The sequence below is a fragment of the Python bivittatus genome, unplaced genomic scaffold (genome assembly GCF_059951505.1).
Source record: "Python bivittatus isolate LINGU-HERP-01145 unplaced genomic scaffold, Pbiv_v1 ctg000850_np1212, whole genome shotgun sequence".
Classification (NCBI taxonomy): domain Eukaryota; kingdom Metazoa; phylum Chordata; class Lepidosauria; order Squamata; family Pythonidae; genus Python; species Python bivittatus.
The window spans coordinates 66500268-66568553 of record NW_028277112.1 but is presented as its reverse complement, the minus strand read 5'-3'; the positions used below and the strand labels follow the sequence as shown (position 1 = coordinate 66568553).

Here is a 68286-nt window from a genome sequence, read left to right as displayed (position 1 = left end):
CAAATAGGGGAAGGGGCTGTAGAGGGACCTTTCTTCTTCCTTACAGCCATTCAGTACCACATGGGATTTGCTGCATCTGGGTGAGTTTGTCCCGCCACCCACCCCAATGGAATTTGGAATCATTTCCCAGGCCACATATTTCGTTTTGTTTCCGTAATGCACGGGGACAGACCTCATGACATAAGCAAGGCGCCTAAGCTAGGAGCTCTGCGTGCTTGACAGCTTTTTTCCCTGGGGTCTATGCAATACCTGGCCTCTCAGAGGAGAGGTCTTTGGGGCCACAGAGGCACTGCCATACCAGGAATGCTGTTTGGACATGCAAAGGGATAAGGAGGAGGAACTCAGAAGCCCAAGAAAGAGAAGGAGGTTTCTCCTTCCCAATGTTGCAGCTTACTCTAGAGGCCAATGGTCCCCTCCGTGGGTTGATGGATTCTGCTGCCTGGCACCCTTGATGATGATATCCATCAGGCAGAGCAGAACTTCAGGGAACCAAGCCTCCAGCACCATGGGGCACTCCCCGGACCGGACGATCCTCCCAATGAGCCTTATCGCGCTGGCCTGCGGAGAAAAGGAGAGTCTGCCTCACCAATAGAGCTGCAAAGGAAAGTTGTTGGAGGGAGTGGTTGAAGTCTCTGTGTTCAAGAGGACCACCTCCTTCTGAGCTGTACCCCTACCGTAGCTGCAGGAAGAGGATGGCTGGACTGTTCCTCTCCTCCTGGAGGCGGCCAAGGGACCTCCTTTACCTTGGCCACGAGCAGGGACTGGATCGCATCTCCACTGCAGCACGGCGAGGTGACAAAGGCCCAGAGCAGCTCGCCACAGGTGCTGGAAAGAAAATCAGAAATTGGACCCTTCTGCCCATTCCAGTTCCACATGGAGAAATGCAGAAGGGTCAGCCTGATGTTGGAAGGGTCGGCCTAGAACATGAGGGAGGAAGGACCCATACCCCTGCCTACCTCCATGGGAGCTCTAAGAGGCCATACATGACCCGCTTGATGTTCTTCCGGGTCACGACATGTAGAGAGGACGGGACCTGTCTTATTTCGAGAGAGGTAGTTGATGTCAGGGTGCAGCTCTTATCCAGCACCTCCTGCATATGCAAGAGAGAAAAAGAGGAAAAGGAATGGGATGGTGAAAGGCCAATTCTTCCAGGTGAGGGCTGAATTGGAGGTTGCAGCAATAGGCCCTTCTCTGGGGAAGTTTTCGTTTTAACCCTGGGTGTCAAGCCTTACCCGACATTCCCGCAGAGAGGTTGTCTTATTGCGGGGCCAGGTCCGGGGCCAGGTTTCAGCAGAACCTGTTCTGCTGGACCTCCTGTTGAGTGGAGAGATAGAGGATGATTAGACCTAGATTAGGGGTCAGTTTGAGGAAAGGGAGTTATCTGAAATTACAGTTCTGGAGGAGGCCAGAGAAGTAGAGCTAGGACAGAACCGTGCAGGATCCAACCAAGGGCCCCTCTGTCTCTGGAGAGGTCTCTCCGCCATCAACTGGCCAGGTGACATTTTGTCTCACACCCACAGCACACCAGCTTCCCCAGAGCTCCTTCACTCTACTGTCAGAAGAGAGAAGAGACGTGTTTCTATCCACAATAGCCACCACCTTGCAAGGTTTCTACCAGGCGCTGTTTTAAATTAGTGAGCGGAAAAGACCTAATGTCTTTCGGCCATGAGTCCTGGGCAAGGGGTGACAGTTCCTCAAGGATTGTGCAGCCAAAAGTAGGCACCTCTCCGAAATGAGACTCGGGTCCCAGGCCTCCTCCTTCAGGGCGCTGAGGTCGCCGGTGTGGTCTTCACCGCCTTTGATGGAATCCTGTGAATGACAATGACTCCTCTGTGGCCACAAAGGGAAAGGAGACTCTGAATTGCTATATCCGTGGAACCTGGGGACTCTGGAATGAAGGACTATCGAAGGCAGGGCGCCTGACCGGAACAGGGCTTCTCTTGCTTGATGCATCCCCTGAGTTAAAGGAACCCCCACCCCTATCCCACCCATCCCCTAGGAAAGTAGGCTTTGCACTCTTTGCCTCTTAATGCCCTGCCTGGAAGCAGCAGGGCGGCGGAGAGGATGAAGTAGAAAAAGGAAAGGCGTGGATAAGGGGTCACATCCATTTAGGCCGCCAGTCAGCGAAAAGGGCCCTTCCCAGCTGCTCACGACTTACCGAGCGAATGGAGACCTCCTCTATTGTGTGGAGCCCCTGCCTCTGCAGCTCCGTTTCCTGAGAACTGGGGAGAGATTAAAAGACCCAAAAGTCAAAACTAGGCATGGGTCCTCTTACAAGAATGGCCACACACATGCTCTAGGAAGCGTGTCAGCTGGCCGGCCAAGGGCCTTGACCTGCGTTTTCTCCCTTTTATCAGAAGCATGGTGGAGAAGGAAAGGAGGTGAATCTCCCTAAGAAGACGACTCACAGGCTTACGACTCTCCACAATCAGCCAAGCAGTAGCCCATGCGACTGGCTGGGCTGGAGGATTGGTTGAAGGGATTTTGTTTTCCTTTTCCCACCTCTCCGTTTTCCTTTTGTGCTGTGTCATTTTACCTTGTCAGAAGCTTGCTTACTTTACTGTGCTTTAAGCATGCACTCCATGCTCAGGGGCCTTCATCATCTGGTCCCCCTTTGGCCCCAAATGGCCCCCCCATCCCATTGATTAAGGAGAAAAGCTTCCAGTCCAGGGGGCTGAGCATGCATCCAACAGAAATCTATCTGTGCACACATTTCTCATTCCCTTTTTGATCCGAGAGGGCACTACTGCCGTCTTCTTGGGAGCTGCAGATTCCCTCAGATGCGAGCAGATACCTTGCCCAATCGGGAACGATCTCCACATCTTCCAGGCTGTGGGTCCTGGAGGTTCCCTGGGCTTCCATTGAATCCTGCAAATGACATGCATTCATATTAAGGCATAAATCCAAAGCTCTCTGCATCCCAGAAGGATGGCTAAGGCCTAGGGCACAATGTTTAGCCCGCTAGCAGGAGCACCTTCAGAAGCCTTAACGTTAAGGGGATATTGCTTCCAGAATAAGGAGCAGCCGTTCTCAAAACAGGCTATGCCCAAGGTCAGGCGTTTGGCAACCTTTTCCCAAAGACTCTTCAGGCATTTGGAAGACGCATCCCTCTCTCCTTTTGCCTCTTGCCTTGGACGGGGTCAGGAAAAGAGGGACGCTTAGGCACTCAGCCCCTTCCTCGATCACCCTTTCATCACTGGATGTCCCTCCACCAGCTGTGACCTGACTTCTGGCCGCTCGGATGCCCTTTCCAGATGGCAGGCCAGGGGATCGGATGTCTAATGGACCCAGGAACCACCCCCCTGGACTTGAGGCATGAAGTCCCATCAGCCACGTTGCCAAACCTTTCTTACCCCTGAGGTAGAAGAGCCGTCCCCATCATGAGAGCTCTCCTGCTCCTCAAGGTCTCTCTGTGCCTCCTGGGTCCTGACCGGGTGAAGAAGGGGAGATGTAGAAGAACATCCAGCTAGTTCAGCCTCCCCCTTCCAACACCAGCCAGTCCGCCTGGCATCTTTTTTCCCCTGCAAGCCCCTTGGGGACAGGAAGCGTTCTGGGGGGGCAGGGGCTCCTGCAGATCCTTGCGGCCTGTCAGTGGCGCCCCGCCATGCCCAGGGTTTGGGAGAGGCCGTGGTACCTGGCAGGCGGCACAGGAAGGTCTCCCAGCCTGGGGCTGAGAAAGGCAGGCACTTCGTAGCCGGTCTTGAGACCACGGTTCCTCAGCGACCGGGCAAAGGTCCCAAACGACCTCCTTCGGAACCTAAACAAGGATGGTGGCTCTCTCAGGGCCAGCAGTGGCCAACCCTTGGTAGCCTTTGGCCTCTGCCAAAGGGAAACTGTGGGAAACTGTCTGATTGTGAGCAACACAAAAGCACAATCACGCGGCATAAAGCACAGAGAGGGGCCAGAGGTCCCTACTTGGTTCTCTCCTCGGCCTCTTGGGCACTTTGACCCCCCTTTCCCCTTTGGGCCACCTCCACCTGGTATCTCCTGCCCACCAATTAGCAGGCCCAAGTCCTGTCCCCTCAGAGGAGTATTTCCCTTCTTTCTGCCAGCCTGGGGGCCATGGGTCCAAAAGTGGCATCAGAGTTGGGGGGGGACGTAAAACAGGGGTGGGGCAGCCTCTCCAGTGTCTTTCAAAGCCACCTCCCCTCTGGCCTGCATGTGAGGACTGTGGCAAACCGGGGCGTCTCCGAGGGAGCAGAGATGGGGCTACAGGGCAGACCGGTTGCCTGGTAAGGAGTCTGGGCCAGAGGGGCCTCTCTGGAGAAGGAGAGACCACGCAATGGAGCAGAGCCTTTAAGGACACTGGGTTCGAGCAAAACCTCTTTCAAAGCACATTTGGATATGATACTTTTAAAGAGAGATTTTGGACACGCAGGAGGGAAAAAAGCCACTCGGTGAGTCACGCTTCATTCCAGACTCATCTGCCTGGGCAGGCCCCAAAGCCTTTGAGCCCTTCCTCTTGGGCAGCTGCCACAACCTCTTCACTCTCCGAGGTGCCTCCTACCTTGCCGGATCGGGACTCTTTTCCCACTTCACGTCCCTCAGGCGGCTGGTCTTGTCTGAGGACGTTACTTCTGAGGAATCCTAAAAGTACAACCCAAACAAGGTCAGGGGCATCTCCAACCGGATTGCAGAGAAGATCGCGCCAACTGGCAGATGCAACCATCCTCGCTTTACCCACGTGGAGCTTTCGGTGGGAAAAGGAGCAGGGAGGACACGTTGCTCTTCCTTTGCTGACCCCTTTCCCAAATCCACCCGGGAGCTGAATGCCAGACTTGCAGAGGCCCCCCTCTATCTCAGCTAGCTGACACCACTGGGCATCTGGCAGCGCTGGGCGATGGAAAGCAGCGGAGGGAGGATGAAGGAGGAAAACAGAGAGCGGGAGCGCACTTCCGACAGGTAGCCTGTCCGTTCCAGAGTGTGTCCATAAATGTCATCCCAGCCTCCACCACCGCGCCATCCACCTCCTGGCATATTTCAAGCCCACAGAGACGGGGCTTCTGCCGCTGCAGGGGTGAGCAGCTTGTCACGGCTTACCGACACAATGGAGACCTCCTCTATCATGTAGAGCCCCTGCCTCTTCATCTCTGGTTCCTCAACACTGGGGAGAGATTGAAGGGCCCAAAGATCAATACTAGCCATGGGTCCTCTTTCAAAAGTGGCTACACAATGCTCCAAGAAGACTGTCATCTAGCCTTTTTATTCCGGGACGGTACTGCAGCTGTCTTCTCAGGGATTTCAGAATCCTTCAGCTGAGATTTGCCCAATCGGCTCACCTTGTCCTACTGGGAATGATCCCCACATCTCCCAGGCTGTGGGTCCTGGAGATTCCCTGGACTTCCATTGAATCCTGCAAATGACATGTATTCGTATTAAGACATAAATCCAAAGCTCTCTGCATCCCAGTAGGATGGCTAAGGCCTAGGGCACAAGGTTCAGCCCCCTAGCAAGAGCGCCTTCAGAAGCCTTAACGTTAAGGGGACATTGCTTCCAGAATAAGGAGCAGCCATTCTCAAAACACGCTATGCTCAAGGTCAGGTGTTTGGCAACCTTTTCCCAAAGACTCTTCAGGCATTTGGAAGAGGCATCCCTCTCTCCTGTGGCCTCGGACGGGGTCAGGAAAAGGGGGATGCTTCGGGACTCAGGCCCTTCCTCGATCACCCTTTCGTCACTGGATGTCCCTCCACCACCTGTGACCTGACTTCTGGCAGCTAGTTAACAAACCACCTATCTGGAAACTTGCACTGGGGGCAGGGGAGCAGCCAGGCACGGAGGTCAGGGAAGAAGGAGGTGGCTCCGCTGCGAATCCCCCGCCCCAGCTCGGATCCCCTTTGCAGATGGCAGGCCAGGGGGATGGGGTGTCTAAAGGACCCAGGAACCCCCCCCCCCCAGACTTGAAGCATGACTTCCCACCAGCCACGTTGCCAAAACTTTCTTACCCCTGAGGTAGAAGAGGCGTCCCCATCACGAGAGCATTCCTGCTCCTCAAGGTCTCTCTGTGCCTCCTGGGTCCTGACCGGGGTAAGAAGGTGAGATGTGGAAGAACATCCAGCTACTTCAGGCTCCCCTTTCCAACACCAGCCAGTCCACCTGGCGTCTTTTTTCCCCTGCAAGCCCCTTGCGGACAGGAAGCAGCCTGGAGGGGGGGGTCCTACAGACTGTTGCCACCTTTCACTGGCACCCCACCATGTTCAGGGGTTGGGAGAAGACCTTGGTACCTGGCAGGTGGCACAGGAGGCTCTTCCACCATGCTGCCCACCAAGCAGGAACATGGGCATCTTTTCAAGATGTTCTGTGAGGAGAGGGAAGCAGAGAAAGAGACCTGAGTCAGGGAGAGAGAACTGAGAATTGGGGCCCGTGACTTTCTCCTCCCCGCCCCCGGTTACTTGGAGGCTGAGAGGACTACACTTACTCTGAACATTGTTCGTACCGCCATAGCAGAGCTCGATCGCCCTGCAGAAAAGCTACAAAAGAGCTTGACGGCACGAAGACAGCCCACCAGTAGGAGACGCCCAGAGGAGCGTCCGCCAGCCAGCAGGCAAGTCCAGAAAGACAGTGAGCAGCCTGGGCACGCTGTTTTTACAGGTGGGCAAACAATCGTGGTCCCTCAGCAACTGGGGAAACAGTCACAATGGCCCTTTTTGAACCTACCCCTACATGGCAGCTGTACAGGCAGACTCAGGACCTCCCCTTGGCAACGGGAGAAACATCCCCCAAAGCCACTATTTGAACCTCAACAAGGATGGCGGCTCTCTCAGGGCCAGGAGCGGCCAGTTCTGGGTGGCCTTTGGCCCCTGCCTTTGATGTGGGAAGCTGTCTGTTTGTGAGCAATGCAAAAGCACAATCACACGTGGCACAAAGCACAGAGAGGGGCCAGAGATGCCGACTTGCTTCTCTCCTGGGCCTCTTGGGCCATTTGATCTTCCTTTCCCCTTCAGGCCAGCCCAGTCTGGAATCTCTTGCCCACCTTTGAGCGGGTCCAAGTCCTGTCTGCTCAGTGGAGAATCTCCCTTCTTTTTGCCGGGGTACAAGAGGGGCAACCGAGTTTTTGGAGGTCACAGAAGAGCGTTGGGGTGGCCTCTCCGACGTGATTCCCACAGGGGCTGTAAAAGCAATCCTGGGCGTGATGAGGGGATCGTTCATCTGCTAGTAAGCGTGCTTGAGGGATTCCTATGCTGCACCATGTAAATTGGCAAGTTTCCCAGGGCCATGAGTTTGGGAATGCCCCCTTTGGCTCCCACCAACCCCATAGCACACCTTCAGAGGGTGAAAGCTTGCTCAGTCTCTGGATGAACTGTAGCATCAACAGCCCAGGGTCGCTGACCAGGCGAACAGCCCTAGGAATATGCGTTATCAATAAAGACATTACAATGTAGACTATGAAAGGCATTGTTTTGATACATAATTTTATACTCTCTCATAATGTGTGGGCATGCATGTGACAGTGCACTCTATCTTATTTATAAAGGATTAACTTGCTTTGTAAAGAGCACAGCGTTTCTTTCCCCCCACCTTATCTCTTTGTTGAATGCCTGATTGCCTTCTAAGACAGCACACCATTCCCCCACCCCATTTCCTTTAGAAGCAATTAGCCAGATGCCTGACTGAACAAGTAAGCTGTAAATTAGATTCGTACCGGGCAGGCAGAGACACCAAATTCCAAAGAAGTTACAAAGAAAGCCAGAGAAAGATAAGGAGGTAGACATTTCTTTGGGAACAGAAGAAGAGGAACAAAGAAGAGATAAGGACCGACATGGGCTATTCCCTTGGTAACCAGAAGAAAAAAAGTTAAACTTAGATTCACCTCTTTAGGGCCCACCTTTACTCCTCCCTGGACCATCCCAAAAATCCTTTATATGGACATGAGGGGATGTACGATTTGATTACGTTTGTGGATGCCTATAAAATCTTTGTTGCTTGCTTTGCAAGGTGTGGTTTTCCTCAACACCTTGCCACGGTGTTGAATGAGCCATCCAGATGTTTCTTGGCCAATAAAACATTTGTTAGATAAAAAGCCTCGTCTCAAGTTAATTTGATTCTCTAAACTTGGGTAAATGAATAAACAAAGGCTAGTGCCTAACAACTACATCTGTATTGACACTCCACCTTTTTTACAGGGAATAGACAGAACTTTCTAACGTAGTTAGGTATTAGAAACTTGAAATGAGCCAAGGCCCTGAGCTCAGAACAGCTGATAAAGAGACGATGCAGCTGTTTTGAACTGGAACCAGAGTATTCCAAGCTCGGAGCACGTCTCATCTGCGTCTTGTACAACTGTTGCTTTCCAGTGACAGGACTTTGGAGAAGCCCTTCACCTGCCTCCAATGGAGTTGTACTATGACCCAGAAGAACCCAAACTTCCATGTGCTACCAACCGGGCAAGGATATTTCGCCAAGAGAGGAGTGACTGACTCTGCCAACTCTATCTCCTTGTGTAAATGCTGTGTCCCAGCAGCAGAAATCTGGGTGACCACAGAAGATAGGAAAGAGCTCCTTGTGCCATCCAGTACTTGCATGGATCTTGCAGCCCAGGCACGACGGCCTATTGCACTATTGAACTGCACAAATTCAGTCGTGGATGTCAGTCCCGACCTCCAGTAACCACAGATCCATGGGCATCTGGGGAAAGGGTCAAGCCCACGTCACAATGTCACAATGGAAATTCCCCTTCTCCTGGACGTGTGTCAGTCATTGAGATGCCAGTACCTAACAGCAGGATGGACTTCACGATGTCACTGTTCACTGGCCCTCATTTCTCAATTATTGTGGCTTGCCGCCGATGCCACTGAGCAAATCCTGACATTGGCTTACTATGATATCAGAGGGCAGGTTTTTATCTACACGAGTAGCAGAGGATGCGTGTTTGTACAAGAAGGTGTGCTTTGTCTGCATGACCCTAAATGCAAATGAGTGAAACCAGGTCACTGAAACCTAGCCTAAGCAACGAATGTACAAGCAAGTGAAGTTGTTCCTGGCCAACATCATCAGCGGAATTACATAGTTTTCTGCTGCTCAGCAAAACTTTTCTGCATGGAGAAATCTGGCAGAACATGCTAGACTACATCACGACTCCACATTGGAGGGTTTTTTACTTCAACATCCCGCTTCCTCCACCCTCCCCATCCCCAGTCACGACTGCGCTGCTCAAAAGGCCCGAGTGGGGCAGAGCTCCCAGCAATAGATCCGATGGTCCCTCTTTCTTCCTGTCCCGTCCCGTCCCGTCCCTTCCCTTCCCACCCAGCTGCTTTCTGCAAGCAGGTTCCAAACGTTTGGTCGGCCGTCCCCCCTTTGCTGCGATTCTCCTTCCGCTGTCCTCGGCAGCCTCGCAGGGCTCCTCAGCTGCGCCCCGAAAGAGATTCGGAGAGGGTTTGGGAGCAGGAGAGGCCGGCTCAGGCGCTTCCTCCGGTCCATTCTGCAGGAGAGTCCAGCTTTGCCTGGGATTGACACACGGTCCCAGCAAACACCCAGCTCGCTTCCTCGTCTCCTCCGCTCCTTCGTGCTCCCCTGATGGGAGACTTCTTCCCCGGCGCCAGGGTTTTTAGATGGTGTCACATTTTTAAATCGGACTGGATGTCTTCCCTACATTTGTGAATCGGGCTGTATTCAACACCGAAGGCAGAGTTATTATGCTTCCTTGAAATCAATCAAGAGCTAAAGACGACTAACATTTCTGTACTTCAGTATGGGATTTGTAACGACAAAGGTATTTGACTAATCGGTAGAGGAATATAATTGCAATTTATGGCATAAGTGGTGTAAAGAAGGGACTGTTGAAAGGCGGATGCAGTCACAGTGTTTGGTTTCTTTTAAATAATATTTTATTGAAATTTTAAAATTACAAAGTTAAAAGTTAGAAATGAAAAAGAAAATTTAAAATACAAATTGTAAAGAAAAGGAAAAGAAAAAGTGAGATAAAGTAAATGAAAAAGAAAAAGTATGAAAAATAGATAACTTCCAATCTATCTCTGGTCTTAGGAATAGTAAGACTATCATAAGTGCTAGTTTTTAATACATTAAGTAGGAGTAATTCTTTCTCAAGACATATCCCATTACATTTATAATGCAATCTTCAAATCCCCATGTAAGCTTCACCGCCCCTCCATTTTGCAAATAGTCCATCAATGGTTTCCATTCTTCTGGTAATAGTTGTGTGGGTTTTCTTTTAATAAGCAAGTCAGTTTATCCTTTTCTGCCATATCCACCAGTTTTAACAACCATTCTTGTATTGTTGGTAGTGTCTGGGTTTTCCAGAACTGTGGATAAAGAAGTCTTGCTGCGGTAATCATGTATTGAGTAATTCTAATAAGATGTTTTCCTATTTGAAAGTCCATTATCCCAAACAGGAAGAGTTCTGGTTGAAATGGGATCTGTATTTGTAGTATGCTCTGCATCAAGGTTTGCATTTGCGTCCAACATTTCTTTGCAATTTTACATGTCCACCACATACGATAAAACGATCCCTCTTATTGGATACATTTCAAAGAAACGTTGGAAATTGTCCCATACGTCTTTGATAGTCTTTGGGGTGTCATGAACCATCGAGACATCATTTTATAGAAATTTTCTTTCAAGTTAGAACCTAAAGTAAATTTTAATCCTTTAGACCACATATTTTCCCATTGCTGCACATGTATATTATGACCAATATTTTTTGCCCATTTAATCATGCATTCTTTGACTTGTTCTTCAACCATTTCTTCTCTCTCAACAATAATTTGTATATTTTTGCTATGAAATGTTCATCTGTTTCACATAATTGGATTTCAAATTCTGATGTATTCTGTTCAAATCTAAATTCTTTTTGATCAAGTTTAAATTTTTCTTTGTATTGCATAATAGAAAGCCATTGAAAGGTATATCCTTCTAAACCCAATTGTTCTTTTGATTTAATTTTATATTCTCCTTGTTCTTTTTCTAATAAGTCTTGGTATCTCATCCCTTTATTTTTATCTCTTGTTTCAGTTCTGTAGAAGGCTTCTTGTGTAGAGGTCCACATCGGCATCTTAGGGCATAAAAGTGGTCTACATTTAGTCCAACCTTTCCATAGAGATCTTCTAATATCGTGATTTTTAAAGTCCACATTAACTTTAACTTTATCATACCACAAATATCCATGCCATCCAAATCTCAAATTGTGACCTTCCAAGTTTAATAATTTTTCATTTCTCGAGGTGATCCGTTCTTTAAGCCATACTAAACAGCAAGCTACATAGTACAATTTCAAATCGGGAAGACCCAAACCACCTCTTTCTTCCACGTCTTGTAAGTCTTTATATTTTATTCTTGGTTTTTTCCCTTGCCATATAAACTTAGAGATGTCGCGTTGCCATTGTTTAAAGGGTGCTTCTGAAGCCAATATTGGAATTGTCTGGAAAAGATATAGAATTTGCGGCAAAATATTCATTTTAATCACCGATATTCTTCCTAGTAAGGACAATTGTAACTTTTCCCATCTGTCTAAATCTTTTTTAATATCTGTCCAGAGTGGAACATAATTATTCGGAAATAAACCCGCATTCTTTGATGTCAAATGTACTCCCAGGTATTTTATTTTTTTCTCTATTGCAAATCCGGTTTGTTCATTCAGTTTCTTCTGTTGATAAAAATCCTAATTTTTACTTAAAACCATTGTTTTTTGTATGTTTACTCTGAACCCTGCTAACAACCCAAAGGCTCTCAATTTTTGCATTAATGATTCAACCCCCTCCAATGGGTTTTCTAAAGTAATGACTAGGTCATCAGCAAAGGCTCTTAACTTGTATTTTTCTTTTTTAACTCTTATTCCAAAAATGTTGTCATCATGTCTAATATCTCTAAGTAATACTTCTAAAACCAATATGAATAATAATGGAGACAAGGGACATCCTTGTCTCGTACCTTTTTGAATTTCACATGGTTTAGTAAAGTCTCCCTTAAGAATTATGTTTGCGGTTTCTGGTATATATATTGATTTAATCCATTTAACAAAGTTTTCCCCAAATTTCATAAAATCCAAGACTTTAAACATAAAAGGCCAATTTAAATTGTCAAAGGCTTTTTCAGCATCCAAAAATATCAAGGCTGCTTGTTTTTCATAATGTTGTTCCAGGTATTCTAATATATCCAAAACATTTTGGATGTTATCTGGAATTTGTCTTTTTGGTAAAAATCCTGATTGATCCTGATGGATACATTTTACAAGAATATTCTTCATTCTTTCCGCTAGAATTGTTGTGAATCTCTTATAGTCATTGTTCAATAGAGATATTGGTCTATAATTCTTTGTCAAGGTCAGATCCTGTTGGTCTTTTGGAATCAAGGTCATATGGGCTTCTTTCCAAGTTTCTGGCATTACACCTGTGTCCAAAATTGAATTCATAGTGATTTGTAAAGGAGGGCAAAGCTCCTCCTCAAAATATTTACCGTAAGCCGCTGATAAACAGTGTTGTTTTGAAGTGGAATAGAGCAGACCCTTTGGACCCTTTTAAACTATGGGAAGTGGCTGACTGTATTGTTGACCTGAACAAAACCTCCATTGCCAGACTAGGAGGTTTCCTGAAATTTGGAATCAGCGACCAAGGGGAGGGCCTCGTCCAAGGAGAAACCTTCATGCCTCAAAGACCCAAATCTCTTTCCAGTCCTTGCTATGTTTCCGAAACGTTGTTCATTCTTTTTGATTGCACAAGACGCAACTTTGGAAAACCTTCTTCATTACTTGATTGCCCCGGCATAATGAGGAAAATGAGCTTTGCGTTCAGGAAGCACGTCTCAGAACTGGGTTTCTCAGACTTGGCAACTTTAAGATGGGTGGACTGCAACTCCCAGAATTCCCCAGCCAGCCATGCCATGCGAAACCCTCGAATTAAGCTCAGGGCAGCATTATTTCTGTTAAATCTTAACCAGCAGCTCCTCAACAAATGCAGAAAGACCTTTCACACGTCAGGGGTGACAGGGTTAGCACCCCTTGAAAATGCCAGATTGAAATGGGCAGTGCAGCCTTTAAAATAATTCCGAGCAGAAAGTTGACAGGAGCTGGGCAGCAGAAGGGCCTCGATATTTCAGGAAATGCATGGAAGACAGAAGCCGTGTTTGAAGCGGGTGCATGATGACCACGTCAGTCATGCAATGAGACCAAAAGGCTGAGGAAAAAGCTCAGGCCGGCAGAATTTGAAAAAGAACCTTTTTTTCCCTCCCTCCCTCCTTCCCTCCCCCCTCCCCCCCTCCTTCCTTCCTTCCTTCCTTCCTTCCTTCCTTCCTTCCTTCCTTCCTTCCTTCCTTCCTTCTTTTCTTTCTTTCTTTCTTTCTTTCTTTCTTTTTCTTTCTTTCTTTCCTCCCTCCCTCCCTCCCTCCCTCCCTCCCTTCCTTCCTTCCTTCCTTCCTTTTTTTCTGCATTTTCAGGAATATATACAATCATTAAATAAGAACAGGGGATAAAAAGCTAAAATACAAATGTGCTTTAACATGCATTACTGTCTCTCCTCTGAGGAAATCTTAGTGCTTTCCTCTTCATAAAAATAAGCATTTGGTGGTGAGGCGAGAGGCGAAAAATTGGGCCCCCCGCCCCCCATATTTCTCCCAGACATTCAATGCAGAATTTATTATTGCATAGTAAAGAGAGCGAGCCAGTTTGGTGCCGTGGTGGAGGTGCTGGCGTAAAAACCCGGAGACTGAGTTCTAGGCCTGCCTTGGGCATGAAAGCCAGATGGATGATCTGTTTGATGATCAAATAGATCATCTATTTGTACATAGATGTCTCAAAGTGGCCAACACCCCTAATACTCCCGCCTCCTATTTTCCCCACAACAACAACCCTGTGAGGTAGGCTGAGCTGAGAGAGAGTGACTGGCCCAAAGCGTGGGCCCAAACATGAGCTGTGTTTGCTGTGCTGAGTTACATACAGTATATACAGTACAAAGGCAGGATGAAAAATCTCACCACGATGATGATGTACAAATTGTTCTTTCTGTTTGTATCAACCCAGCAATCTTTCTGCAAACCACCGAGAGGTTCTTCCATGGAAGCAGCCAGACCATATGGAGGTAGAATCCACTCTGACATCCAGGTGATCTTTATTGTTTCATATTATTATGGTTGGTCGCACAGTCAGCCAGCATTGGCCACTTTCATCCACCTATCGAGTCCTCCCCAAGGACCTGGGATCGGCAGACCTTGTTGCTTGACGGTGTTAAAGGTGTCGTTGCAGGACATGAGCTGTTCCCAGTAAAGCTGCCTTTTGCAGTTGACTGAGGGAGATTTTGTCCATGCCGATGACAGAATCTGCTTCTCTTTGCAGGTCTTTATATCTTGTGATTTTCTCCAGTCCTCTCTGTTCTCTTCTGCTGTCTCCAGGTCTTGCGGTGTCCACTATCCAGACTTTTTGGTCTGTATGGCACTTTTATTTCCCAAGTTTCAATAAAATGCCAATAAGAAGACTTGAGATGAGACTTCTGATGAATAGCAGATGTATATTGATCAAGACACAGCTGGGTGACCCCAATCAACACATTAACAAAAGATGTTGATGGAATCACACCTCACAAAACAAACATCAGAGGCTTTGTAGACATTTAAATCTGTAATCAGATAGTACATCCCCTCATACACATACAAGGGATTTTTGGGACGGTCTGAGCAAGTGAAAGGTGGTTCTTAGGAAGGTAAACTTAAATGTAACTTTTTCTTCTGGTTACCAAGGGAATGGCATACCACATTTTTCTTATCTTTCTCTAGAATGAAGGACCTCACAACTGTTGCAAAAAGCTTGGTACAACATTGAGCTTGTACTCGGCTAATTGCTTATTCGAAGACAATCGGGCATTCAGCAAAGAGATAAGGGGGGGGGGAAGAAACCAGTGCTCTTTACAAAACAAAAGCAAGTTAACCCTTTAGAAATAAAATAGAGTGCACTGTTACAGGTATGGTTATACATTATGTGAAGCATATATATATATATATATCTATATATATAAAAGATAAAATTGTGTATATATAGAATATAAAATTGTGTATCAAAATAATGCCCTTCAGGTCTTTCTTAGCAACATTTGTTAAGTCTGGAATTGTTGTGTGGCAGGTGCTGGTCTGTCTGCATTTGAAAGTCCCACAGCACTTTGGCTTCTCCATTTGCTGTGACTTTGTGTTGTGGTCCCACCAGTTCTTGCCTACAGGCAAGTGGGACTTCTTGCAGAGAGTCCAATGCACCCTGGCTGCCGCTTGGTCATGCCGTTGTGTGTCGTCAGCCCGTGCGATCTTCTCGCAGGGGCTCACTAGGCGGCCCACGGTTTCTTCAGCTCCTTTGCAGAGGCGGCATTTGCTGCCTGTCGCTCTCTTCTCCCTTCTGGCTTGGAGGCCTTTGTTCTTCAGGCTTGGCCTTGTGCAGCCAGGATTAGCCCCCCGTCTCTTTCTTCAGCTTTGCTGCTCTTGGGCAAGGCCAGGTCTGGCTGTTACGAGCTTCAGGGCATCTTCTTCACTGTCCTTCAGAGATTCTCCCCATGCCCTTTCTTCTTCTTCAACTGTCTGGGGTTAATCATAAGAACAATAATTTCCAGACAAAGAAGGAATGAAATTGATACAAATGAACACGTACAGGAATATAGAAAACATAATGAGGAAATTAAAAAAATACAAGCAATTGATTAAGGGTAGATAGCCAACAAATCGCAATTAACCAGCAGATAGAAAATATCATATGGCTAATAAATTCTACGACATCATTTACAACTTAGAGGACTAGAAGAAATGTCATATCCCATTTCTCTTCAAACGATGTCTCTATAAAAATATCTGGTAAACACCATTAAAATCACTGAAAGAAACAAGTAGATAAATCGTAAACAATACAGTAAGAGAAAACTGTCAATCATATATACCCTATATCCCTGATTAAAATATAAACTGTACAACCTACATTTGGGGGGTGGCACGTATCGAATTGTGATCCAGAAGTGGTTTCCAAATAAGATAACACTGTACATCTGATGTACTTTTCAGATATCAATTTTAGAGATTGAGTTAACCTTTTAACCAGAATTTCGTGGAATGTCTGGTTACCAAACTACCATCGAGTCCTTGAGTGAGTTGAATTTTCCTTCCATATTTTGTGATTGTTGAATTAGCTGAGAGAGGGTCTCTTCCTTTGGGTGCAGTTGGCCTGCCGGAAATTCTCTCCAGTTCAGGAAAGGAAGCAGAGCGTCAGCCCTCCAGGATAGGCCAAATCAGGAAGCGGATTCCCCAAGAAATACTGGGGGCCTCCTTTATGGAGATAGGCTTGAGTAACAGAGTCCCGATAGCCTGGCAGCATTTTCCCTTCCCTCCCTCTGCCAGACCCAGTTAGGTTTCTTTCGAATATTCTCTTCTTCTCCCGCCTTAAATCTTATTTTGCTGACCATCCCATTCCTTTTCCAAGGTCGCCTGTGAGATTCAATTTGGATTCTTTTCTGTGTCATTCCTCCTACTGATTTTGGGGGTGGCGGGGAGTAATCTTATTCCTAGAATTTCTAGTCATTAAACTGTTAAACTGAACCGAAGCAAAATATCAAGTTCAGAGTGGGAGATCAGAAAAAAGAATAATATTTAATAACATGGTATATAAATGACCAAATGCATTTTGGGAAAAACAGGACAAAAATGGCCTTACGGATTTTAAGCTAACACAGGTACTGAACAATCAATTTATATCTTAAGAACTGAGTTTTGTTACCATTCATTACAATTCCTATCATTCCAAGGAAACATTTAATTCCAAATAAATATTCCTCATGTTGGTGCTCCCTCTTGTGATTCAAAGAAACAGTTCAGCAAGTTTTCAAAATAAAAGGAAGGAATTCAATTCAAACTAGTCCAAACAAGCTGAATAGCATATATCTGGTTCTTGCAGCAAAGTAATAATATCGAGAAGACCCAAATCAATAAAATTCTTAGCTCTGTAGTTGCATTAAACGGTCAGTTTTTTGTCAAAGCAGTGTTCCTCGCGTTTCCTGATGAAAGAAAGATGATAAAAAGGATCCTTGCTGTGTGTTTTTCAATAGCTGCCCTCGTAAATTAATTTTGGAATTCTAAGTTTAATTGAAATGAAAACATGAACCATCAGAAAGGAATATGAAAGACGATCCAGAAGATTAATTAGATCAACGACCTGTTCCACCAAATGTAGAAAAAAGAATCATAAATGCAAGCCAGAAAAGTTTCAAGGGAGTTTCGGAAAGAAATAGTTCCGACATTCAGAAAAGATGAATACCTTGCAATAAGAAGAGGACGGAGGATCTGCAGAAGATTTGTAATCCTCTGGGTTTGCCCCCTGGGAACAGCCCCCAGAGGAAAAATCCTCCTCTCCCAAATCCTTGCAAGGAGAGCAATAAGAACATCTCTACATACATATTCTAAATCTATATTGATTTGGAAGTGATCAGGCCATTACATCATGAAAAGAGCGAGAGATCCTCAAGGAATACAGAGACTGCAGAGCAATGGATTCTTTGCCTTTGCCTTTTCTACGAGAATGCAGGGTTTGGCTCCGAACTGGGCAAACGGCTCCAGATCCCGCAGGGCATCCCAGAAGACCTACTGACGGCTCCTCAGAACAGCTGGTCCAAGGACCCCTGGGCTTCCCCCAAGATCTTCCCGGGGGTCTGCAAAATCGGAACGATTTGCCAGATATTGTAGATATTTGCAAATATGGAAAGCAATGGCACTCTTCTCTTTATTATTTTTATTTGTTAAAAAATAGGGCTTTTTCATTCACAATATTTCATTTATGTGAACGCGTCATTGGCTTCATATTGTTATTTTTACGTGGTTCAGTAAATAACTATTCTAGAACTGTGTCAGTTTCAACGTTTAGTAGGGTAAATATTGATAAATATAATCCATGCAACCAAAAGCTGTTTTGGGGTTCTCCCTAATTTTTAAGAATGGGAAAGGTTCCGAGAGCAAAAGGTTTAAGAAACCCTGCCATAAACACCTAGGCATTTTCCTGGGCTTCTGTGATAGCCTAAGAAATGCATGTTTGAGTGCAGGAAGCGCTAAGAGGACAGCAACGTGTAGGGTTGGTACCGTCTGAACTCGAAGGAATATCTATTTTAAAAACCGTTCAATCAGGATGCATTGTGACTTTCTAAGTTAAGAACACGTTAAAGTTCTTTTTCCTGATTGATTGATTGATTGATTGATTGATTGATTGGTTGACTGATTGATTGATTGATTGATTGACTGGGATTTCTATGCCACTCCATTCTCCTTGGCTCTTGCTGTTGGCTGGGATTGAGTCCACAAGCACATCTAATGCTGGGTGTATCTCCCAGGGAGCTAACGCTGTAGTAGCTCCTGTGATGTGGGTGGCGTGGATTATAGACGGTTTTTTTAAATACGTGGCTCCGTGCACTCCTGACTAAATCCCTGACTGCAGACTGTGTTTCTTCAAGAGACCGGGATCATCTTCTTTATCGTAGCTATCAGTCTCTTCCCTTTGGAGATAAGCAACGTTACCTTTTTATTCTTCAGGCTTCTCACTTGTCTCTAGTGACCACATCAGTTCCATCCCACCTTGACTTTTCTGTTTCCCCCTTCCTCTCAGTCCATTCCCTCTTCATCTCTTTGGTTTGCAGTCCTCTCATCCATTCCCTCGACATGATTAAATGACTTCAACGTAGTTGGCGACCACTCACTTTTGGATTCAGTCCCTGTTCGTTCGGCCCTCTTTCATTCAGCACACAGCCCCTTCTTGTGATCCCACACACACGTCTAAAGTTCCCCATTCTCATTGCGCTCAGGTGACTTATGTGTTTCTCCCGACATACCCAAACCTCACTCCCATGTAATGAAGCAGGCCAAAAGTCCCATAGACAGCCACTTTTCCTTACGTCAGTATTCACTTCTTGATACACACTACTGTACATGCTGCCCATTTCTCCCAGTGTTTGCACATCTTAATATTTTTCAATTTTCCACCTGCAGTTGGTTCTGTACCACGATACCCAAATCCGTCTATTTGCTCGTTTTTTGCCATTTACGTATAATTTCTCATGGTTCAGTCTCTTTTCCCTGTCAGAGACAACCATCATGGTCATGATGCATTAATTTCAGATTCATACTCCTTGCTGCAGCATCTAATCTATCTTAACATTACCTGAAAATAATTCAGCTTTCTTCTTCCCCCTCCCCTCCCCTCCGCTCCCCTCCCCTCACCTTTCTTTCTTCACTTTTATTCTTAATTCTGCGCACTCTTTGGATGGTCCTTGTGTAGCATTTTTCAACCTCTTCCAAAGCCATTTTTTGATTTCCTTTGAAATTGCTCTGCACTTTCTCTCTTTCTTTTAGCATGACTTGCTGTTTTTGGAAAAAGATTTAAAGGAGAAATCTTCCCATTTTCTATATTTATATTCAGTGAAATCTTATCTTTAGAATTTGGCTTTATACCAAGCCAAAAAGGTCCCTAAAATATGGCAGGAGAAGACCTCATCTGGAAGTCTTAGTTCCAGAAAACTGCTGGATAAGGACCAGAAGGATTCGACCCACATAACATAGAAGAAAAGCAGTGCTGATCATATAAATCCAATATTTCCTTCTCAGGAAAATCTATAGGAGAGCAGAACTTCTGCTCCACGAAACAATGAATCTCAAAAGGGTGCAGGAACTCACATGTGTGTCTACCACATGGATCAAAGCCAATTCCACCAAACGAAAATACTTCTTTAAAAATAATAATTCCAATAAGGGGGAACAAAACGATCTCAGGTGACAGAGAGGGAGAAAAGGGTCTGTGTGAGAAGACCTGAACAATATGATCCCTGGCTCTTCTGATATGAACCTGCCTGATATGGTCCACCCTCTCCACTTGGGACTTTCTGTCCCAAGGCGGGGGGATTTGCTCTTCGGCTCCACACCTGCCCCCCCGATGGGCTGACACAGAGAGCAGCACTGATCTCTCTTTCTTCCCCACTCTTAGCAGAATTTCAACACCAATGTTCTTGCTGATTTTTACATTTTTACTCTTTCATCTGACGCAGACAGATGAAGAAACAGAATGGAGCAAAGACAGTTAAAGGTACCATTCCACTATTTATTGAGCAATGTTAACAGGTAAACAGCCAACCTAGGGTGAATGTTGCTACGGGGAAGGCAAAAACCCCATGGGCCGAGCTAACGGCACATTATGGGTAAAATTCCTTCCCAGTCCCGTCAACCGGCGACTGACTTTTGTCCATAGCAAGGGGATGGTAGGGCACCCTCGGGGTCTTTCTCTGTGGGGCCGCAAGATGTTCTCTGCTGCGGGAGGAAGAGCTGGAATTCCTGCAAAGACACAGAGATATCAGGCAATCAGTGTCTCTGCTCGCAAGCCTTGCCTCAACCTGAATTGGGAGGAAGCCCATCAATGGACATTCCTCCCTTCCTGGGAAGGCCCTTTGCTGTTGGCCCCCACCCTAACAAGGTTGACTCAGGCCTCGGCAAGTCCCCTCCCGTCAGAGGAAACCCCGGGTCCCCTTCCCCGGCTTTCCCTCCATTCGCCTCCAGTTCTTGCCCAGATTCCCTCACCGGTCCATCAGGCGGAAAGGCCTTCATACTCCGGGGGGTACCATGGCCGCCTACAGCTTGCTGCCAAGCGCCGGAGGGCAGCCACCAGTCCGTCTTGAGCATGGAGGGAGAAGGCTTTGTCCCCCAAACCTTTCAACTGACAGGCGACTCGCCTGACTGCAGGGTCCTGGTCCCCAAGCAACCTATCCATATCTGCAAAGATAAACATTAGATCAGCACTTCAAAATGAAACATGCACCCTCCCTCCCTCCCTCCCTCCCTTCCTTCCTTCCTTCCTTCCTTCCTTCCTTCCTTCCTTCCTTCCTTCCTTCCTTCCTTCCTTCCTCCCTCCCTCCCTCCCTCCCTCCCTGCACTGCTAACCCAAAGCTGTTCCTCTTTTCACTTTGCACAGGCATTGCTTACAAGCAAGGTTGATGGGAACCATCCCTCCAGTGAGGTAGATGGGAACTGTCCCTCCAGTGAGGAGGCTGCCGTTCAGGTGCAGCAGGTGACCTAAAGAGGAAAGGAGGGAGAAAAACACATCATTGACACTTTCAAAGGTGACTTCTCAACTGAATGCAGCCATAATCGCAGAATGGCCTGCGGCTTTCATCCCAGGGGAAACAAGAAGTTCTGTTACCAACGAACATAGCAGCCGTTCTCCTCACTGAAGCCTGCTTGCTCTTACAGTACGAAAGGAAGGTGAACACTTCCAGCTCCAACTGCCCCTCTGACATGGCGAACCGAATCTAGGAGAAGAGGCAGAAAGGCAGGTGGGAGATCACCAAGTGGTCCATATGGCACCCCTGCATCTCACCCCTAGAGGGGAATGGAAGCCAGAGAAGGGCTCCTACCAGGTGCTTGGCGATCTGATGGAACAGCTCCTGCAGACTGTAAGTCCCCCTCACCAGGAGGTTGCCCCCAAGGTGCCACCGGAGAGCTTCAGCCAGTTGCCGCAGAGTCTCCTTTGCTGCCTTCAAAAGAAGAGAAGAGAAAAAAGCTGATTCCGTTCTTCTACTGTTTCCTTTGAGTGAGTCAGGTAGCCAAGCTGCAGCCCTCTTTTCCCAAACAAGTGGGGCCCTCACCTTTGCCACCTCCTCAACATCTTCCATGTCCATCAGCACGGGAATGAGGTTGTGGATGGTGGCTGTCCGCTCGAGTTCTTTCCTGTGCTGCAGAAGAGACCAGATCTGTTTCATGGCTGCCCATCGGATAATTGCCGCCTCCTACAAAGGACCAAGGAAAATGGTCTCCTGTAGCCTGGCAGTTAAGGTTTCCATTGATTTCTCCTCCCCTCCCAAGGAAGGAGAAGCTGAGGACTCACGTGGTGGAAGAGCGAGCGGTACTGGGCAGCCAAGGAGGCATTCAGGGGAGTCCAGACATCCTCCCGTGTCTCGAGGCCGAGCTGCTCCTCCAAGCCCAAGAACTCCAAGGTGATGGCAGGGCTGGAACTGCTGAGCCCACTCAGGACTGCCTGGCAGAGCTCGGGGCTCATAATCTGCAGGGAGAACAGGAGATCTGGAAAACTTTCCGCCAGTGAAAGAGAGATGACCAACCTGCCCTTTTCTGATCACCGCTGTGGATCTTAGCTAGCAATCTCCTCTTAACCGAGCAAGAACATAGTGAAGATGGAATGTGACAGTAGCAAGCCGTCACCATCCCAAGACTGAGTAAAAGGAAGATATGCCACCTCCCCACCTGCTTGGGCAGCATCCAATGAATGGAAGAAGATTGGGGGAAAGATGACACTTTCAGCACCAGGACCTCCTGGGACGTGTCTCCTCCTCAAATTGAGAGTGGTGTAAGGAGGAGGAGCACAACAGTTGCTCGTGGCGGTCCCCACCCTCTCCCAGAAATGTCAGAACTGAGGGCCATTTTCCTTTAGTCTTTCCATCTATTTCACCAAGTCATTTATCACCAAGTCATCCAAGAAGACTGTCATTTTATTCCGGGACGGTACTGCAGCTGTCTTCTCAGGGATGTCAGAATCCTTCAGCTGAGATTTGCCCAATCAATTCACCTTGTCCTACTGGGAATGATCCCCACATCTCCCAAGCTGTGGGTCCTGGAGGTTCCCTGGACTTCCATTGAATCCTGTAAATGACATGTATTCGTATTAAGACATATATCCAAAGCTCTCTGCATCCCAATAGGATGGCTAAGCTTCCCCAGAGGTCCTTCACTCTACTGTCAGGAGAGAGAAGAGACGTGTTTCTATCCACAATAGCCACCACCTTGCAAGGTTTCTACCAGGCGCTGTTTTAAATAAATGAGCGGAAAAGACCTAATGTCTTTCTGCCATGAGTCCTGGGCAAGGGGTGACAGTTCCTCAAGGATTGTACAGCCAAAAGTAGGCACCTCTCCAAAATGAGACTCGGGTCCCAGGCCTCCTCCTTCAGGGCACTGAGGTCGCCGGTGTGGTCTTCGCCGCCTTTGGTGGAATCCTGTGAATGACAATGACTCCTCTGTGGCCACAAAGGGAAAGGAGACTCCGAATTGCTACATCCATTGAACCTGGGGACTCTGGAATGAAGGACTATCGAAGGCAGGGCGCCTGACCGGAACAGGTCTTCTGTTGCTTTATGCATCCCTTGAGTTAAAAGAACCCCCACTCCTGCCCCACCCATTCCCCAGAAAAATAGGCTTTCCACTCTTTTCCTGTTAAAGCCCTGCCCGGAAGCAGAAAAAGGAAAGGTGTGGGCAAGGGGTCACATCCATTTAGGCCACCAGTCAGCGGCAAAGGGCCCTTCCCAGCTGGTCACGACTTACCGAACGAATGGAGACCTCCTCTGTCGTGTAGAGCCTCTGCCTCTGCAGCTCCAGTTCCTGAGAACTGGGGAGAGATTGAAAGGCCGAAAGGTCAAAACTAGCCATGGGTCCTCTTACAAGAGTGGCCACACACATGCTCTAGGAAGCATGTCAGCTGGCCGGCCAAGGGCCTTGACCTGAGTTTTCTCCCATTTATCAGAAGCAGGTTGGAAAAGGAAAGGAGGTGAATCTCCCTAAGAAGATGACTCAGAGTCTTAGGCCTCTCCCCAGTCAGCCAAGCAGTAGCCCTTGCGACTGGCTGGGATGGAGGATTCGATGAAGGGATTTTGTTTTCCTTTTCTCACTTCTCCCTTTTCCTTTTGTGCTGTGTCATTTTAAGTTATCAGAAGCTTGCTTACTTTACTGTGCTTTAAGCATGCACTCCATGCTCAGAGGCCTTCATTATCTGGTCCCCCTTTGGCCCCAAATGGCCCCCCATCCCATTGATTAAAGAGAAAAGAGAGAAGCTTCCTGTCCAGGGGGCTGAGCATGCATCCAACAGAAATCTTTCTGTGCAGACGTTTCTCATGCCCTTTTTAATCCGAGAGGGTACTACTGCCGTCTTCTTGGGGGCTGCAGAATCCCGTCTTCTTGGGGGCTGCAGAATCCCTCAGAGGTAATCATCAATGATTGATTGAATCCACTCAAAGTAGAGTTCCAAATTAGTTCTTTTATTCTTGTGTTATCCCCACAGAAAGCAAAGCAAGTGCTTAATCAATGTTCAATCAATGTTGATTAATACATGTAATTTCTTTAGTTTCCTGTAATATTACAATAAAATAGATGCCCAACAAGGCTAGCAACAGTGTATCAATAAACAATTGCCCAACTAGGCTATCCAAGTTGCTGTAAATATTCTTGCCCAACTAGGCTACACATTCACACAGAATACTTACATACACTCTCAACACAGTTGATCAAGCTGTGCTAGAGTGGGCTGGGAATCAGACTCAGGGCGTCCCCTGCTCCAACAAGAGTCATCTCGCACTTCCAGGTGGGTATGGTTTCCATCCTTTCTTTTATACCCAACTTGTTTACTTAGAATTCATCCAGGTCATCTCCATCCAGGTCGTCCAGGTACGGTACATGCCAGGAACATTTCATATTCGGTACGTTGGGTGACTTGTTACAATGGTACCTCTCGTCCCGTTATCTTATAAATTTATGATGTGTCACTTTATTCCTTACACCCACCAGCATTCCAGCCCTGTCATTGTTGAGAACTCATTCATACAAGGTATCTCGCGTACATTCCAACATTCCTTCATACCAGCAACGTGAGTTTCCTAGTAAAGTTCATGAATAGGGTAAACATGGCTGTTCTATGGCTATAGGATTATATATATAGAAGGCTTAAATTCATTACACAGATACCTTGCCCAATCGGGAACGATCTCCACATCTTCCAGGCTGTGGGTCCTGGAGGTTCCCTGGGCTTCCACTGAATCCTGCAAATGACATGTATTCGTATTAAGACATAAATCCAAAGCTCTCTACATCCCAATAGGATGGCTAAGGCCTAGGGCACAAGGTTCAGCCCCCTAGCAAGAGCGCCTTCAGAAGCCTTAACGTTAAGGGGACATTGTTTCCAGAATAAGGAGCAGCCGTTCTCAAAACATGCTATGCCCAAGGCCAGGTGTTTGGCAACCCTTTCCCAAAGACTCTTCAGGCATTTGGAAGACGCATCCCTCTCTCCTTTTGCCTTGGACGGGGTCAGGAAAATAGGGACGCTTAGGCACTCAGCCCCTTCCTCGATCACCCTTTCATCACTGGATGTCCCTCCATCAGCTGTGACCTGACTTCTGGCAGCTCGGATGCCCTTTCCAGATGGCAGGCCAGGGGGATCGGATGTCTAACGGACCCAGGAACCACCCCCCTGAACTTGAGGCATGAAGTCCCACCAGCCATGTTGCCAAACCTTTCTTACCCCTGAGGTAGAAGAGGCATCCCCATCATAAGAGCTCTCCTGCTCCTCAAGGTCTCTCTGTGCCTCCTGGGTCCTGACCGGGGGAAGAAGGGGAGATGTAGAAGAACATCCAGCTAGTTCAGCCTCCCCCTTCCAACACCAGCCAGTCCACCTGGCGTCTTTTTTCCCCTGCAACCCCTTGTGGACAGGAAGCAGCCTGGAGGGGGGGGTCCTACAGACTGTTGCCACCTTTCACTGGCACCCCACCAAGTTCAGGGGTTGGGAGAAGACCTTGGTACCTGGCAGGTGGCACAGGAAGCTCTTCCACCATGCTGCCCACCAAGCAGGAACATGGGCGGCTCTTCAAGATGTTCCGTGAGGAGAGGGAAGCAGAGAAAGGGACCTGAGTCAGGGAGAGAGAACTGAGAATCGGGGCCCGTGACTTTCTCCTCCCCGCCCCCGGTTACTTGGAGGCGAGAGGACCACACTTACTCTGAACATTGTTCGTACCGCCATAGCAGAGGCTCGATCGCCCTGCAGAAAAGCTACAAAAGAGCTAGACGGCACGAAGACAGCCCACCAGCAGAAGGCGCCCAGAGGAGCGTCCGCCAGCCAGCAGGCAAGTCCAGAAAGACAGGGAGCATCCCGGGCCCTGCCTTTGCAGGGGGGCTCGGAACCACGTTCCCTTGGCAACCGGGGAAACATCCCCAACGGCCACTTTTTGAGCCCACACAAGGATGGCGGCTCTCTCTGGCCCAGGAGTGGTTTCTCTTGGTGGCTTTGGCCTCTGCCTTTCGTGTGGGAAGCTGTCTGTTTGTGAGCAGCGCAAAAGCACAATCACGTGTGGCGCAAAGGACAGAGAGGGGCCAGAGATGCCGCCTTGCTTCTCTCCTGGGCCTCTTGGGCACTTTGACCTTCCTTTCCCCTTCGGGCCAGCACGGCCTGGGATCTGCTGCCCACCGCTTAGCAGGTTCAAGTCCTGTCCCCTCAGAGGAGAGTTTCCCTTTTTTTTGCTGGCTGTTTCGAACCCGAATCAAGGCCCCACCTGCCTCCTTTTCAGAGACATAGATGCCTGTCATCAAATCATAGGAAGCTGGCCTGCTAGCAATCCAAATACCAACCAGTAGTGGCCTATCAATTTCCCACAGCGTCTGTGCGCTCTTCAGAGTTCCCACAGCGGCTATAAAAGCAATCCTGGGAACTATGCGGGGTCATTCATCTACTGGTAAGCGAGCCTGAGGGATTCCTATGCTACACCGAGTGAATGGGCAAGTTTCCCATGGCCTTCATTTTGGGAATGTACCCAACATGTTCTTTCAATCCTGAACACGTGTCTCCGGCCCCAAGGATCGCCTACACCAGTCTTCAGGCGACTGTACTGGAGCTGAAACTCCTCCCAACCCAAATTTTTATCAATTTGCAGGCATGAAAGACGCACGTGGGTTTCTTGAGGCAGAAAAACACAGCCCATTTCCACATTAAAGCTGTGAACCGGAGGGATCTGAAGGAGCACCAAACCTCTTTCCAAACCTTGTATGGCACCATGAATGAGGGAGCCACCTCTGACAGGCAGCTTTCCACCTCTGCTTCTACAGGCCTGCATAAGGTGCTTCTAGTTCCCTGATCCGGGCTGCCTGCCTTTCTGCTGCAGCTTTTGCAGGTTAGCTAATTCGATATTCGTGGCAAGGTCAGATCCACACAGAATCAGGTGAGACAATGCCTTGATTACATTTTCCACAAGCTAGAAACTATGCATCTGGGAGGCCCACCAGCTCTATCTGACAAGAATCCTGCAAAGAGAAGCAGAAAGCAAAAACATTGCTGCTATGTTTTAAAGAAATACTTTATTTGTGCAGTAATAGTGGGCCCAAAGAGAGTAAAACAGGAAAAGGAAGGAGAGAGGGACGGAGGGAGGGTCAGCCCAGTGTTTGCAAGGCGGTTGGCAGAAGGCAGCTTAAAATTGCTCAGGCAAAATGCAGGAAAAGGGATCTTTGGAGGCCATAGATTACTACAGATAGTAGGAGGGACAGAAAGCTCTTTCTATCCCGCCCACCCTCTGGGTTCTAGTGGAAGTAGTGCTTTTTTTTTTTTTGGTATAATTGTATGAAAGATTTTTTTAAAAGTAGATAAAAACTAGTAGAAATTAATATAAAGTGAGAAAAAGAAAAGAAGAAAGAAATCAGAGAGAAAGCTAAAAGTGCAAGAAAGGAAAAAAGTAGAAGAAAAATAGAAAAGAAAGAAAAACGATACGAAGAAATAGCTTCTGATCTTCTTTACAGCACTTCTAAGTGCAATTATAAATTTATCTCTTACTCTGTGGTTACAACACAGCTCTCTTCTTTCTCTCATCTCTTCTGTGTAATCATCAAAACCATAAATCAGGGTGCTAGGTCAGGCTTTGTTCAGAAACCTATCTTGACTGATCGTAATGCTTAGATGAATTTACTATACTTCCTTGGAAAGCTCATCTCTTTCCTTCAGCAATTCTGCTTCAGCTCTTATTCCGAATAATTCTCGCAGTCTGCAGTAGGAGATGCTAGTGCACATGCTAGTGCATGCTAAGCTAAAAGAGGGAATCCATTGTTCTGAGAGCACGTGACAGGCACGCTTGCAAGATGGCTGCCAGAGCAGGATGTTTCTCATTCCCCAAATGGCTGCCCTAGGGGGCATCATCAGGCAACCTGGTAAAGATGCTTCCTTCTTTCTGACTCCTGAAGAGGTTCCCTATCACCTCCTGGGCTAACTTTGCCTTCTGCCAGATAAAGCACCAGGAGTGAAGAGCCACAGAAACAACCCTGACGGTCCAATTATAGAATAGCACTCCCATTTCTTGTTTTTTAGAATCTCTTCCCCACCATTCTGTGCATTAAAAGGAATCAATGAGCCAAGTTTTGGAGCTCTGGAAGAACTTGCCTAACGTTGCACCAGAGATCCTTTTTTTTGAAATGGAGATGTTCAGATTTGTACACAGGAATTTCCACATGCAACATATGTACTCTGTGAGGCGGTCATTTTCAAAAAATAACCAGGAGCAGATGATTAGTCCATTGATCCTTTAATTGAACTTCTGCCCTGTCTATTTACTTAAGAACTTCTAGTATCTTTTCCTACATCGTACTTTAAAAAATCTACAATGATTGAAAGTGTGGAGATGAGTCAAGCTGGTCAGCGTGTCTAAACTAGCTATGCAAAAAGAGAGTTTGGAAACTTGAACCACTCCACAATGTTACCGCCAGATAGTTGAATAGATCCTATGACAAGGAATGTAACAGGAAGAAGGCAGGAGAGTTTGGAGATAAAGAAACTTGATGCAGAGTAGTAGGAGTTGGTGGGAAAAGAAGTGAATTTGTGGAGCCCACAAGGAAATAAGAATCGAAGACTTCCAGAAAGGTGGAGGGAGGGGGACTCAACGCTGGGAAAAGATTAAAAACTGTGGACTGATCGATTGAGAGACAACCCTCTCACACAATCCCAAACCAGGAGAAAAGAAAAAAATATATACGTATGTCCCCCCAAATATATATGATGCCCCAAAGGGAGGAAAATTGCTACTTAGAACATCTCTGTTCCTGGAAGTTTGGGAGTAGGCTTGATCAGAATAAATTCTGTAAGACATGAAAAGGACCCTTCTTCTGAGATTCTTTGGACTGCTTTCTGTGTTACAACAGAGCTAAGGTTTTAAAAAAGTGTTCACTCCCTCCCTCCCTCCGTGCTCAAAAGTCTGTTGCTCCAGCTTTTCTTGTGAGCAACTTTCTGACATTAGGGAGGCCTAATGCCAGAAAGCTGCTGTTCTTTTGCTGGGAGATGTTAATTAGGTAGGACCCACTTTTCTTTCTCTGGATGCTGGGGAATGCAGCACTGCTGCCGTATCAGACAGGAGCATTCAAAAGGATGTCGTTCTTTCAGGCAGAGGACAAAAGCTGCCGCCCTCTCTTCTCCATGACTCAGAGCCTGGTGCGTGGGGTCTCCAGTCCTTTGCCGGCTCTGGCCTGTCCCCCTCTCCTTTCCGAACCGTCCCAACAACAGGCAGGAATGAAAGGTGCTTGAAGGTGAGAGAGGGAGGAAGGGCTCCGTGTGTGCAGAGCTAGAGGAAGTGATGCCGGGGTCTTCTGATATGGACCTGCGCAATTCATCCTCTCCCCTGGGAAGGGAGGAATAGGACTTACTTCCCAATGCGGGTGGATTTGCTCCTCAGCTCCAGACCTGCCTCCCAATGGACTGACGTAGAGAGCAGCACTGATTTCTCTTCCTTCTTCACTCTTAGCAGTATTTTAACACCAATGTTCTTGCTGATTTTCACAACATTTTTGTTCTTTGTTCAGAGGCAGACCGATGAAGAAACAGAATGGAGCAAACACTGTTAAAAGTACCATTTCACTATTTATTGAACTATTTTAACAGGTAAAGAGCCAACCTACGGCAAACGTTGCTACGGGAAGGCAAAAGCCCCACGGGCCGAGACTCACGGCACATTATGGGTGAAATTCCTTCCCAGCCCCGTCAACCGGCGACTGACTTTTATCCGTAGCAAGGGGATGGTATGGCACCCTAGCGGTCTTTCTCTGCGGTGCTGCAAGATGTTCTCTGCTGCGGGAGGAAGAGCTGGAATTCCTAAAAAAGGGAGATCAGGCAATCGGTTTCTCTGCTCACAAGCCTGGCTTCAACCTTAGCTGGTAGGAAGCCCATCAGTGGACATTCCTCCCTTCCTGGGAAGGTCCTCTGCTTTCGGCCCCCACCTGAACAAAGTGACTCAGGCCATGGTGAGTCCCCTCCCATCAGAGGAAACTCCTGGCCCTCTTCCCCTGCTTCCCCTCCATTAGCCTCCATCCTACACCTGAGGCACTTGTTCCCCAGCTTCCCTCACCAGTCCAGCAGGTGGAAAGGCCTTCATACTCAGGGGGGTATCGTTGCTGCCTTAAGCTTGCCACCAAGTGCCGGAGGGCAGCCACCAGCCCATCTGGAGGGAGAAGCCTTTTTCCACCAAACCTTTCGTAAAATAGGGGACTTGCCTGACTGCAGGGTCCTGCTCCCCAAGCAACCTGTGCACATCTGCAAAAATAAACATTAGACCAGAGTTTCAAAATGCATCCTGTATATAACTCCTTCCTTCCTTCCTTCCTTCCTTCCTTCCTTCCTTCCTTCCTTCCTTCCTTCCTTCCTTCCTTCCTTCCTTCCTTCCTTCCTTCCTTCCTTCCTTCCTTCCTTCTCTACACTGCTAACCCAAAGCTGTTCCTCTTTTCACTTTGTGCAGGCATTGCTTACAAGCAAGGTAGATGGGAACCATCCCTCCAGTGACGAGGCTGCCGTTCTGATGAAGCAGGTGACCTATAGAGGAAAGGAGGGAGAAAAATACACCACCGACCCTTTGAAAGCTGACTTCTTAACTGAATGTATCCGTAAACCCAGAATGGCCTGCGGCTTTCATCCCAGGGGAAACAAGAAGCTCCGTTACCAATGAACATAGCAGCTGTTCTCCTCACTGAAGCCTGCTTGCTCTTACAGTACAAAAGGCAGGTGAACACTTCCAGCTCCAACAGCCCCTCTGACATGGCGAACCGAATCTAGGAGAAGAGGCAGAAAGACAGGTGGGAGATCCCCAAGTGGTCCATATGCCACCCCTGCCTCTCACCCCTAGAGGGGAATGGAAGCCAGAGAAGAGCTCCTACCAGGCTCTTGGCGATCTGATGGAGTAGCTCCTGCAGGGTGTGCGTCCCCCTCGCCAGGAGGGTGCCCCTGAGGTGCCAGTGGAGAGCTTCAGCCAGGTACCGCACAGTATCCTTTGCTGCCTGCAAAAGAAAAAAAGAGAAAAAAGCTGATTCCGTTCTTCTCCTGTTTTCCTTCAGTCAGTCAGGTAGCCAAGGTGCAACCCTCTTTGCCCAAGTGAGCTCTGCCCTCACCTCTGCCACCTTCTCCTCAACGTCGTCCACGTGCATCAACACTGCCACGAAGGTGTGGATGGTGGTTGTCCCCTCGAGATCTTTCCAGTGCTGCAGAAGAGGCCAGATCTGTTTCAGGGCTGCCGATCGGATAATTGCCGCCTCTTACAAAGGAAAAAGAAAAGGAAAAGGAAAAGGAAAAGGAAAAGGATCTCCTGTAGCCTGGCAGTTAAGGTTTCCATTGACTTTCTCCTCCCCTCCCAAGGAAGGAGAAGCTGAGGACTCACGTGGTGGAAGAGCGAGTGGTACTGGGCAGCCAAGGAGGCATTCAGGGGAGTCCAGACATCCTCCACTGTCTGGAGGCCGAGCTGCTTGGCCAAGCCCAAGAACTCCAAGGTGATGGCAGGACTGGAACTGCCGAGCCCACTCAGGACTGCCTGGCAGAGCTCCTCGGGGCTCATAATCTGCAGAGAAAATGGGAGATCTGAAAGACTTTCCCCCAGTGAAAGACAGATGACAACCCTGCCCTTTTCTGATCACCGCTGGGGATCTTAGCTAGCAATGTCTTCTTAAATGAGCAAGACCAAACTGAAGAGGGAATGTGACAGCAGCAAGCCGTCACCGCTCCAAGACTGAGTAAAAGGAAGATACACCACCTCCCCACCTGCTTGGGCAGCATCCAATGAACTGAAGGAGATTGGTGGAAAGGTGACACTTTCAGAACCAGGACCTCATGGGACGTGTCTCCTCCTCAAATTGAGAGTGGTGTAAGGAGGAGGAGCACAACAGTTCCTCGTGGCGGTCCCCACCCTCCCCCAGAAATGTCAGAACTGAGGGCTCTTTTCCTTATGATCTGTCTTTCCATCTATCTCACCACTCATTTCCCTGAGAAGTGCATGACACAGAGGGAAAAAGTCTCGGACTGGATCTTGCCTGGACTAGAGGGTTACATCCCCTCCTGCGGTAGAGAAGCTCCGCATTTGTCTATACCCTGTGGGCAAGGGCCACTTGCCACCTTGTAGTTCTCGCACAGATGGAGAAGCCCCTTCCTACTCAGCTGGCGAACGGTCAGGCTGGGGTGTTTCAGTCAAGCCGTTAGGAGCTTCCAGGTCTTCTCCACGGGGGCTTTGCTCTTGTTGTTAGTCAGCAGCTGAAAGAGAGCAGAGAAGTAGAAGGCCCGTCAGTGGCTGGACGAGGAAAGAGAGGGAGTCAGCTTCACTGGGGAGAAGGTGCCCAAAAGTATGCCAGGAAAAATGCTTCCCCTTGCTCTTTGGAGAAGCAGGAACATGCCTCTAGGCTCTCCTTTAGCTGCAGGGAAAGCAAGAGAGATCACTTTTGGATCTACATCCTTCTCAGTGGGACCTAAAGGTGGCCGGGGCTGACTCTGGCTTTCTCCTCCGCATCACCCTTGTCAGCCAACTCCCATTGCCCCTTTGGGTCAGAATCCTACAGAATAAAGTGGGGATTTTCCTACCTGAACAAAGAAGGCCACAGCTGCAACTGAATGCTCCTTTGCCTCTTCCTTCTCCAAGACAGAAGGCAGATGTCTCTGGAAGCTACACGTGGCTACTGCACAGATGGAGAAGACCCATCTTGGTCAGCTGGCGAACGGTCAGGCTAGGCTGTTCCAGCCAGGCCATTAGGAGTTTTCATATCTTCTCCACAGGGGCTTGGCTCTTGTCATTAGTCAGCCGCTGAAAGAGAGCAGAGAAGTAGAAGGCCTGTGAGTGGCTGGAGAAGAAAAGAGAAGGAGTCAGCTTCACTGGGGAGAAGGTGCCCAAAAGGTCCCCAGGAAAGATGCTTCTGCCTTGCTCTTTGGAGCAGCAGAAACATGGCTCTCCTTTAGCTGTAGGGAAAGCAAGAGGGATCACTTTTGCAGCTTGAACCCTCTCAATGGGAATTAAAGCCCCATTCAAGTTTTAACTTTCTCCTATGCATCACCCCTGTCACGCCACTTCCATTGCCTCCTTGGCTCAGCATCCTACAGAATAAAGTGAGGATTTTCCTATCTTAACAAAGAAGGCCACCGGTGCAGCTGAATGCTCCTTTGCCTCTTCCTTCTCCAGGACAGAAGCCAGATGTCTCTGGAGGCTGCACGTAGCAGAGGAGGAGGTCTTGATGAGGTCCCTGCAACACAGCAAGGCGCCTTTGAAAAAAAGCCGTCGGCAGACAGGCCAAGCTGGGCTTAAAGAGCAGAAGAAAGGTTCTCTTTGGGGAGAAAAGGGGTCCTTTGCCCTCTGACTTACGTCACCAAGATGGCCACGCCATGGAGGCAGCAGCTGGGGCGGCACAACATCTCCCTGCTGGTCTCATCCAGGAACAGGTGTGCCACCTTGGCTAGCAGCACCTGGATGATGTCAACTGTCTCCCTGCACAGGAAAGAAGGGCAGAGTCACCAAGGCACGATCCCATAGTCTAAGGGCCGAAGAAATGCTTTGTGCTATGCCCACAGGGAAGCTTCCCTCCCCAGGTTCTTTCCCTCCTTTCCCTGGAATGCCACAAAAACAGCAAATAGGGGAGATAGCTCTAGGGGAACCTTTCTTCTTCCTTGCAGTTGGCCACCGCTCCCTCCACCCCACCCCAACAGCATTTGGAAACCTCAAGAAGGCCAGAGATTCCATTTTCTTCCGTTTCCTTAAAGCTTATGGACAGACCTCACGAGAAAAGCCAGGCGCCTAAGCTAGGAGCACTGTGTGTGTGAGAGCTTTTTTCCTGGACTGGGGGGCTATGCAATGCCATGGCCTATCTGAGGGGAGGCCTTGCGGGGCCACAGAGTCACTGCCGTACCAGAAATGCTGCTTGGGTGTGCGAAGGGAAAAGGAGGAGGAACTCAGAAGCCCAAGAAGGAGAAGGAGGTTTCTCCTTCCCAGTGCCATTGCTTACTCTAGAGGCGAAAGGTCCCCTTCATGGGCCGATGTATTCTGCTGCCTGGCGCTTTTGATGATGACATCCACCAGGCAGAGCAGAACGTCGGGAAACCAAGCCTCCAGCCCAGCACCACAGGACGCTCCCCAGACCGGATGATCCACCCTATGAGCCTTATTCCTCTGGCCTGAGGAGAGAAGGAGAGTCTGCCTCACCAAGAGAGCTCCTAAGGCAAGTTGGCTAATGGAGCCAACCCTGCCTCTTGGTAGAATCGCTCTCTCTGCCAACCTCACCACCCAAACTTTCCTTACCAAGCTCCTTCCCAACTGGATTCAAGAAGTGCCTTCACATTGGCCTGCGGGGAGCCCACAGACACAGCTGACCCCATGAGGGAGAGGTTGAAGTCTGCACGTACAAGACCACCTCCTTTTGAGCTATACCCCTACCGTCGCTGCAGGAAGAGGATGGCTGGACTCTTCCTCTCCTCCTTGATGTGGCCAAGGGATCTCCTTCACCTTGGCCAGGAGGAGGGACAGGACCATATCTCCGCTGCAGTACGGCGAGGCGACCATGGGCCATAGCAGCTCGCCGCAGGTGCTGGAAAGAAAATCAGGAGGAGACCACGTTGGACCCTTCTGTCCATCCCAGGTACACAGGGAGAAATACGGAAGGGTCGGCCTGATGTTGGAAGGGTCGGCCTGGAATTCAAGGGAGAAAGAACCTACACCCCTGCCTACCTCCACGGGAGCTCTAAGAGGCGGTACGTGGCCAGTTCCAGGTTCTTCTGGGCCACGACATCTATGGAGGGAAGGACCTGGCTCTCTCCAAGGGAGGAGGTAGAGGCCAGGTGGAAGATTTTATTCAGCTCTTCCTGCATGCGCAAGGGAGAAAGAAAGAGGAAATGGAAGGGGATGGCGAGAGGCCAATTCCTCCACGTGACGGCCGAAGTGGAGGTTCCAGGAATAGGTCCGTCTCTGGGGAAGCCTTCAGTTTAACCCTGGGTGTCACACCTTACCCAACAACTGCAAGGAGGCTGTCTCAGTCCAATCCCAGGTTCTAGCAGACTTTTTTCTGGGGACCTGCTGTTGAGCAGAGAGATACAGGATGATTAGACCTAGATAAAGGGTCAGTTTGTGGAAAGGGAGTTATCTCTAACTAACGTTCTGGAGGAGGACAGAGGAGTAAAGCTCAGATAGAACTGTGCAGGATCCAGCCAAGGGCCCCTCTGTTCCCTGGACAGGTCTCTTTGCCATCAACTGGTCAAGTGACATTTTGTCTCACTCCCACAGCACACCAGCTTCCCCGGAGGTCCTTCACTCTACTGTGAGAAGAGACAAGAGAAGCGTTTCTATCCACAATAGCCACCATCTCGCAAGGCTTCCAGCAAACACTGTTTTAAAGAAATGAGTGGAAAAAACCCAATGTCTTTCCGCCGTGAGCTCTAGGGAAGGGTAGCAGTTCTTCAATGATTCTACAGCCAAAAATAGGGCACCTCTCCAAAATGAGACTCGGGTCCCAGGCCTCGATCTTCATGCGTGCATCCCATAGAAATCTATCCCTCCCCTCTGCAGGCATTACTCTGCAGGCATTACTCGTAGCCTAATTTATTCAGACAGTACTACAGCCCTCTTCTTGGGGGCTTCAGACTCCCTCAGCTGAGAGCAGTACCTTGCCTGATTGGGAACGGTCTCCACATCTTCCAGGTTGTGGGTTCCGGACGTGCGCTGGGCTTGCATCTTGACCTGCAAATGACATTCATTCACGTAGTGGCAAATATTGCAAGACTTCTCTTTCATCTTGACTGAACAAAATGTTTGACGCTCAGCTCAGTGGCCTTTTGTCACTGTTGTGAAATGGCTTAAATACACCAGGAATTTGTGACGCGATACAAGTATTAAAGCAATTTATTTTTTCCAATGACAGAATCACTATATTTGGACAAAATTCTGTTATCGCTTAGAGAAGAGAAAATAAAGTACCGTGGTATATTAGCATGGCCATCCCTGTCTTCCTTTTTGTAAAATCACCAACTTAAACCCTTCTTAACTAGTAGTTAATTCTTAGTCTAACCCTAATTCTTATTCTATCCTCTTCCAAATCATTGTATTCCTTGTAAAAATGCAGTGTTGGCCTCAATCGTCTTAAATTCAGTAAGAATATATTTTCTCCTGCTAGAAGTACCTAGAAACCTCACATTATTATTTCACAGCTTTAAAAGACATACAGATTCAAAGATTTATATATGTCCATAGGAAATATTAAAAATACAATAGTGATATATACACATTTAAAAAGGATGAATGAGAAAACCAGTTGGAAACAGTAACAATTACTAATGTAATTGTCATTTGAACAACCCATCAATGTCTGTTAGAGAACATGGTAGGAAGGAAGGAAGGAAGGAAGGAAGGAAGGAAGGAAGGAAGGAAGGAAGGAAGGAAGGAAGGAAGGAAGGAAGGAGAGACTGACTGACTGACTGACTGACTGACTGACTGACTGACTGACTGACTGACTGACTGACTTTGTCCGTCCATGGGGAAAAAGCACAGCCAGACCTACAAAAGAGACAAAAGCAGTCTAGAGAAAAAAAGTATAATAAAAAGGAAAAAGGAAACAAAAATGTAATATCCCTTTCTAATTGGATAATCCTAAGAAGGCTGCTCCAAAGCCTTCTGCCTTCCAGGTTATTTGATTTAAATATGGATATTTTTATTTTATTTTATTTTATTCAATTTATTCAGCCACCTAATTGTGAGCAAGTCAAGATGACATACAGAACAGATTTCAAAACAAATGGTAAAAACTCAGGTAACTTAGAACGCATCCAAGTGATTTCATCAATCAGATGCCAAGAATATGTCTTACAACAGCCCTTAAGATGATGAAGGAGATGCACATCTCTTTAGACGAAAATGAGGCAAAAACAAGGGCGAAAAGTTCTATAGTTGACCAAACAGTCTGATTCACCTGAAGTCCTCAGACCAATCCCAGATATGATAGGACACCATTTTATTGTCACTGGAGAGGTAGAAAATGGTTTTTGTGTAAGTGCTTGTTTGTTTTTTAATCCAATGTATAGAGCCACCCATTGACCATTCCAGGCAGCTTACAATAAAAACAACCAATAAAGAAAACCCAATAAGATGGCCAACCCAGAATAAAAATAACCTGAACCAAAAAGACAAGATTCAACCATACAACACCTCATCCCAGGGCCTGGGGGAAGAGACATTTCCCCAAGACTCACTTAAAGAATGACAGGTTGGGCGACACAAATTTCGGGGGGGGGGGGGCGGGATCCCAGTCCAGAGGGGAGATGCCACAACAGAGAAGCCATGCTTCCTGGTGGGACCTGTTAGATTACATTGTTTGAAGGATGGGATCCAAAGCATTTCAACTCTGCCAGATCTTACAGGGTGGGCAGACAGAATGGGAGAAAGAGAGTCCTTCAAGTAACCAAGTTCTATGGCATAAAGGGCTTAGTGGCTCAACACCAGCACTTTGAATTAGATCCAGAAGCTCATCAGTAGGTAGTGTCCCTCCGGCAGTATCCTGATACCAGGAGAGCCAAAAATTCCCTGGCACTCTGTTTTGTCAGGGTTGAGTTTAAGCCTGTTTCTCGCCATCTAGATCTTCACCGCCTCTAGGCATTGGAACATTTAGCATCCATGAAGTGTTGATGTTCCATATTTACACTGATTCTTACAAGATGGATTTCTTACTTCAGATATTGTTCAAAGTTCCCAATTCCTACTTACCAAAGTACACTCAAGATAGCTTTGGAGGAAAGGAAAGCCTTTAGCGATCTGTGTTTCCTCAAAGCATCTTCAAAGTGCTACCTTGCCATACTTCAGCTGGCAAAAATCTATACTGGAGTAAAATTTGCTCTCCCCCCTTGCTGGTCCCTATCCTACTACAGGCATGATTCCACCCAGTAGTGATGCCTTTATTCATTGTGAATAGGGCCTGTTCTAGAAAAGGAGGGATGGATTCCCCTAGGTCCTTTCTTTTCCCTTTAACCTTCGAGCGAGAAAACCTTCATCCATCACTTTCCTTAGGATAAGGTGGGGCAGGGGAGCAGTGGCATCTGCCAGGGGAGAGGGGGAAGGGGGAGTAGGATGACCAAAGCAGTGTTGTGCTGTTGTAATTTGAGTCCCATATCTTTTCTACTTGCATTGTGACCCAGCCCCACACCCCAAAGGGGCAGAGCTTGTGGCATGATGCTGCTTTCATCATTTTGGTTATAGCAACCAGAGTCTGTGGACACCATGGAGGGGAGGGGAGAGTGGGCAAATAAGGCACAATGGTATACTGGGGTCAGATGTCTGGATGCAAGTATACAATAATAGCAATATTTCCTGACAAGTGCATTGTGCAATTATTCCTTTCTTCCCTCCCCATGGATTTTGGGGTAAAGGCAAGCAAAGATGCAGTGGGAAAACAAGGAAATTACAACTGGAAGATAGCAACAGAAGAACCCCAAGTAAATTTTTGTATTACACAAGGTGATTGCAGAATAAAAATTAAGATAGTGAATAGGACACCGTCCATTTGGATACTGAAGATTTCATTTAAGAAGCAGCCACAGATGTTTTTCTCTCAAATTCAGCACATAGCAAAATTTGACATTTTAGAGGGGACATTAGGCAGAAATATTGAGAAGCTTTACATTATATTTATTAACTGTTATTCACAAATGTATGCACGTGGGATTTGTTTTTACAAACATTTCTGGCGCACTGAAAGTATCTCCTTTTTTCAGCAATGTATGTGAGTTATTCCACATTGATCATAAAAGTTTGAATGGCTTCTCTCATTTCTTGGAGCGTCCATAAACATACCTAGTATGGCTGTTTCTTTCTAAGATGGCTCTGAGCCTTGGAATTTAATCCTATTAAATAAGCTGTACCTAAAAGTCCTCTTTCTCCTTCGAAGGATAACTTCTCTTCAGAAATCAAATGGTACTCAGAAAGCTAGGTACTCTAAATCAAAGAAATGAAGCCTACAACCATAGCTCCCTTGCTGAATTTGAAGACCTTGGTCCATGTAAGGAAGCAGTCCCCCATATCTTGGGAACGTACGCACCACACACCTCAACTTCTTTGCATATGTAGCCTGGAAAGGACTTCAAAGCAGCAGGTTCTGAAACTGCTCTGGTTGTCTCTCTGCTCCCGTGGGAACTATCGTTGGAGCACTGACTTTGGGGAGGATGACCTTCACCCTCAGCACACCTTGTATGAGGAGGCACCTCTGTATTGTAAACCCATCTGCCAGTTGCTTCTGTGGAGAAGATAGCAGAAGGATCTCATCTGCATTTCTCAATTGTACTAAAGATAAATGTGAAGAACCCAGCAGGCACCGTCTGCAGCACTCATCCGATCAGGTCTCACAGACAACTCTTCTTGAGTACTGGAAGGCTGCTTCTGTACCCAGAGACTGCTGAGAGTATAGAAGAAGTAGGGTGTCTTCATGGCATGCATTCTTGGCTGCTACCTGCTTTCCCAAGCAACCTAGAGCAATCCTCTGGAGTAATTTTTTCTAGAGGATTGAGACGGATGGTAGGGACTCAGTCCTCCTCTTTTAGGAGCGCCATGCTTTTGGAGGTTATAAAGCCCCCTTCCATTCTCCACAATAAGCATACCGACATTTGCCCAGCCAGACTTGTAGCGTAGTGCTACATGTCCCAGGAGACACTGCACCAAACTGGAAGAGGAAGGACGTAGGAGGGGAGCAGGGAAGGAGACCAAGTGGAAGACTCCAGAGATCAGTCAGAGCACAGTACTCTTTTCTAAAGGGGCGGTGGGGGGCTGGGCCCGACAGGCTTTCAAAGATTGTGCAGCACAAATTGTAGCTGTGGTTCATATATATAACAGCATTGAAAAACTGACGCTTCCACAGTTTCTTTAAATTTTGATCACAATAATCTATATCCTGTTAACAATCATTTAACTTAAGGAATTAAAAAAAACTTTGAAACAGCTTACTGGCTGTATTAAAGTATGTTTTTAAATCCTTACACTTAAATGATTGTTAAAGATTCACAAGTAATCTTGTTTAGGTTTTTGTACATTCAATACTTATTCTTCTAAAACAGTTAAGTTTCTTCTATTTGATTTTAATCCATTAATGAGGGACAAACTTTACTGGTTATAGTTGTAAACACAGGAATTGACATCCATGTTTGAAATTTGGTCTTTTTTCACAGTTGTCCATACTTAGCTAAACGTTGGGTTATAACCCTACAAACATGAAGATGTTGAAAGCAGAAAAGTTGCCCTCCAGGCATTGGTACTTTTGGGCTGGATCCTGGAGGTCACCTTGGATAAGCACAGGTGACACACGAACCGCCAAAGAGTGAGGTAAATTATCACAGCAACCAACTGCCAAGGACCAAGTGCCAGCCCCAGACCTGCCTCCCAAGGGACTGGCAGAGAGAGCAGCCCTGACCTCTCTTCCTTCTCCTGAGAGACTAGCCTGAAGAGGCCATAGCTAAAGATGAGGCAGGGACCTAAGCAGAGAGGACAAAAAGCCAGGGATCTTGTCTAAAAGACCTCCTCCTTTTGGGGAGGGAGATAAGGAAACAGGTCGTTAAGGAAACAAAGGGAAAAATGTCACCTGAACCAGACAAAGGAAGTTGAGCCTGAGCGCATGGAACCGCTCCCCCCCCCATCCCATCAACAGCTACCACCCTTGTAAATTTAGAAGGCAAAAGTAGCTGCCAGTCTTGTGAATCCCCACAGCAAGGACTTTGGGGGATAAAGGGGGTCCTGAATCCCGCCCACATTTTAAGTCATCTTTGGATCCAGACTTGGCGGCTTCCTTCCCTCTAGCTACTGCCTCGCAGCCTGGTTGAGAAGGATGTGGGTGAGTGTCGGTGAGTGTCTGTGCATGTGTGAGAAAGAGCAAATGTACATTGTAACCAGTGAAGTTTTGCTGTCACTTTAAATTCACCGAGTCTCCGTGTATTCCAAAGAACCTGTTCTGCCTCCGTGTTTGGTTGGAAGTGATTGTACGTGTCCCTAATTATTGCCTGGCTGTTGACCAGGACTGTGCGTCTTGTCTGCTCTAGCTGCCCTTATTTGGAAAACCCAGGTAGAAAGCAAGGGGGAGCTTACAAGATCCACACGCCTCAACAGGCTGCGATGGGTGAGAGAGTGACCATAAGCCGAACCTGGGAGCGCCTGTAACACTCCACTCTTACTAGTAGTTCAACCCCAATATTCTTGCTGACTTTTACAACATTTTTACCCTTCGATCAGAGGCAGACCGATGAAGAAACAGAATGGAGTGAACCCATGAAATAACCAAAGCAACATGGTCAAAAGTAGCTTTCACTATTTATTGAACAACTTTAACACGTCAACAGCCAACTTCGGGTGAACGTTGCTTATGGGGAAGGCAAAAACCCCACAGGCCGAGCGTAACGGCACACTATGGGTAAAATTCCTCCCCAGCCCCGTCAACCGGCGACTGACTTTTGTCTGTAGCAAGGGGATGGTATGGCATCCTAGCGGTCTTTCTCTGCGGTGCTGCAAGATGTTCTTTGCCATGGGAGGAAGAGCTGGAATTCCTGAAAAAGAGAGGTCAGGCAATCGGTTTCTCTGCTCACAGCCCTGGCTTCAACCTGAACTGGTAGGAAGCCACGAGTGGACATTCCTCCCTTCCTGGGACAGTCCTCTGCTTCTGGCCCCCACCTGAACAAAGTGACTCAGGCCATGGCGAGACCCCTCCCTTCAGAGGAAACTCCTGGCCCTCTTCCCCTGCTTCCCCTCCATTAGCCTCCACCCTACACCTGAGGCACTGGTTGCCCAGCTTCCCTCACCAGTCCATCAGGTGGAAAGGCCTTCATACTCAGGGGGGTACCGTGGCCGCCTACAGCCTGCCACCAAGTGCCGGAGGGCAGCCACCAGCACGTCTGGAGCGTGGAGGGAGAAGGCTTTGTCCACCAAACCTTTGGTAAGATAGGCGACTTGCCTGACTGCAGGGTCCTGGTCCCCAAGCAACCTGTCCATATCTGCAAAGATAAACATTAGATCAGCGCTTCACAATGCATCCTGCATAACTCCCTCCCTCCCTCCCTCCCTCCCTCCCTCCCTCCCTTCCTTCTCTACACTTCTAACCCAAAGCTATTGCTCTTTTCACATTGCGCAGGCATTGCTTACAAGCAAGATAGATGGGAACCGTCCCTCCAATGAGGAGGCTGCCGTTCTGATGAAGCAGGTGACCTGTAGAGGAAAGGAGGGAGAAAAACAAACCATTGACCCTTTCAAAGCAGACTTCCCAACTGAATGCCGCCGTAACCCCAGAATTCCCTCTCCCTTTGATCCCGGAGGAAACAAGAAGCTCCGTTACCAATTAACATAGCAGCCATTCTCCTCACTGAAGCCTGCTTGCTCTTAAAGTAGGAAAGGCAGGTGAACACTTCCAGCTCCAGCTGCCCCTCTGACATGGGGAACCGGATCTAGGAGAAGAGGCAGAAAGACAGAGGTGGGAGATCACCAAGTGCTCCATACGCCACCCCTGCCTCTCACCCCTAGAGGGGAATGGAAGCCAGAGAAGGGCTCCTACCAGGTGCTTGGCGATCTGATGGAGCAGCTCCTGCAGGCTGTAAGTCCCCCTCGCCAGGAGGGTGCCCCCGAGGTGCCACCGGAGAGCTTTGGCCAGGTGCCGCAGGGTCTCCTTTGCTGCCTTCAAAAGAAGAGAAGAGAAGAGAAAAAAGCTGATTCCGTTCTTCTCCTGTTTTCCTTGAGTCAGTCAGGTAGCCAAGCTGCAGCCCTCTTTGCCCAAGCGAGCCGGGCCCTCACCTCTGCCACCTTCTCCTCAACATCGTCCACGTGCATCAGCACTGCCAAGACGGTGTGGATGGTGGTTGTCCCCTCGAGATCTTTCCAGTGCTGCTGAAGAGGCCAGATCTGTTTCAGGGCTGCCCATCGGATAATTGCCGCCTCCTACAAAGGAAAAGGAAAAGGAAAAGGAAAAGGAAAAGGAAAAGGAAAAGGAAAAGGAAAAGGAAAAGGGTCTCCTGTAGCCTGGCAGTTAAGGTTTCCATTGACTTTCTCCTCCCCTCCCAAGGAAGGAGAAGCTGAGGACTCACGTGGTGGAAGAGCAAGCGGTACTGGGCAGCCAAGGAGGCATTCAGGGGTGTCCAGACATCCTCCACTGTCTAGAGGCCGAGCTGCTTGGCCGAGCCCAAGAACTCCAAGGTGATGGCAAGGCTGCAACTGCTGAGCCCACTCAGGACTGCCTGGCAGAGCTCCTCGGGGCTCATAATCTGCAGAGAAAATGGGAGATCTGAAAGACTTTCCCCAGGTGAAAGAGAGATGACCACCCTGCCCATTTCTGATCACCGCTGGGTATCTTAGCTAGCAATCTCTTCTTAACTGAGCAAGACCAAATTGAGGATGGAATGTGACAGCGGCAAGCCGTCACCATCCCAAGACTGACTAAAAGGAAGATATTCTACCTCCCCACCTCCTTGGGCAGCATCCAATGAATTGAAGAAGATTGGGGGAAAGATGACACTTTCAGCACCAGGGCCTCCTGGGACGGGTCTCCTCCTCAAATTGAGAGTCTTCCAGGTCTTCTCCACGGGGGCTTGGCTCTTGTAGTTAGTCAGCCGCTGAAAGAGAGCAGAGAAGTAGAAGCCCCATCAATGGCTGGACGGGGAAAGAGAAGGAGTCAGCTTCACTGGGGAGAAGGTGCCCAAAAGGTCCCCAGGGAAGATGCTTCCCCCTTGCTCTTTGAAGCAGCAGAAACATGGCTCTCCTTTAGCTGTAAGGAAAGCAAGAGAGATCACTTTTGCAGCTTGAACCCTCTCAATGGGACTTAAAGCCCCATTCAACCTTTAACGGGACTCCCGTTTTCTCCTATACATCACCCTTGTCAGGCCACTCCCTTTGCCTCCTTGGCTCAGCATCCTACACAATAAGGTGGGCATTTTCTTACCTCAGCAAAGAAGGCCACCGCTGCAGCTGAATACTCCTTTGCCTCTTCCTTCTCCAGGACAGAACCCAGATATCTCTGGAGGCTGCACGTGGCAGAGGAGGAGGTCTCTATGAGGTCCCTGCAATACACCAAGGCGCCTTTGAGAAAAAGCCATCAGACGGACAGGCCAAGCTGGGCTTGAAGAGCAGAAGAAAGGTTCTCTTTGGGGAGAAAAGAGGCCCTTTGCCCTCTGACTTACGTCACCAATAAAGCCACGCCCTGGAGGCAGCAGCTGGGGTGGCACAACATCTTTCTGAAGGTCTCCTCCAGGAGCAGGTGTGTCACCTTGGCCAGCAGCACCTGGATGATGTCAACTGTCTCCCTGCAGAGGAGAGAAGGGCAGAGTCACCAAGGCACAATCCCAAAGTCTAAGGGGCAAAAGAAATGCTTTGTGCTACGCCAATGGGGAAACTTCCATCAAAGGTTCTCTCCCTCCTTTCCCTGGAATGCCACAAGAAGAGCAAATAGGGGAAGGGGCTGTAAATGGACCTGTCAGACTAGGCTGAAGCTGCCATAACCTAAAGATGAAGCAGGCACCTAAGCAGAGAGGACAAAAGCCAGGAAACTTATCTCTGAGATCCCTTCAGGGAGGTAGATAAGAAGGAAGCAAGTCCTTAAGGAAAAAACAAAGGACCTGAACCAGAAAGAGGAAGTTGGCCCTGAGCACATGGAAGCCCTCACCCCAATCCCATCAACTTGTAAATCAACCCAGCAAGGACTTTTGCGGATAAAAGAGGTCCCAAAGCCCGCCCACTCTGAGTTACCTGAGTCATCTTTGGATCCAGACTTGGCGGCTTCCGTCCCTCTAGCTAGTGCCTGGCAGCCTAGTTGGGAAGTACCTCTAGCTAGTGCCTGGCAGCCTAGTTGGGAAGGACGTGGGTAAATTTGGATGAGGACATGTGTGTGTGTATGAGAAAGAGCAAATGTACCTTGCAACCAGTAAAGTTTTGCTGTTACTGTAAATTCACTGGGTCTCCGTGTATTACAAAGAACCTCTTGTGCCTCAGTGTTCGGTTGGGAGTGATTTGTGTGTATCCCTAATTATTTCCCGGCTGTTGACCAGGGCTGTGTGTCTGTCTGCTCCAGCCGCACCTATCGGGAAAACCCAGGTAGAAAGCAAGGGGGGCTGACAAGATCCGCGTGCCTCAACAGGCTGTGAGTGTGTGAGTGAGTAACCATAAGCCGAACCTGGGAGCAGTGTGTGTAACAGACCTTTCTTCTTCCTCACAGCCGTTCACCACCAAATGGGATTTGCTGCATCTGGGTGAGTTTGTCCTGCCACCCACCCCAATGGAATTTGGAATCATCTCCAAGGCCACATATTTCGTTTTCTGTCCGCAATGCCTGGGGACAGACCTCATGACATAAGCAAGGCGCCTAAGCTAGGAGCTCTGCATGCTTGACAGCTTTTTTCCCTGGGGTCTATGCAATACCTGGCCTCTCAGAGGAGAGGTCTCTGGGGCCAGAGAGGCACTGCCATACCAGGAATGCTGTTTGGACATGCGAAGGGATAAGGAGGAGGAACTCAGAAGCCCAAGAAAGAGAAGGAGGTTTCTCCTTCCCAACGCCGCTGCTTACTCTAGAGGCCCATGGTCCCCTCCGTGGGTCGATGGATTCTGCGGTCTGGCACCTTTGATGATGATATCCATCAGGCAGAGCAGAACTTCAGGGAACCAAGCCTCCAGCACCACGGGGCACTCCTCGGACCGGACTATCCTCCCAATGAGACTGATCGCGCTGGCCTGAGGAGAAAAGGAGAGTCTGCCTCACCAATAGAGCTGCAAAGGAAAGTTGGCTGGAGGGAGTGGTTGAAATCTGTGTGTTCAAGAGGACCACCTCCTTGCGAGCTGGACCCTTACTGTAGCTGCAGGAAGAGGATGGCTGGACTGTTCCTCTCCTCCTGGAGGCAGCCAAGGGACCTCCTTCCCTTGGCCACAAGCAGGGACTGGATCGCATCTCCACTGCAGCACGGCGAGGTGACAAAGGCCAAGAGCAGCTCGCCACAGGTGCTGGAAAGAAAATCAGAAATTGGACCCTTCTGCCCATCCCAGTTCCACAGGGAGAAATACAGAAGGGTCAGCCTGATGTTGAAAGGGTTGGCCTAGAATTCGAGGGAGGAAGTATCTATACCCCTGCCTACTTCCACGGGAGCTCTAAGAGGCCATATGTGACCTGCTTGATGTTCTTCCGGGTCACGACATGTAGGGAGGATAGGACCTGTCTCATTTCACTAGAGGTAGTAGACGTGAGTGTGCAGCTTTTATCCAGAACCTCCTGCATATGCAAGAGAGAAAGAAGCAGGGCAGGGCAGGGCAGGGCAGGGCAGGGCAGGGCAGGGCAGTGCGCTGACGCATTTCTCAGAGCTCTGGGGACTGCCCAAGCTGCATTTGATTAGCGGTGGGTCTAGAGGAGAGAAGACCACCAGAATACTCCCCTGGATAGGGGGAGTTCAGAAGATGAACCACAAGAGCCGCGGACGCTGTTCCTCCTGCCTTTCCTCACTTCCATCACGGGAAAGTCAGTGAGTAGAATAGCGAAGGCGGCTGGGAAACATCGTGCTTTACAAAGGCAGAGAGCCTCACGAATGAGAGACGTTAGCGCTGCAGTCCGGCCTCTTAGATCACTTTAGAAGAGGAAGGGGGGATTTTTTTTTTCTACTCTGCTCCTCTTTGGATTACTTCTTTTAAAAAATTTTTTGCTTTATTAATATGTAAGATCTATCTCTGGGCTACATGTTCAGATGCTGGTGAGTTACTCTTTTATTCTTTGTCATGGAATGTAATGGGTGGAAATTGAGAAATGGACTTTGCTACGTTATGGAAACTTTTTGTGGAATTTAAATAGAGGATTCTACAAACTGTTAATGGCTTGCCTTTTTTATGGGATTATAATTTTTTCTTTTTTCCCTTTTGCTTTTCCTTGCTTCTAAACTTATATTGGATTACGAGTCTGCTGTTGGATTTCTATAGCTGAGTGTTCCTTTTATTTTTTTCTGTTCATGTTGAACTTAAAAGCTTGAGAATTGAGAATTGTTTATATATTTTATTATCTATGTTTGGGAACAACAAGAGACAGTTTTCTATAGCTGGGTTATCACTGCTGTGTTGTTAGAGAACTTGGAAGAAAGCTGTTGCTATAGGATTATAACTGTTGTCCTTTGAAGATATTGAATTTCGCACTGTCAACAATGGCTTCAAGAGGGAAGAAGGATAAGGAAAAGGAGAGAGAATCAACAGAACTTCTATAGAACCGGTTGAGGGGGTGGAGACATGAAAAAAGGATTAGATGCAATTGCTGCCTTAAGCCACCAGAGGGACCAAAGAGACACAAAAATGAATGGAAAAATGGACAACGTAAAGAAGGAATTGACTCAAGAATTGAGAAATGAGGTTCAGAAAGTGAAGGAAGTGGTTGATCATTTGTCAACTGACCTCAAGAATACTCAAGGAAAGGTACAGTTGTTAGAAATTAAGTCAGAAGGAGCCATTGATTGAAATTGATTGAAATTTGGATGCTATTGCATTAGCAGAAATGAGGGAGAAAGAATTTATGTTGAGATTGAGGTTAGTAACGGAAAATCCCAGGGAAGATGTCAGAAAATACATCATTAGCGCATTAGCACAATTTTTGGAGATGGAGGACCAAGATCTAGATTCTGAAATAGACAATGTTTTTAGAGTCAATTCACGTTTTGCTAGAGAAAAAACGTCCCAAGAGACATATTGATTCATTTTGTACGGAAGGTTACAAGAGATCAAATTTTGAAAAAACACTATAAGGATGGACTGAGTATCACAGGCAAAAAGGTGACTTTTTTAAAAGAAATACCTTAAAGAATATGGAGAAAAAGAAAGGATTACTCCTCCTTCACAGATAAATTAAACTAACACGGTATTTCTTTCAGATGGGAGAGACTAGAAGGACTATCTTTTATCTATAAAGAGCAAAGATTTCGAATAAATTCTACTTTAAAGGCAGAAGACTTTTTGGAAAAATATAAGGCAGACTTTCGCGATACCCATCAAGAATTATAAGAAAAAGAAAAGACCACAAAAGATATCGAAACCAGTGCAGATTTAACAAAGCTTGGGGTTTCTGGAGTGGATTATAAAAGACTTTAATACAAATATACTTATGGATTACAAATATTTGACCTGGAATATAAATGGAGTTTAAATTGCCTATTCTTATTGATCAACACAGAAAATTACTTCATGATCCCATAACATTAGAGGAAATTTCAACTGCTTTTAAGTAAATGAATTGTTGAAAAGCACCTGGCTCAGATGGTTTATCAGCGGCCTATTATAAACATTTTGAGGAGGAGCTTTGTCTTCCTTTACAAATGACTATGAATTCAATTTTGGACACAGGTGTAATGCCAGAAACATGGAAAGAAGCCCATATTACCTTGATTCCAAAAGACCAAGAGGATCTGACCTTGACAAAGAATTATAGACCAATATCTCTATCGAACAATGACTATAAGATATTCACAACAATTCTTGCGGAAAGAATGAAGAATATTCTTCTAACGTTTATCCACCAGGATCAAGCAGGATTTTTACCAAAAAGACAAATCAGAGATAACATTCGAAACGTTCTGGATACATTAGAATACCTGAAACAACACTATGAAAAACAAGCAGCCTTGATATTTTTGGATGCTGAAAAAGCCTTTGATAATTTAAATTGGCCTTCTACGTTTAAAGTTTCGGATTTTATGAAATTTGCGGAAAACTTTGTTAAATGGATTAAATCAATATACATACCACAAACCACAAACATAATTCTTAATGGAGATTTTACTAAAGCATGTAAAATTCAAAAAGGTACGAGACAAGGATGTGCCTTGTCTCCTTTATTATTTATATTGGTTTTAGAAGTATTACTTAGAGATATTAGACAAGATGACAACATTTGGGGAATAAGAGTTAAAAGAGAAGAATATAAGTTAAGAGCTTCTATTGAAGACCTAGTCATTACCTTAGAAAACCCATTGGATGGGATTGAATCGTTAATGCAAAAATTGAGAGACTTTGGGTCGCTAGCAGGGTTCAAAGTAAACATAGCAAAAACAACGGTTTCAACTAAAAATATGGATGTTTACCAACAGAAGAAACTGAATGAACTAACTGCATTTGCGATAGAGAAAAAAATAAAACCTCTGGGAGTATATTTGACATTGAGGAATGCTGCTTTATTTCAGAATAATTATCTTCTACTTTGGACAGATATTAAAAAAGACATAGATCGGTGGGAAAAGCTACAATTATCGCTATTAGGAAGAATATTGGTGATGAAAATGAATATTTTGCCATGAATTTTATATCTTTTCCAGATATTGAGTTCAAAAGCACCCTTTAAACAATGCCAACGTGACATCTCTAAGTTTATATATGCAAGGGAAAAAACGAAGAATACAATATAAAGATTTACACGATGTGAAAGAAAGAGGTGGTTTGGGTCTTCCCGATTTGAAATTGTACTGTGTAGCTTGCTGTTTAGTATGGCTTAAAGAACGGATCACCTTGACAAATGAAAAATTATTAAACTTGGAAGGTCACAATTTGAGATTTGGATGGTATGGATATTTGTGGTATGATAAAGTTAAAGTTACGTGGACTTTAAAAATCACTATATTAGAAGATCTCTATGAAAGGTTTGGACTAAAGGTAGACCACTTTTATGCCCTAAGATGCCGCTGTGGACCTCTATACAAGAAGCCTTCTATAGAACTGAAACAAGAGATAAAAATAAAGGGATGAGATACCAAGACTTATTAGAAAAAGAACAAGGAGAATATAAAATTAAATCAAAAGAACAATTGGTTTTAGAAAGATATACCTTTCAATGCCTTTCTTATATGCAATACAAAGAAAAAATTTAAACTGATAAAAAAGAATTTGGATTTGAACAGAATACATCAGAATTTGAAATCCAATTATGTGAAACAGATGAACATTTCATAGCAAAATGAATAATTTGCTATGAATTATTGTTGAGAGAAGAAATGGTGGAAGAACAAGTCAAGGAATGCATGATTAAATGGGCAAAAAATATTGGTCATAATATACATGTGCAGCAATGGGAAAATATGTGGTCTAAAGGATTAAAATTTACTTTATGTTATAACTCGAAAGAAAACTTCTATAAAATGATGTATCGATGGTACATGACACCCCAAAGATTATCAAAGACGTATGGGACAATTTCCAACGTTTCTTGGAAATGTATCCAACAAGAGAGATCGTTTTACCATATGTGGTGGACATGTAAAATTGCAAAGAAATGTTGGACTCAAATACAAACCTTGATGCAGAGCATACTACAATTTAAACCAGAACCCTTCCTGTTGGGGATAATGGACTTTCAAATAGGAAAACATCTTATTAGAATTACTCAATACATGATTACCGCAGCAAGACTTCTTTACGCACAATTTTGGAAAACCCAGACACTACCAACAATACAAGAATGGTTGTTAAAACTGATGGATATGGCCGAAAAGGATAAACTGACTTGCTTATTAAAAGAAAACTCACATAACTATTACCTAAGAGAATGGAAACCATTGAAGGACTACTTGCAAAAGGCAGGTGTGGTTAAGCTTACATGCGGATTTGAAAATTAGATTATAAACGTAATGGGATATATTTAGACAAAGAATTATTCCTATTTCATGTATTACAAGCTAGCATTTATGATAGCCTTATCATTTCTAGGACAAGAGATAGATTGGAAGTTATCTATTTTTCATATCTTTTCTCTTTTTACTTTATCTCACTTTTTCTTTTCCTTTTGTATTTCAAATTTTCCTTTTAATTTCTAACTTTTAAATATGTATCTTTAAAATCTCAATAAAATATTATAAAAAAAGAAGAGGCGGAAAGAAAGAGGAAATGGAATGGGATGGTGAAAGGACAATTCTTCCAGGGGAGGGCTGAATTGGAGGCTGCAGCAATAGGTCCTTCTCTGGGGAAGTCTTCAGTTTAAGCCTGGGTGTCGAGCCTTACCTGACGTTCCCGCAAAGAGGTTGCCGTATTGCAGGACCAGGTTTTAGCAGAACCTTTTCCGCTGGACCTGCTGTTGAGCGGAGAGATAGAGGATGATTAGACCTAGATTAGGGGTCAGTTTGAGGAAAGGGAGTTATCTGAAATTACGGTTCTGGAGGAGGTCAGAGAAGTAGAGCTAGGACAGAACCGTGCAGGATCCAACCAAGGGCCCCTCTGTCTCTGGAGAGCTCTCTCCGCCATCAACTGGTCAGGTGACATTTTGTCTCACACCCACAGCACACCAGCTTCCCCAGAGCTCCTTCACTCTACTGTCAGAAGACAGAAGAGAAGCGTTTCTATCCACAATAGCCACCACCTTGCAAGGTTTCTACCAGGCGCTGTTTTAAATTAGTGAGCGGAAAAGACCTAATGTCTTTCCGCTGTGAGTCCTGGGCAAGGGGTGACAGTTCCTCAATGATTGTACAGCCAAAAGTAGGCACCTCTCCGAAATGAGACTCGGGTCCCAGGCCTCCTCCTTCAGGGCGCTGAGGTCACCGGTGTGGTCTCTGCCGCCTTTGGTGGAATCCTGTGAATCACAATGACTCCTCTGTGGACACAAAGGGAAAGGAGACTCCGAATTTCTATGTCCGTGGAACCTGGGGACTCTGGAATAAAGGACTATCGAAGGCAGGGCGCCTGACTGGAATAGGGCTTCTGTTGCTTGATGCATCCCCTGAGTTAAAGGAACCCCCACCCCTACCCCACCCATCCCCGGGAAAAGTAGGCTTTCCACTCTTTCCCTCTTAATGCCCTGCCTGGAAGCAGCAGGGTGGCGGAGAGGATGAAGCTGAAAAATGAAAGGCGTGGGTAAGGGGCCACATCCATTTAGGCCGCCAGTCAGCGGCAAAGGGCCCTTCCCAGCTGCCCACGACTTACCGAACGAATGGAGACCTCCTCCATCATGTGGAGCCCCTGCCTCTGGAGCTCCGTTTCCTGAGAACTGGGGAGAGATTAAAAGGCCCCAAACTCAAAACTTGGCATGGGTCCTCTTACAAGAGTGGCCACACTCATGCTCTAGGAAGTGTGTCAGCTGGCAGGGCAAGGGCCTTGACCTGAGTTTCCTCCCTTTTATCAGCAGCAGGGTGGAGAAGGAAAGGAGGTGAATCTCCCTAAGAAGATGAATCACAGGCTTAGGACTCTCCACAATCAGCCAAGCAGTAGCCCTTGCGACTGGCTGGGCTGGAGGATTGGATGAAGGGATTTTGTTTTCCTTCTCCCACCTCTCCCTTTTCCTTTTGTGCTGTGTCATTTTACCTTGGCGGAAGCTTGCTTACTTTACTGTGCTTTAAGCATGCGCTCCATGCTCATGTTCATCATCTGGTCCCCCTTTGGCCCCAAATGGCCCCCCCAACCCATTGATTAAGGAGAACAGAGAGAAGCTCCCTGTCCCGGGGGCTGACCATGCATCCAAGAGAAATCTATCCCTCCTCTGTGTGGACGTTACCCATGCCCTTTTTAATTTGAGACGTTACTACAGCCATCTTTCTGGGGCTGCAGAATCCCTCAGATGAGAGCAGATACCTTGCCCAATCGGGAACGATCTCCACATCTTCCAGGCTGTGGGTCCTGGAGGTTCCCTGGGCTTCCACTGAATCCTGCAAATGACATGTATTCGTATTAAGACATAAATCCAAAGCTCTCTGCATCCCAGTAGGATGGCTAAGGCCTAGGGCACAAGGTTCAGCCCCCTAGCAAGAGCGCCTTCAGAAGCCTTAACGTTAAGGGGACATTGCTTCCAGAATAAGGAGCAGCCGTTCTCAAAACGTGCTATGCCCAAGGTCAGGCGTTTGGCAACCTTTTCCCAAAGACTCTTCAGGCATTTGAAAGACGCATCCCTCTCTCCTTTTGCCTCGGACAGGGTCAGGAAAAGAGGGACACTTAAGCACTCAGCCCCTTCCTCAATCACCCTTTCATCACTGGATGTCCCTCCACCAGCTGTGACTTGACTTCTGGCAGCTCGGATGCCCTTTCCAGATGGCAGTCCAGGGGGATCAGATGTCTAAAGGACCCAGGTATCACCCCCCTGGACTTGAGGCATGAAGTCCCAGAAGCCACTTTGCCAAACCTTTCTTACCCGAGGTACAAGAGGTGTCCCCATCATGAGAGCTCTCCTGCTCCTCAAGGTCTCTCTGTGCCTCCTGGGTTCTGACCGGGGGAAGAAGGTGAGATGTGGAAGAACATCCAGCTAGTTCAGCCTCCCCTTTCCAACACCAGCCAGCCCGCCTGGCGTCTTTTTTCCCCTGCAAGCCCCTTGTGGACAGGAAGAGTTCTGGGGGGCAGGGGCTCCTGCAGACCCTTGCAGCCTGTCAATGGCGCCCCGCCATGCCCAGGGTTTGGGAGAGGCCTTCGTGCCTGGCAGGCGGAACAGGAAGGTCTCCCAGCCTGGTGCTGAGAAAGGCAGGCGCTTCGTAGGCAGTCTTGAGACCTCGTTCCCTCATCAACCGGGCAAAGGCCCCAAACAACCTCCTTCGGAAGCTAAACAAGGATGGTGGCTCTCCCAGGGCCAGCAGTGGCAACCCTTGGTAGCCTTTGGCCTCTGCCTTTCATGTGGGAGAGTGTCTGATTGTGAGCAACACAAAAGCACAATCACGTGGCACAAAGCACAGAGAGGGGCCAGAGCTCCCGACTTGTTTTTCTCCTGGGCCTCTTGGGCACTTTGACTCTCCTTTCCCCTTCGGGCCACCTCAACCTGGCATCTCCTGCCCACCAATTAGCAGGCCCAAGTCCTGTCCCCTCAGAGAATTTCCCTTCTTTCTGCCAGCCTGGGGCACATGGGTCCAAAAGTGGCATCAGAGTTGGGGGGGATGCACAAGAGGGGTGGGGCAGCCTCTCCAGTGTCTTTCAAAGCCACCTCCCCTCTGGCCTCCATGTGAGGACTGTGGCAAACTGAGGCATTTCCGAGGGAGCAGAGATGGGGCTACAGGGCAGACCGGTTGCCTGGTAATGAATCTGGACCAGAGGGGCCTCTCTGGAGAAGGAGAGACCACGCAATGGAGCAGAGCCTTTAAGGACACTGGGTTCGAGCAAAACCTCTGAGCAGCAGCGTGAAGTCCTGTCCTGAGCCGTGTTTTGCACCTCCCTTCACTCTTGTATTGCTACACCTGACCAAAGTATTGGACTGTCCTTGGATCCCATTTTCCTGGGTCCCTTTTTTTACGAACTCCTATTCCGGTCTGCCTCCCTGCCTTGCTCCACTGCTTGGAAAAGGGCAGTAGCAAGCTGAGAAATGCAGGTCTTGGCAATGAAAAAGCAGGGGTGTGAAGTGAGAGAGAGCCTGGAGGCCCCCAAAGGCCAGGGACCGTAAAGAGAGAGATCCCTTCACTACTTCTGAATCTTGCTGCCGAGATAGGACAGATTGATTGATAACATGGTCTTCGGTCCCAAATCTGAGAGATGGTCTGCAGGCTATAACAACAAAGAAACCTGCAAAGAGCCCCCAGGATCATTAGCAGCAGCCCCCTCTCCCCTCTGCTCCCTGTCATGTCTTAGCCGTTCAGCGATCAAAGACGCGCGGCTCTCCTTTTGTCCGGTCAGATTGCTGTTATCCCTGTCTGACTGAGCTTCTCACTTTGACTCAGATTATCACCTCCCTTCATCGGACTTCACATCTAGTGCCAGCACACACCTCCAGCCCAGTATTTCCAGCTATTTCCCCCCTCTGCTGTAACCTTGCAACAATTGCTGCTTCTTTGGCTATTCCTCCTCCTTTCCACTGTACGAAACACCATCCTATCGAACAGCTATTCAGTTTTGGCTGACTTACAAAACACTAATCTAAAGAGGTAAAAATGGCATGGGAAGTAGATAAGGGGCGAATGGTTTCCAGATTATCCGCTCTGGAAGAAACAGCCCTTGAAGACGACGCCTTTTGAGAGGTGACAATTTTTGAGAATTAAAAAAAAAAATTGTCAAAAATGGCTCAGTCCTGGCATCTGACGGCAACAAGGTTACCTTCTGTCTTCAGGAAAGCTTCCCTAATGTAATGGACGGGGCAAGTTCTATCCCACATCACAGACCTGCGCAGCCATTCAGAAATCCGAGTCAAGTTAGCAACGAAATCAGCAAAATCTACGTCTCTGTCTCTATCTCTCATCTATCTCTCTATCATCTCTCTATCATCTCTATCTACCATAGTAGCTTGCTTACTCGGCCTTAAACTTTATTTACATACTTTACTCACATACTGCAGGGGACTTTACCATTCCCTGATGATTTCCTACTGGCTGGAGCGCCGCTCAGGAAGCCCTCGGCCCCTCAACTCTCCGTGGCTGCCTGTGGTCCGGAGGAGAGAAAAAAGATGACACAAATGCTGTGATGTCACCACACAAAGCTTGTCCTTTTGTTCGAGGATTCCCAAGGTCTGACACAAGTATGGAAGCCATCGGATTGACAGTGTGACATCATGACGTCACTTTCTTCCCTTGCCCCTCTCCCCCAGAGATGCCGAGGCAAACAATAGTTAGGCAGGCAGTCCTCAATAGCAGATTAAAGAGGTATCAAGAAGATCTTGTTGACTCCAACTAAAGGATAAACACATCTATCTTCAAAATGTCCCATTTCTTTACAGGGTCTCATTTTGCTATGTAATGTTTCATAGTCTGCACTAGAAAGGCCCCTGAAACTGTGATGAATGGTGCCCCCACGACCCCAATTCACGGTTGCGTGGCCTAGCAATGAGCCGCATATCTGACCAGCACACGAATTCTCACCCGGTGCAGCTAACGTCTTCCTGGTTTTCCTTTCTGGGACTGCACATAGTCTCTTAACACTGGGCAATCCAAACCACGACAATCTTTCTGCTCTAACCGAAAATCTATAGCAACTTTCCGGCCTGTTATCTAAAGAATGTAATTACTCCTTCTTTATGTGGGCGTGGGATTATACCTGGTGCTACCCCTTTTATCCCCTCGAAAAACAACGACTAGTTTTCTTGTGAAATGAGACAAAATTAACACTCACTGACATGAAGTGGTTTTTCTTCAGGAGCAGCAGTTACATTAGCTACAATTAAGCGGCATATTTAATGTATTAAGCAAATTAGAAAATTAGGCCATGATTAGCCTCTGAGCTGAACAGCTCAGACACGTGCTTCCGCCTTGAGAGCACATGAGGGAGGAAACGGAAGTGACCTCACAGAGTCTCCGCCTCCTTCCATGTGTCCGTCCACGAATACAGGAGCTGTGAGTCTTTGGGCTGCATTATCCTAAAAACCCCTTCTCAGTCGAAAACACTTCCTGTAACATTTCAATTAAACTAAACCACCCAGAGTCCCATCTTGACTCGGAGGTTCTCGAAGCCATCTCTCGGTAGAGGCTTGGCGAGAACGTCTGCAGTCATCTCTTTCGTATGGCAATAAGTCAAGTCCACAAGTCCATCCTGGGTGGCCTCACGCACGAAGTGACATTTCACTCCAATGTGCTTCGTTCTTGCATAGAATTTCTCACTCTGTGACAACTTGAAGCAACTCTGGTTGTCTTCCATGAGGCAAACGGGTTTCTTGCGCACTAAACCAAAGTCTTTTGTCAGTTGGTCGGGCCAGGCCGTTTCTCAGCAAGCTTCTGCAGCTGCAATGTCTTCTGACCCTGTGGAAGACGGGGCTACACAATTTTGTTTCTAACTGCCCCAAGAAATGGGACCATTTGTAAACATAAAGACATAACCACCTGCGGATTTATAGTCTTCTGCATCCCCTGCCCGGTCAGTGTCCGTGTAACCGATTAGTTCTGGATCGCTGTAACTGGCAATTTTAATCTACAGTTTGCAGTACCTCTTAGATATCTGACAACTCTCTGAACAGCTGTCCGGTCACGTTGAGTGGGAGCATTTACTTTTCTGCTCAGAATCCCCACTGCATCCGCTATGTCTGGCCTACAGGTTGTGGCTAGGTACAAAACATTCCCTATTACTGACCTGTATTTGTTGTTGTCAGGTAAAAGTTCGGATTCCTCTTGACTCTCCAGAAAATCAGTAGCCATAGGTGTGGCAACCGGGTGCGCTTCTTGCATCTGCAGACTCTCAATTAATTCAGGGACCTTTTGTTTTTGGCTTACCATCTTCTTCTCTTTCTATCTGAATTCCTAGATAATAATGCCCTTTTCCTAGTTCTTTGACTTCCACATCTTTGCTTGGATTTGGGAGTAGTTTCTGTCATTTCCAGTCTCAATTATGAGGTCATCAGCAAATCCCAGAATGTAAGAAAATTGTCCATTACTGCATTTGGTGGATAAACAGTTGTCTGCGTGGCCTTGTTTGTATCCTAACTGTGTTAGCATGGTGTGTAGTTTTTCATTCCACGCCCTAGCGGATTGTTTCAGTCCATAAAGCCCCTTCTGAAGTCTGTATACTAAATGAGATTCATTTGGTTTGATGAAAACCCCTTTGGGTTGTTTCATATAAATCTCCTCTGAGATCTCGCCATGTAAGAATGCAGTTTTGATGTCTATGTGTCCCACTTGCAGTTGCTTTGAAGCTGCTCTGCTTAAAAGCGTTCCGATAGAGGTATATCTGACCACTGGGGCAAAAGTGGCATCACAGTCTTCTCCATACTGTGGACTGAACCCCTGTGCTACAAGCCTCGCTTTGTAGCACTGTACTTTCCCTTCTGCACCTCGTTTAACCTGAAAGACCCACTTACTTCCAATAGCCTGTTTTCCGGGAGGTAGCTGGGTAAGAGTCCACGTCTTGTTCTGGGGCAGTGCATTGATTTCCTCCTGCGCAGCATCCTTCCAGACACATGCTTCGGTGGCTGGCATCTTTTCCACCGCTTCCCAGTTGGGAGGCTCTAGGGGTTGCACCAACCCTGCAAGGTAGGACAGTCGTGGTGGTGGGACACCTTTGTTGGATCCCCATGAGCGTCTGACCTGTGGTCCATCAGCTTCCTCATCAGCTTCCAATGCAGGGATCTCCACATCAGGCAGTTCCTCTTCATTTCTGGTGCTGCTGCTGGGAGTCTGGTCCTCTGCGTCTTCTTCCTCTTCAGGCTCTGTAGATGGTGTTATGGCAATAGAAGGCAGATCCGGACAATCACACGTTTCTGGTGGAAAGTACATGAGATCTGGTGTTTCCTTTTCGGGGTGCTCAGAAAAATCGATGACACTTCCTCTTTTGTCAACTTGGCTTTGTTCATCTTATCAAATAACCTATGTATCTTGAGCTGACCTGTCCTCTTTCAAGATCCATAACTCTGTAGCCTTTCCCTACAGCGGCAGAGCCCACGAGAATGCCTTTTTGTGCTATGGAGTCCAACTTGTGCCTCTTTTCTTTGGGAATATAGCCACAGGCAAGCCTCCCAAACACACGAACGTGCGACAGACTGGGAATCCTCCCATGCCAAAGCTCAAAAGGTGTGCGTGTAGCTCCTTTGGTTGGCAATCTGTTCTGGAGACACACCGCAGTTGCGGCTGCATCTCCCCGCACGGGCTGGGGTAGAGATGCGTCTTTTAACATGCATCTTGTCATCTCTATTATGGATCTGAATTTTCTTTCTGCAACTGAGTTTTACTGTGCTGTGTATGGAACACTTTTCACATGTTTAATTCCTTCCTCTTCAAGGAGGTTTCCATCTCACCTAAACAGTACTCACCCCTATTGTCTGTTATGAGAACCAAGGGTTTTCTCTGGAATATGTTCTTTACCATGGCAAGGTACTTTCTGAACATCTCTTGTGTTGGATTCTTTTCCTTGAGAAAATACACAACATAATATCTTGAAAAGTCATCCAGAAATATTAGAATGTACTTATTTCCTCACACTGAGCGAACATTCAGTGGACCACACGCATCACTATAAACTATATCAAGCACTCTGGTCCTTCTCTGTCGCGTACATGATGAAAAAGAAGGTTTAACACTTTTCTCTGTCATGCAACTTACACGTTTTGTTGTTGGTAAAGTGTTTAGTGCTACCTTTATTCTTCTTGCAAGCTCCTTGTGCTGCAAATCCATTACAGCATTGACATCTCTCCGTCCAAGTCTCCTGTGCCAAAGTCGTGGATCCGTCTCATCCTTCTGGCTTGAGCGCGCCACCTTAGCTGATTGGGGTTCCCAAAGATTCATCTCATATACCTCACCTATTCGGCTTGCTTCAGCATCCAGTCTCCCACCTTTAGACATCTGGCACACATCATTTTCGAATAATTTATGGAAACCTTTTCTGGGTAGAGTTGAGACACGAAGCATATTGCAGTTCAGTTCTGGAGCATACAAAACCCTCTGTATGGGATTCCCTTTTATCTCACAACCTATTTTGCATTTCAGGACTTCTGACCCTTCTGCATGTGCATTCATGATTTTTCCACCTGCAATTTGAATACTGCTACCTTGTGATGGGCCAATACTTTTAACGTCCTCAAAGAAGTCCTTGTCATGACTGAAATGACTAGAGGCTCCAGAATCTATCATCCATTTCTTTGACTTGGTGTCATAATTGTGGACAGTTAAACTCTTTTCTTGTAACAGAAAACTTCCCTCACTTTTCCCTTTCCTTTCATTTGGTCGCTTAAATGCAAGGGAGTGCACTAGATCCTAGTGATCCCAGGAAATAACAAACTTTCTGTTCGTCCTGCATGGGGTATTCTGTGAGTTCTAGTTTTTCAAGAATTGTCAAGAACTGAGTCACTCAATGACTGTTACAATCTGCTTTGGATATGAGTTTCAAGTTAAGTAAGTCTCTTATCCAGGCACGGCGAGAGCGTTTCCTTGCAAATCCATATGACAATTCCAAATTCTTAAGGATTTGAGCTGCAGTATTCCCCTTCTTAACGTGGATCATCTGCAGAAATGAAATACTGTTCAGAATTATAGCCACTGCTAACATTCTCCTTTTCCCATGCCTTGATTGAATCTTTAGCATCTTCAGTAGTGCCAGTAGGCCTTTCATTTTCGATACACTCCAGAATTTCTTTAAGATCAAATGAGACCTCTAGGCGCTTTTTCCATTGGATAAAATGTTTCTCTGTGAGTTTGGGTAGCTTGAGGCTTCCCTCATCAGTGTGATTCTGATTGGCCATCTCAGGAATCAAAATTGTGCAAAAATGTAAAACTAAGTTTAAATCTCCAATCAAAAATCAAAAACCCTTTTCTGCCCAGCTACTGTTCTGCAAAAGAAAAATGGGGTGTGTGTGTGAATTTCTTTCACAATGGAGACAATGGGGGTCACCACGTGCTCAGCAGGAAAAAGAAATGTCCGCTTTGAATCTTGCTTGTCTCTTAAGAAAATCCAGCGACATCCACGAAAATATTTCAAATTTCGTCGTGTCCCGGCCCAGAACTCTTTGTGGGCATGGGATTATGCCTGGAGCGACCCCTTTGATCCCCTCGAAAAACAACGATCACAGTTTTCTTGTGAAACAAGACAAAATTAACATTGTCTTGTTAATTTTTAACATTAACAAATTAAAATTAACAAAATTAACAAGACAAAATTAACATTTACTCACATGAAGTGGTTTTTCTTCAGGAACAGCAGTTACATTAGCTACAATTAAGCGGCATATTTAATGTATTAAGCAAATTAGAAAATTAGGCCATGATTAGCCTCTGAGCTGAAGAGCTCAGACACGTGCTTCCCCCTTGAGAACACAATGAGGGAGGAAACGGAAACGGAAGTGACCTCACAGAGTCTCCGCCTCCTTCCATGTGTCCGTCTCCGAATACAGGATTCTGCTTTTCTGGAGCCAGAGGCGGGCAGGGAACCGCCGGCCATGATCCTGCCGGCCACAAGCGGCCGCTGGAGGGGCTTGTCGTGGCTTCCCTCTCCCCTCGTTCACGCCTGTCAGAGTTGATGGGGGCGGCATCTCTCCGAAGGGGGTGCAGCATTAATCAGGGAAGCTTTGCTAATGGTGGGCGTTCTGGCCCCGGTCATTCCTCCTGCCTTTGGGACCCTGCGGCTGCCTCCGCTGGCAACACTGCAGGAGAGTGAGTAGCGGCAAAGATCAGGGAATCCCTCGCCCTCTGGAATGGTGGTGCCCACCCAGCACACAAGGCTGGACGTACTCCTTTTTTCTGCAAAAGTGAACCCTTATTAGCTAGAGATGCAATTTTCCTGAAGAATCCGTCTGAACGTGTACCTCCATTATCATAGATGAAACCATCAAAATCAGAAATTCTTTATGGTGCCATCGTAGTCCAAAAATATGAATATTTTGCTTGGGTGAACCCTAGACTCTGGTTACTAGGCAGTATGCAATTTTTGTCAATCACTCAATCACTCAATCATCCAATCATATTGGATCAATCATGTAATCAAGTACATCTGGAGCTGCAGCTTTTCTGGAAAAGTGAATGAAAATCACTTCTGAAAGGTGTCAGCTTCTGATTGTATGCTTTCAGTTGCATTGTGTCCTGGCAATTTCAGGGCATCTCAGATGGCAATGATCGTTTTGATCCATTTCAGTCTGCCTTCTGGTCAGGGTTTTGGGATGCTGACTGCCCAGATTGCTTTGATCAGTGAGGTATGCCTGGGAATAGACAGGATAGAGCTTTTGTTCCCTCTGATGGATGCTGAATCCTCCTCTCAACCATTGGAGCCAGAGCAGGCTCTGGTAGTGTCTCCAGTCCGGTTTAGAGGTGAGGATTCAGAGGGTGGCATTCAGATGCTGGAGAGGGATAGCTGCTCCACCTCAGCGCCATCAGCTCACGGATGGTTGCTGCCAGGTGACATTCTGGTCCTGCCCTCCTTCCTCATGTCTAGTATCATAACCAAACGGCAACAAGAAAGTTCATGGACCATCCCTAAATTTTAGTTTTGGTATATTTAGGAACTACAGTGTTCTCAAATCACTATAGGTGCTTAAATGTCTTATGAGTAAATGTCACCAGCAGTAACTAAAAACAACAAAGTCTCTCTCTTTCTTCGTATGTAAAGTGGCAGGTCTCTTGTCAGAGGGCATATTCAAAATTTTCCCTGAGTAGCTAATAAGCAATGAAGAGGAGGGAGTTAAATATATTACTGCCGATTTGCAAAGACTCATTTTAACCCAAACTTCCATGTGCTACAAAGGAGACAAGAATTTTTCGCCAAGGGAGGAGCGACTGACTCTGCAAACTCTATCTCCTTTTGTAAATGCTGTATCCCAGCAGCAGAAATCCAGGTGACCACAGAAGATTAGAAAGAGCGCCATCCCGTAGCTGCATGGATTTTGCAATTTATATCTCAAGAACTGACTTTCGTTACCATTCATTACAATTCCTATCATTCCAAGGAAACATTTAATTCCAAATAAATATTCCTTATGTTGGTGTTCCCTCTTGTGATTCAAAGAAACAGTTAAGCAAGTTTTCAAAATAAATGGAAGGAATTCAATTCAAACTAGTCCAAACAAGCTGAATAGCATATATCTGGTTCTTTCAACAAAGTAATAATATCGAGAAGACCCAAATCAATAAACTTCTTAGCTCTGTAGTTGCATTAAACGGTCCGTTTTTTGTCAAAGCAGTATTCCTCGCGTTTCCCGATGAAAGAAAGATGACAAAGAGAATGCTTGCTGTGTGTTTTTCAATAGCTGCCCTTGTGAATTAATTTTGGAATTCTAAGTTTAATTGAAATGAAAACCATGAGCCATTAGAAAGGAATATGAGAGACGATCCAGAAGATTAATTAGATCAACGACCTGTTCCACCAAACGTAGAAAAAAGAATCATAAATGCAAGCCAGAAAAGTTTCAAGGGAGTTTCAGAAAGAAATAGTTCCGACATTCAGAAAAGATGAATACCTTGCAATAAGAAGAGGACGGTGGAACTGCAGAAGATTTGTAATCCTCTGGGTTTGGCCCCTGGGAACAGCCCCCAGAGGAAAAATCCTCCTCTGCCAAATCCTTGCAAGGAGAGCAATAAGAACATCTCTACATACATATTCTAAATCTATATTGATTTGGAAGTGATCAGGCCATTACATCATGAAAAGAGCGAGAGATCCTCAAGGAATACAGAGACTGCAGAGCAATGGATTCTTTGCCTTTGCCTTTTCTACGAGAATGCAGGGTTTGGCTCCGAACTGGGCAACCGGCTCCAGATCCCGCAGGGCATCCCAGAAGACCTACTGACGGCTCCTCAGAACAGCTGGTCCAAGGACCCCTGGGCTTCCCCCAAGATCTTCCCGGGGGTCTGCAAAATCGGAACGATTTGCCAGATATTGTAGATATTTGTAAATATGGAAAGCAATGGCACTCTTCTCATTATTATTTTTATTTGTTAAAAAATAGGGCTTTTTCATTAACAATATTTCATTTATGTGAACGCGCCATTGGCTTCATATTGTTATTTTTACGTGGTTCAGTAAATAACTATTCTAGAACTGTGTCAGTTTCAACGTTTAGTAGGGTAAATATTGATAAATATAATCCATGCAACCAAAAGCTTTTTTGGGGTTCTCCCTAATTTTTAAGAATGGGAAAGGTTCCGAGAGCAAAAGGTTTAAGAAACCCTGCCATAAACACCTAGGCATTTTCCTGGGCTTCTGTGATAGCCTAAGAAATGCATGTTTGAGTGCAGGAAGCGCTAAGAGGACAGCAACGTGTAGGGTTGGTACCGTCTGAACTCGAAGGAATATCTATTTTAAAAAAACCGTTCAATCAGGATGCATTGTGACTTTCTAAGTTAAGAACACGTTAAAGTTCTTTTTCCTGATTGATTGATTGATTGATTGGTTGACTGATTGATTGATTGATTGATTGACTGGGATTTCTATGCCACTCCATTCTCCTTGGCTCTTGCTGTTGGCTGGGATTGAGTCCACAAGCACATCTAATGCTGGGTGTATCTCCCAGGGAGCTAACGCTGTAGTAGCTCCTGTGATGTGGGTGGCGTGGATTATAGACGGTTTTTTTAAATACGTGGCTCCGTGCACTCCTGACTAAATCCCTGACTGCAGACTGTGTTTCTTCAAGAGACCGGGATCATCTTCTTTATCGTAGCTGTCAGTCTCTTCCCTTTGGAGATAAGCAACGTTACCTTTTTATTCTTCAGGCTTCTCACTTGTCTCTAGTGACCGCATCAATTCCATCCCACCTTGACTTTTCTCTTTCCCCCTTCCTCTCAGTCCATTCCCTCTTCATCTCTTTGGTTTGCAGTTCTCTCCTCCATTCCCTCGACATGATTAAATGACTTCAACGTAGTTGGCGACCACTCACTTTTGGATTCAGTCCCTGTTCGTTCGGCCCTCTTTCATTCAGCACACAGCCTCTTCTTGTGATCCCACATACACGTCTAAAGTTCCCCATTCCCATTGCGCTCAGGTTAATGTGTTTCTCCCGACATACCCAAACCTCACTCCCATGTAACAATAAAGCAGGCAAAAAGTCCCATAGACAGCCACTTTTCCTTATGTCAGTATTGACTTCTTGATAAACACTACTGTACATGCTGCCCATCTCTCCCAGTGTTTGCACATCTTAATATTTTTCATTCATTTTTCCACCCGCTGTTGGTTCTGTACGATACCCAAATCCATCTATTTGCTCGTTTTTTGCCATTTACGTATAATTTCTCATGGTTCAGTCTCTTTACCCTGTCAGAGACAACCATCATGGTCATGATGCATTAATTTCAGATTCATACTCCTTGTTGCAGCATCTAATCTGTCTTGACATTACCTGTAAATAATTCAGCTTTCTTCTTCTCCCTCCCTCCCCTCCCCTCCCCTTTCTTTCTTCACTTTTATTCTTGATTCTGCGCACTATTTCGATGCTCCTTGTGTAGCATTTTTCAACCTCTTCCAAAGCCATTTTTTGATTTCCTTTGAAATTGCTCTGCATTTTCTCTCATTCTTTTAGCATGACTTGCTGTCTTTGAAAAAGGTTTTAAAGGAGAAACCTTCCCATTTTCTATATTTATATTCAGTGAAATCTTATCTTTAGAATTTGGCTTTATACCAAGCCAAAAAAGTCCCTAAAATATGGCAGGAGATGACCTCATCCGGAAGTCTTAGTTCCAGAAAACTGCTGGATAAGGACCAGAAGAATTTGACACAGAAGAAAAGCAGTGCTGATCCTGTAAATCCAATATTTCCTTCTCAGGAAAATCTATAGGAGAGCAGAACTTCTGTTCCACGACAGAATGAACCTCAAAAGGGTGCAGGAACTCACACGTGTGTCTACCACATGGATCAAAGCCAATTCCGCCAAATGAAAATACTTCTTTAAAAATAATAATTCCAATAAGGGAACAAAACGATCTAAGGTGACAGAGAGGGAGAAAAGGCTCTGTGTGAGAAGGCTCTTCTGATATGAACCTGCCTGATATGGTCCACCCTCTCCAGTGGGAAGGGGTAACAGAACTTTCTGTCCCAAGGCGGGGGGATTCGAATTTGGCTCCAGAGCTGCCCCCCGATGGGCTGACACAGAGAGCAGCACTGATCGCTCTTCCTTCCCCATTCTTAGCAGAATTTCAACACCAATGTTCTTGCTGATTTTTACATTTTTACTCTTTCATCTGAGGCACACGCATGAAGAAACAGAATGGAGGAAACAAAGTTAAAAGTACTATTCCACTATTTATTGAACAATGTTAACAGGTAAACAGCCAACCTAGGGTGAATGTTGCTACGGGGAAGGCAAAAACCCCACAGGCCGAGCGTAATGGCACATTATGGGTAAAATTCCTTCCCAGCCCCGTCAACCGGCGACTGACTTCTGTCCGTAGCAAGGGGATGGTAGGGCACCCTAGGGGTCTTTCTCTGTGGAGCCGCAAGATGTTCTGTGCTGCAGGAGGAAGAGCTGGCATTCCTGCAAAGACACAGAGATATCAGGCAATCAGTGTCTCTGCTCGCAAGCCTTGCCTCAACCTGAACTGGGAGGAAGCCCATCAGTGGATATTCCTCCCTTCCTGGGAAGACCCTCTGCTGTTGGCCCCCACCCTAACAAGGTTGACTCAGGCCACAGCAAGTCCCCTCCCGTCAGAGGAAAACCCGGGTCCCCTTCCCCTGCTTTCCCTCCATTCGCCTCCAGTTCTTGCCCAGCTTCCCTCACCGGTCCATTAGGCGGAAAGGCCTTCATATTCCGGGGGGTACCGTGGCCGCCTACAGCCTGCTGCCAAGCGCCTGAGAGCAGCGACCAGGCCATCTGGAGCATGGAGGGAGAAGGCTTTGTCCACCAAACCTTTCAACTGCCAGGCGACTCGCCTGACTGCAGGGTCCTGGTCCCCAAACAACCTATCCACATCTGCAAAGATAAATATTAGATCAGCGCTTCAAAATGAATCCTGCACCCTCCCTCCCTCCCTCCCTCTGCACTGCTAACCCAAAGCTGTTCCCCTTTTCCCTTTGCGCAGGCATTGCTTACGAGCTAGGTAGATGGGAACCGTCCCTCCAGTGAGGAGGCTGCCGTTCAGGTGCAGCAGGTGACCTAAAGAGGAAAGGAGGGAGAAAAACACAGAACTGACCCTTTCGAAGCTGACTTCCCAACTGAATGCGGCCGTAACCCCAGCATTCCCTCCCCCTTTGATCCCGGGGGAAACAAGAAGCTCCGTTACCAATGAACATAGCAGCCGTTCTCCTCACTGAAGCCTGCTTGCTCTTAAAGTATGAAAGGCAGGTGAACACTTCCAGCTCCAGCTGCCCCTCTGACATGGGGAACCGGTTCTAGGAAAGAAGGCAGAAAGACAGAGGTGGGAGATCACCAAGTGGTCCATATGGCAAACCTGCCTCTCATCCGTAGAGGGGAATAGAAGCCAGAGAAGGGCTCCTACCAGGCGCTTGGCGATCTGATGGAGCAGCTCCTGCAGGCTGTAAGTCCCCCTCGCCAGGAGGGCGTCCCCGAGGTGCCACCGGAGAGCCGTCGCCAGGTGCCGCAGGGTATCCTTTGCTGCCTGCAAAAGAAAAACAGAGAAAAAAGCTGATTTCGTTCTTCTCCGGTTTTCCTTGAGTGAGTCAGGTAGCCAAGGTGCAACCCTCTTTGCCCAAGCGAGCTGTGCCCTCACCTCTGCCACCTTCTCCTCAACGTCGTCCACGTGCATCAGCACTGCCACGAGGGTGTGGATGGTGGTTCTCCCCTCGAGATCTTTCCAGTGCTGCTGAAGAGGCCAGATCTGTTTCAGGGCTGCCCATCGGATAACTGCCGCCTCCTACAAAGGAAAAGCAAAAGGAAAAGGAAAAGGGTCTCTTGTAGCCTGGCAGTTAAGTTTTCCATTGACTTTCTCCTCCCTTCCCAAGGAAGGAGAAGCTGAGGACTCACGTGGTGGAAGAGCGAGCGGTACTGGGCAGCCAAGGAGGCATTCAGGGACGTCCAGACATCCTCCACTGTCTGGAGGCCGAGCTGCTCCGCCAAGCCCAAGAACTCCAAGGTGATGGCAGGGCTGGAACTGCCGAGCCCACTGAGGACTGCCTGGCAGAGCTCCTCAGGACTCATAATCTGCAGAGAGAACGGGAGATCTGAAAGACTTTCCCCCAGTGAAAGAGAGATGACCACCCTGCCCTTTTCTGATTGCCGCTGGGGATCTTAGCTAGCAATCTCTTCTTAACTGAGCAAGACCAAAGTGAAGATGGAATGTGACAGCAGCAAGCCGTCACCGCTCCAAGACTGAGTAAAAGGAAGATATGCCACCTCCCACCTGCTTGGGCAGCATCCAATGAACGGAAGAAGATTGGGGGAAAGGTGACACTTTCAGCACAAGGCCCTCATGGGACCTGTCTCCTCCTCAAATTGAGAGTGGTGTAAGGAGGAGGAGCACAACAGTTCCTCGTGGCAGTCCCCACCCTCTCCCAGAAATGTCAGAACTGAGGGCTATTTTCCTTATGATCTGTCTTTCCATCTATCTCACCAATTCATTTCCCTGAGAACTGCATGACACGGAGGGAAAAAAAGTCTTGGACTGGATCTTGCCTAGACTAGAGGGGTTAGATCCCCTCCTGGGGTAGAGAAGCTCCGCATTTGTCTATGCCCTGTGGGCAAGGGCCACTTACCACCTTGTAGTTCTCGCAGAGATAGAGAAGCCCCTTCCTGCTCAGCTGGTGAACAGTCAGGCTGGGGTGTTCCAGCCAAGCCATCAGGAGCTTCCAGGTCTTCTCCACGGGGGCTTGGCTCTTGTTGTTAGTGAGCAGCTGAAAGAGAGCAGAGAAGTAGAAGGGCCGTCAGTGGCCGGACGAGGAAAGAGAAGGAGTCAGCTTCACTGGGGAGAAGGTGCCCAAAAGTACGCCAGGAAAAATGCTTCCCCTTGCTCTTTGGAGAAGCAAGGACATGCCTCTAGGCTCTTCTTTAGCTGCAGGGAAAGCAAGAGAGATCGCTTTTGCAGCTTAATCCTTCTCAGTGGGACCTAAAGGTGGCCGGGGTGGACTCTGGCTTTCTCTTCCGCATCACCCTTGTCAGCCAAGT

At 47.1% G+C, this 68286-nt stretch overlaps 4 protein-coding genes across 6 annotated transcripts in view; all 4 read right to left on the bottom strand.

The window, feature by feature from the left end:
- The window catches only part of LOC112543273 (maestro heat-like repeat-containing protein family member 6), a 4117-nt gene extending 3610 nt beyond the window's left edge, over positions 1-507 (bottom strand). Inside the window, exon 1 of the mRNA XM_088130522.1 lies at positions 395-507. Within this exon, the coding sequence (XP_087986648.1) occupies positions 395-507 (113 nt within the window). The remainder of the gene's footprint in view (positions 1-394) is intronic.
- Positions 508-30419: 29912 nt separating this feature from the next.
- Positions 30420-36025, bottom strand: LOC148213873 (uncharacterized). The gene is made up of 5 exons (XM_088130521.1): positions 32555-36025; positions 31102-32230; positions 30871-30990; positions 30657-30765; positions 30420-30529 (listed from the first exon to the last, which is right to left on the bottom strand). Exons 2-5 carry the CDS (start codon positions 31135-31137, stop codon positions 30420-30422), a joined length of 375 nt encoding a protein of 124 aa, XP_087986647.1. The 5' UTR covers positions 31138-32230; positions 32555-36025.
- Positions 36026-42513: 6488 nt separating this feature from the next.
- On the bottom strand, positions 42514-55152 carry LOC148213872 (uncharacterized). Of its 3 annotated transcripts, XM_088130107.1 has the most exons (13): positions 54653-55152; positions 52506-52579; positions 51861-51924; positions 51425-51531; positions 50946-51015; positions 45789-45938; positions 45508-45671; positions 44129-44251; positions 43891-44008; positions 43417-43564; positions 43040-43216; positions 42750-42893; positions 42514-42633 (listed from the first exon to the last, which is right to left on the bottom strand). In XM_088130107.1, the coding sequence occupies exons 1-12, from the start codon at positions 54710-54712 to the stop codon at positions 42766-42768; spliced, it is 1383 nt and encodes a 460-aa protein (XP_087986233.1). In that variant the 5' UTR covers positions 54713-55152; the 3' UTR covers positions 42514-42633; positions 42750-42765. The 3 variants fall into 3 exon arrangements, 2 of the variants coding, with proteins under 2 accessions (XP_087986233.1, XP_087986234.1); XR_015793809.1 differs by lacking the exon at positions 42514-42633 and having other exon boundaries at positions 42762-42893; positions 43409-43564; XM_088130108.1 differs by lacking the exons at positions 42514-42633; positions 42750-42893 and having other exon boundaries at positions 42981-43216; positions 43409-43564.
- A 10328-nt stretch (positions 55153-65480) lies between these two features.
- Positions 65481-67445, bottom strand: LOC148213871 (maestro heat-like repeat-containing protein family member 6). The gene is made up of 7 exons (XM_088130109.1): positions 67150-67445; positions 66896-67039; positions 66665-66784; positions 66449-66557; positions 66259-66321; positions 65947-66138; positions 65481-65703 (listed from the first exon to the last, which is right to left on the bottom strand). The coding sequence occupies exons 1-6, from the start codon at positions 67321-67323 to the stop codon at positions 65954-65956; spliced, it is 795 nt and encodes a 264-aa protein (XP_087986235.1). The 5' UTR covers positions 67324-67445; the 3' UTR covers positions 65481-65703; positions 65947-65953.
- Between the last annotated feature and the right edge of the window lie 841 nt (positions 67446-68286).

Bases quoted from the DNA above. Each gene is read 5' to 3' on its own strand.
- LOC148213872 (XM_088130107.1), bottom strand. From the start codon at position 54,712: ATGGTGTTTCGTACAGTGGAAAGGAGGAGGAATAGCCAAAGAAGCAGC. The intron at 44,009-44,128 runs GTAAGTCAGAGG...GGTGTATTGCAG, and splicing joins GGCGTGGCTTTATTGGTGAC to GGACCTCATAGAGACCTCCT. The intron at 43,217-43,416 runs GTGGGGAGGTAG...TTTTCTCTGCAG, and splicing joins ATTGGATGCTGCCCAAGGAG to ATTATGAGCCCCGAGGAGCT.
- LOC148213871 (XM_088130109.1), bottom strand. From the start codon at position 67,323: ATGAGTCCTGAGGAGCTCTGCCAGGCAGTCCTCAGTGGGCTCGGCAGT. The intron at 67,040-67,149 runs GTGAGTCCTCAG...TTTCCTTTGTAG, and splicing joins ACCGCTCGCTCTTCCACCAC to GAGGCGGCAGTTATCCGATG. The intron at 66,322-66,448 runs GTAACGGAGCTT...TTTCCTCTTTAG, and splicing joins AACGGCTGCTATGTTCATTG to GTCACCTGCTGCACCTGAAC.
- LOC148213873 (XM_088130521.1), bottom strand. From the start codon at position 31,137: ATGCACGTGGACGACGTTGAGGAGAAGGTGGCAGAG. The intron at 30,991-31,101 runs GTGAGGGCAGAG...TTTCTTTTGCAG, and splicing joins TTGAGGAGAAGGTGGCAGAG to GCAGCAAAGGATACTGTGCG. The intron at 30,766-30,870 runs GTAGGAGCTCTT...CTCTTCTCCTAG, and splicing joins ATCAGATCGCCAAGAGCCTG to ATTCGGTTCGCCATGTCAGA.